Source organism: Lutra lutra, chromosome 4, assembly GCF_902655055.1.
Source record: "Lutra lutra chromosome 4, mLutLut1.2, whole genome shotgun sequence".
Lineage (NCBI taxonomy): Eukaryota > Metazoa > Chordata > Mammalia > Carnivora > Mustelidae > Lutra > Lutra lutra.
The window spans coordinates 13,649,769-13,720,960 of NC_062281.1; the positions used below are offsets into that span (position 1 = coordinate 13,649,769).

The following is a 71,192-nucleotide window of genomic DNA, read 5'->3' on the forward strand; positions in this document are numbered from 1 at the left end:
CTCTCAAAAGCCCCGGCAGGAGGTATGTTTCCCATATACCCCTGGCTACCCCTTTCTTCTCTTTCTCCCCCATCAATTGGGAAAGTCAGGCTCAGAGTGGCAGAGTCATGTGGCCCAGGTCACAGAGCCAGCTGGCAGCATAGCCAGATCAGAACTCAGGTCTGGGAGACTTCAGAAGCGAGGTGCCTTCAGCTCTGACATTAGTCCCCAGACCTACTTGTTCTTTCCTGTCACTTGTGGAACTTTGAAAAGAAAACAGGCTTCTAGGCCCCACTTTCTGGACACTTTGGTTTTGTAGCTCTCAGGTGGATTTTGGGAATCATTATTTTATAAAAAAGATCCTTCGGGCAATTTTGAGAGTTAGTGGGGGTTTTTATTTATTTATTTTTATTTATTTATTTTTTTGAACTTTAATTTTTTTATTTTTTTTCAGCATAACAGTATTCATTATTTTTGCACCACACCCAGTGCTCCTTGCAATCCGTGCCCTCTACAATACCCACCACCTGGTGCCTAGTGGGGGTTTTTAAAACACCTGGGTTCTTCCGGGGAACTCTGAGGAGCTTAGCACCGAGATTATTCTGTGAGTCAGTCTGGGGAACACCTGCTCTTTTTGTGTACCCGTCTTTTCCTTTTAGGGATTGCCGTTCCTCCTGCTGGATGGGGCTGTCAGTCAAAGCTCTACCACAGGAAGGGGGCTGGGAGCCAAGGGATCCACCAGCGTCAGAGTGGGCATGTAATCCCAGGAGAGTAATCAGAATCCTTTCTGAAGGTGCAGGCAGCCATCTTTGCCCGGATGGGATAGGGAGCTCCTGACGGAGATGAAGGTGTGGAAAGAATCTTTAAGCTACCGTTAAAGCCCCTAGATCCAGTCACTCCTGGGCTTTTTTCAGTTGCATAAGCTAATGTGTACTTTTTTGTCTTCGCTTTGTTTTTGTTTTTTGCTTTTTTTTTTTTTTTTCATTTGCCAATTTAAGCTGAGTTTCTGCTGCTGGTAATATAGAGACCCTGACCCAAAGACTCAGAGAAGCTGTCCTTGAGTCTCCTGCCCTCCACAACGAATGAGGTCGACATCAGCGGGGGGATCGATTTCATATGAGCTGAGCACAAAGCAAAGGACTGAACAGAGTGAGATTGACGGCCCCAGGAAGTAGACACTTAGAATGTATGGCAAATGCATGCATTCATTCATTCGTGTGTTAAAACACTCACTCATTCACTCAACGCAATTTTATATATTAGACATGTGCCTACCCTGTGGGTACAGTGATGAGGGAGAACATCCGAGACCTTATTCTCCAGGATTTCAGAGTCTAGCAAGAGAGAAACAGAGTGCAACAGGTGATTTCTAACGCAAGTGAACATGGCCTGTGAGAGAGTGAGAGCAGAGCACCCTGGAAGCCTGGAGGAGGAGACCTGGGCTGGCCTTTGCCGTCACTGCTTGGAGGAATCGCTGTCTGCAGGAGTGGCCCTGTCTGGAATGCACCACCCTCCACAACCCGTCACCTTAGCTCACTCACATTCCACACTAGGCTGAAGGCCTTTGGAACTCCAGGAGATTGGTAGCGGGCAGATAAAGAGGGAAGCTGCCCTTTAAGTGGCTATGCCTGGCTTCATCCCCCTTTCCTCCTGTATCTTCCATTCTCCCCTTTTCGGCTCTGCCCCATCAGCATACAAATGAATTATCTCTTCTGTCTTCAGCAAGATAAAGTCAAAAGCCACTCCAACCCAGCAAACCAAATAAAAATTCTGTCTTTACTGGATGTATCCATCTTTCTTTATCCTCACAGCTACACATTTGAAAAGGTTAGTGAGAAATGTTTCCATGTTGCTTTAAAATGGCTCTTTGCAGGCACCTGGGTGGCTCAGTTGGTTTAGCATCTGCCTTCAGCTCAGGTCTTGATCTCAGGGTCCTGAGATGGAGCTCCCTGCTCAATAGGGAGTCTGCTTTTCCCTCTGCGCCTCCCCCCTGCTAGTGCTCTCCTGCTTACTCTCTCTCTCAAATAAATAAAATCTTAAAAAAAAAAAAATGACTCTTCGTTTGGCCATTCATGAAGGAATCGTCTGGTCCCTGTTTGATGCCAGGCATTTACATAGGTGCTGGGTGAGGATTTGTTGGTGAACAGGATCCATGTGGTTCCGTCTCTCAAAGCAGGACAAGTGACGTCTGTAAAGTGTGGAAAGTGTTTGGACACGTAATCCAAATCCTCTAAGGAACCCTGTCTCCGTGGTCAGTGAATACTAGAAGGTGAGCAATGAAACATGAGTGAGAACATGCCAGGCCTATAGGCTCAGTATTGGTGGATTGGGTGGGTGGTGGGTCACCAGAGGGGGCAAAGTGTCTGAAAAATCTCACAGGGCATAGGGAAACCGGAGTGACGGCAAGACCTGTGAGGGAGCAGAAGGCAGTGTGTGGAGGACCTTGTAGGTGTAGAACAACTGTGGACTTCAGCTGACTGTCACAGGAACCCTCCGAGGGGCTTTCAAGCATGGCAGGAGCCTATCCATATTTGTGATTTCAAAAAATCACTAGGATGGCAATGATGGGGAAGGCAGTGGTTCTCCAACATTCTCAAGCCCCAGAGGGCTTGGTAGAAGACACTTTCCTGGGGCCTACACCTGGATTAATTCAGGGGACTATGTGTTTCCATTTGCAACAAATTCACAGGTGATGCGGATGCCAATGGTTTAGGCATCACGCTTTGGGAACTCCTGGAGAAGGTATTGCAGGAGGGCAGGATGTGGGGGAAAGGAGCAGCAGTTTGAAGTGATGGATTGAATGAAGGGCGTGAAGAAGAGGGGGAGGATCCTGGGGAGGAGGCATGGCTAAGAAGATGCATCTGTGTTGGGAAGTCTAATGGACCATTCTCTGTGCGCTGATGCCCTTTCTGATTTTGTAGAAGACCTTCCTCCTGGCTTCACTGACACCATTTTTTTCCTACCTTCCTTCCATCCCTCTGATGATTCTTCGCTTTGTTCCTCTTCCAGCTTTCCTTGAGCTCCAGCCTTGATTCCATTTTCCCTCCAGGGGGAAGGGGTGGGGTTTTCAGCAGAGAGCTTCAACTCCAACCTGCTCTAAAAGTGTTTGTAAAATCTCTTAGTCTGATTATCAGTTTTCTTTGTTCTCTACTAGTGGGTAGGTGACTCAGGGCTGGGACCTTATCTATGCGTCTCTGCCCACCTGCAGCACAGTGTTGTGGGCACACAGTAGGTGCTTAATTAATATTATGAACAAATGAATAATTCCTGCTGTCACCATTTTGCCAGTTCTGTGAATGAAGTCAACTTAATCTCTCAAAATTTCCATCTCTTGATGTATAAAATGGGGATTAGAAATAGAATTCATCTAGTTCACGAGGATGAAATAAGATGTGTGTGAAGTGTTCGGCGTGCAGTAAACATTAACCACCACTGTTGTTGGATTTATTGTTGGTACTTGTGTGCCTTCGGGAGAGCTTTGGAACTTGTCTAAATTTCAGTATTGTCACATTCAACAATCACTCTCCAGCTGGGCTGTTGTGAGGATCTGTGAGATGGAGGGTTTAGCAGACAGTAGGTGTGTAAGAAAGGTTAATTCTCTTTCCCCAACTCCCTTTCTCCACCCCCAGAGACCCCTGACTGGCTTGTTTTATCTCTCGATCAGCTGATGGGGTGACAGTGGGAAGAAAGTTTGGGGGTTTGTGGCTGAGCTCCCAGGCATTGTTTAAAAACAAAGAACATTCCTTTTAACCTCTGCATCCCAGTAACACTGGCTCCCCTCAACTGTGACTTCTTAGCATAGACTAATATTGAAAGAAATAAAATTAAAAACAAAATGCGAAATCAACTCAAGAGTCATTTAGAGTCACCTCCAACCAATTAGAGAAAGCAAATATTCTTGGGGGATTCTTCTAAATTTGGAATTAGTCTAAACTCTCTCCTGAAGGATCTAGACTAAAGAAAGTTTATTGCTCCAGTCTTAGCGGTGGGTATAGTCTTTTTCCTTTTTTTTTTTTTTTTAATGTGTCTCTGTTCTCATCCTATTAGCTTGTTTTTACCCTCCTTCTCCTTTGAAATAGGTCTGTAATGGTCTATAACCTTAAAAGAGGAGCCTTCTGCGAAGCTACCAGTGCATTTATAGATCGTGTTGTGGGATACCCTTCAACGTTTTCTAGCCTAAGGATTATTTATTGTTGGGAAGAAATGCAGCAGGGGCCCCTAGCGTGTATGCTAAAAAAATTATTACTGACTGAGCCAATCATAAACGATTACAAACAAACCACAGAAAACCCCCTAACACTTGTTGTCCTCTTTCCCAAGCTTTGTGCCAGAATTTGTCTTAAACACCAGCAGAGAACTCTAGTTAGCTGCGATTTGGAAAATTTTGTTCATTTAAAAAGTTGATTGTTTTTATATTGTGGATCTCCTTTGTTGCTTCCAAATGGCGGCATTGAAAGAACACTTCCTTCCTCTTTATACATTCCATCCCTAAACAAAATCATCCCCAGAGTTCCCTAGTAGCTATTAATTCTTGGACATCATCCTGGGTAAGAGGCACAGTCAGTAGTAGCTAATTCCTTCCTGTATATTCTTGACCAAATTGCAAGCTCCTCTCCATCTCCGATTCTTGATTATGGTTATCTACAAAATAGATCGAACAATGGCACAGACCGTGGGGAATCCCCGGGCTGGCTCTGAGAGCCCATTTGTGTTGGGGTCAAAATCAGCCTGATTTTCTGGAAAGAAGTTGGCATCTGCTCTGTTTTCTGAACTTACTCTTGCTTCACAAACCTGAGAGGGGCAACTAATAGTTGGAATGGCTCCCTTCCATCCCCACAGCCAAGCTCTGCATCCCTAAGTTGTTTCCTGATTATTTGGAACAGGGACTTGTTTTCCCAGTGAGGAACACTCTCCTTTTCTGGTGGCTTGCCTGGACTTAGTGATCAAATTAACACCTTCCTTGTTCTCAAGTGAGTCACTCCAGAGCGGCACTCCAGCCACAAAGGGGCAAAGAGGGAATCTTTTAAGATCGCCCCCGCTTTTTAACACTTTGAACTGTTCAACTTCTGTAGATTGTATCTCCCTTTGAATTTAGGGTATAGGGTGTGACTACATGAAACTATTAGGGTGGGACTTGGGATCCAAAATAAAGAATCCAGAAACAGACATTAAGGGCTTAAGTAAATTGTTCTAGAGTTCAGAACCAAAGACAGTAATTATTTATTGATGTATGAGGTGGTGGTTGGTGCTGGTGGTGGTGGGTTTAAAGTTCTGAGAAGAGTACAGGATTGAGGATCAGTACTCTGAGGCTGGAACAATGAGATAATTAGAACAGCAATAGTAACCTCCATTTGCCTATGTAATAATGTTCTTGTTTCCGGTTCAGACCCTGGGTTTGCGAAGGCTTATAGTTAATAATGCCTACATTCAAAAATGCCTTTTCATGTTCTAATGATGACCATGTGTCATGAGTGTCCATGTGTCAAAGAAGCTGGAAGGAAGGGGAGTTTGTAGTTTCCAAAATAATGACTCATGTGACAAAGAGTAAGTATGTTTTATTTTATGATCGAGCAGTAGCATTCCAAACTGGCTGCTTCCCAGGAGAAAGGGGTGAATTGCATTTAACAAATGGCTAAGGTAGGAGTGAATGACTTGCGGGTTTCCCAGAGAAAGAAAAACATGAAACAATGAACAACAAAATAACAAAATGAAACAAACAAAAGGGGAACTGATGCCCCACAGGGCCCAAATGTTGAGATTTATGGCACGTGACCCACTAGATTGGTCTAACTCCTGTTCTTATGAGTGGCCCGTTTATTCCCACTGGCTTGTTGGCAGGGTGTTCAAACACGGGCTATGAGTCGACTGCCTGGGTTTGAATCCTGGCTCTACTGTTCATTATCAGTGGGCTTTGGGAACCTAGCGGAGTCATCTGTGCCTCAGTTTCCTCTTCTATTATAGGGAAATCAACATTGGGCTGATTTCCTTCATAGGTTTGTAGTGAAATTATTGCAAAGAAAATGCTTCTAAGAATGCCCGGTACAGGAGTAGGTTAGTACGGCTATTACTCGAGTTGGTCCATCAACCCCAAAGCAAAAGCATTCCTGGCCTTAGCACTTTAGACCCAGGATGAACTAAGGCATAATAGTGAAGTGGTAAGTATTTTTCAATGGAACAGGGACTTTGGAGGCAGCCTCTGACTGAGTGGCCCCAGAGAAGTTGCAAAAGCCCTCTGAGTCTCTCTAGTTCATTGTTTGTAAAACAAGGTTACTAACTTGCCTCCAGGAGCACTTTGGAGATAACCTGAGGAAAGGGCCTAGCACCTGGTAATAGTAGTTAGGCAGCAGTGGGGTGGCATGGGTTAACCCAGCTGGAGTTTCTTCATCTTCCTCCCACCCCCCTCGCGCTTACCCATTTGTATACTTAACTTCTCTTTAGCCACTGGCATGCCTTTGCCTTCTCACCAGTGTACCGCCTGTTCATTCTTTCATGTAGCATGGCCCTATCACAAGTCTCCAGGAAGCCTCTTATAACCCTGAGAAAATAAAGACCTTAAAGCCCCAGACCCATTTTAACAAAGAAAAGCCCTCGTCCTTTCTTAAATAACTTCTTTTCCCATCTTTGTAAATTCATTCCCTTGAGGGCGAAATGGTGGGACTCGGAATTGATGAATGGAAAGAATGGAAAGAAATGGAAAGAAAAAAAAAAGGCAAGAAAAGAAACAAAACACTCACAACTTCTAAGATTTGGCTCAATTATATATTTGCCAGGTATTTTATTTTTTCTAAAAACAATAGAAAAAATCAACTTTAAAAAGGATGATGTACTTAAATAAAAAAAATTATGGTTTATAATACATGGTTTGAATTCTTGTATAACTGCTATAAACGTTTTATTAAAGTTATTTACATTTAATGGCCATATTTACATGGGGAAATGGGGTAAACTTTACGATTTTTTAAAAACAATTCTTAAATACAAATCTGTTAAAGGAAAAAAAAAAAGATGGCAAGCATAAAAAAAGTTCTTTTATGTCCAAAGTTCCATTTGAGGCAGTTTACATTATGGCTAAACCTTTCAATCCTAAGACTTAGCCAAGGTTGTGAGGTTGCACTTGAACATGCATTTGAAAAAAGTTCAGATAGGAGAGGTTGCTACAGTTCTGTCAGAAGGAACCTTTTTCCTTACTTTCTCTTAGTAACAAATGAGAATTCATGAGCAATTCCAGTTCCTCCCTCCAATAGGTGAACTTAGGCACCAGAGTTCCTTAGCTGTTCAAGTTTGTGTTTTAACTGTTCTCGCCGCTTCCGCAACAAGTCCTTTTCTGAAATGAGCTTCTGCTCTTCTGTCTGGACAGACAGGATATATGCGGTGGCTTTTTTAAGGATGACTACCTTGGGGGCCTTTTCATTGTTTTCCAACTCTGGGATCTGGTCACGCAGGGCAAAGAAGCTCCGTTTCAGCTCGTTTCTCCTCTGGCGTTCTAAGACGTTGTGTGTCCGCCTCTTGTCATTCTCCTCTGTGTCTGAAGACCTGGGGCTGGCACATTTGCGGTTGTTGCTGATCTGTTTCAGGACTCTGCCACTGTCCAACTTAGCCCTCTTGGCAGCTGGATAGTCCTTCCTGGTGGAGGGGGGCGCTGCGTAATTGTGCTGATGGGTGGACACATGGCATCTCTTAAGAACCAGCGGGCTGTGAGGGGGTTTGCTGTGGCTTCCTGTGGAGGGTGACCCCGATTCTGACCTTTTGGCAGGGGGCTGCCTTTTTTCCACAGAAACGACATCAATTTCTTCTTCATCCTCTTGTTCTTCCTCTTTAAGAAAGGAAATAGAAACCACCCGGTTAGCCACTGTTTCCTTAAAGCTATCAATGACTAGATTAAATGAATGCTGTGTAAATAGAAGGCATTATTATGTGAGAAAGAGCCCTGGCACCAAGTCATCCCCAGAGAACCAACTAGCCTATCAATCCTGCTCTTGCCATGAAGGCCCAAGTCAGAATGGGAGAATGACAGCTAGGTTTATGGCACAGACAAGAAAATTACAATTTACCAGGATAAAACGTTGATGCCAATTCTTACCTAAGACTTAATGAGGCTTTGGACACACCCAAAGAAAAGCACATTTCCCAAGCACCTCCTATTTTTAAGTGATTTTACTAAGAACTCTTCAGGTGTTGCAAATAATAGCTCCAAATCTCTTGGTAGGACTTCAGCAACTCCCTATTTTACTGGAAGTGCAAAAAGAAAAAAAAAAAAATTCTTGCGCCTTTGCCAAAAAGTTCTAGTAGTGGAGGAAGGAAAAAAGTCCAATTTTGGCAAGGATTTGCTTTTAAGTGTTCCAAACAGGCTAAACAGATCCCAACTCCTCAGCCCATCAGTCTTTAAGGCACCTTCACTGGTTCACAGCACCCCGTGGAGAGGCTACTCTGCCTCTGTCCACTGCCCTGGTTTATTTTTTGGTGGATCTGTAGTCCTCGAAATCCCAACAGTTTCTTAGAACATAAGAGGGAGGCAATACATTCATTCTCAGGGATCAATCCTCACTTATCCCCCTTCACACACACCCTCACACCTCCCTACCCCAGGGCAATTAAAATGCTTAAGAAAAGTAAGAGGGAGTGGATTGAGTTGCAAGATAAGCTAGAAGATTTAAAAACCCAAATGAAATTCCTAAGGGGAGGGAGGGAGAGGAAGGGGCTGGTCAAGGGGGCAGTCTTAGAAGGGATGGGAGGGAACCCTAAAGCCCAGTGTTCCAGGATGATGAGCTCCCAGATCCTTCCAGATCTAACATTTCCCTTCCCAAATCTGAGTAAAGAAAAAAGGCTGGGTCAGCTAAAGTGGTCAGCTGAATGAGCCGCTGGAGAAAAATCTTTAATAAGAGACCCAGTCGCCCCCTTTGACAGGCCAGGAGGGGTTCAGCTTACCGGAGTCGCTGCTTGTGGTGGGTGGTGTTTCCTCATGGAGCGCCAGGGGCTCGGGACTGGCCCGCGGGGACGACTCGGCCGAGGAGAGCAGAGAGTCCGAGGACGGAGAGAAGGCGGCGGAGTCCGGGGAGGCGCAGGGCTTGGGCGAGCTGCTGTCGTTGAGCGGGTAGGGGAAGACCACGGAGGGGTCGATGCACTCGGAGGCGGCGGCGCTCAGGTCCTGCAGGTACAGGCTGGAGGTGGAGCAGCCTCCGGGCCCGCGGGCGGGGCTCGGGCTGCTGCTGTCCTTGCGCGCAGCCTGGTAGGAGGCTAGCTTCTCAGAGACCAGCTTGGCGGCGGCCGAGAAGCCGCTCCACATGCAGTCCTGGATGATGATGTTTTTGATGAAGGTCTCGTCGTCCGGGTCGCAGATGAAGCTCTGGTTCACCATGTCCCCTCCCAGCAGCTCGGTCACCATCTCCAACTGGTCAGCGGTGGAAAAGCTGCCGCCGCCGCCGTCGTCGTCCCCCCTGGGGGAGAAGGACGCGACTGCAACGTAGGAGGGCGAGCAGAGCCCCGAGCGGCGGCTCGGGGACAGCGGCGGGGTGGGCAGCAGCTCGAATTTCTTCCAGATATCCTCGCTGGGGGCCGGCGGCTGCAGCTCGCTCTGCTGCTGCTGCTGGTAGAAGTTCTCCTCTTCGTCGCAGTAGAAATAAGGCTGTACCGAATCGTAGTCGAGGTCATAGTTCCTGTTGGCGAAGCTGACGTTGAGGGGCATCGCGGCAGCCTGCTGAGGGGGGCACACAAAGGGGGGGGTCGGTCTTGAGTTAAGAGGGTCTGGGTGGGTGCAGCCCGGCGCAGCGCGCTCCCCGATGCCGAACCCCTCGCTCCCCTTGGAGCGCTAGTCAGAGGAGGCTGGTGGCGGGAAGAAGGGCACCCTTTTACCCCCCTCCCCCAGGTGGCCCCCTGCTATCTGGGACACACACTTGGCGAACCAGCTGCGGAGCGCCCGAGGAGATGGCGTCTCCCCTTGGAGCCGGGAGCGCGAAGGCCGGGAGTCCACCCCGCCGCCGCCGAGCAATCGAAATCGGCTTTAGCTTCCTTAAGCGGCCCAGGGAGGCGGCAGCGGGGAACACAATCCGCCAAACCCGAAGGCGCAAAGTTTGCGCCACCTGAAGGAGAAGGCGAGAGGCGCCGCGGCGGGAGCGGCAGCGCGCGGCCCCCTCCCTCGCCGGGCCCCTCAGCGCCGCGCCCGTTCCCACTCGCGCCCTCGCCGCGCTCCTTCCCCCGCGGGCGCCGCCGCCCTTCCCAGCCACCCCCCGAGCCGCCCCTCCATCCCCACCCCCAGTGCGCCCCCCTTCCTTCTCCGTGGCTCTCGCCGGCTGGTGGGGCGAGCCTATACGCCGGCCGTAACACCCCCCCCCGATAAATAAAAGGGGGTGTTAGATAATAACAAGGGCACCTCCCTTCAACACCCAATACGGCGACGCAACTGCGCCAGAGCCCCTGCTGCGATTCCGCGCCCGGAGCCGGGCGTCTTCCCCTCACCCGCAGAGGGTAGCAGCTGTTCTGGAAAAGCCCCGAGTCCCGCTCCTAGTCGTCCCTCCGCATCTCAGGGGCACGGGGGACACCAAGGGCGGCGGCGGGGGAGCCAAGGATGAGCGCGGAGATTTGCCCTCGCTTCCCCCAAGTCCTTGATTCCAGGAGAATCGGGACACAGCCCTGCCCAGCCTCCCTATCCCTGGTCCTCGCGGATTCCAGTACCTCGGAAGCCCAAGATTCCTATTTTTATTATTCGTTTAAGAGGCCAAATGCCAACTTCTTAAAAGGAGCAGGGGGTGAATGGGAAACGTCGCGGGGATCGGCGGGCGGGACGCGCCGCAGTGTCTGTCTCCGGCTGTCAGAAATGCGGTAAGACAAAATTTAAATGCCCTTTCCGTGACGCGGAAAAGTCAGCGGCTGCGGAGCTCTCTGGCTCCCACACGCAATTTGTAATTCTTAATCCCAGGAGCTCAGGATGCACAGGGCTCTGTCCACCGCTAAGTACAGCAGCCCTCCCCCCCCCCCCTCCCCCGCCAAGCAAAAGCAATTAGTGCAATAAAGCAGGAATGTCCAGCTGGTCGGGGGCAGCGTCCATACACATAAGCAAAATAAGCAAAAATCTCTAAAGACGAGTTTTAGGAACGCACCCGTTGTCCCTCTGCCTTCTCCCCTCCCATCTTGACAAGCCACTCTCCCCCATCCAGCTCTGGTTCGTCCTCACCCCACCCCGAGCTACCACAACTACTCTGAAAAAAAGTGTCAATAGCGCACGAATGGCTGAGACGACACCCCAATTCGGGCATTCGACTTCGACTCGTCGCGGCATTGCATTAAGGCGGTAGGGAAAATAATTGAAAAGACAAATAGATCCAGGTTCTTACCGGGTTTTCCACTATACGAAGGAAATCCAGCGTCCAAAAAGCAGCGAGGAGCGCCTTTCAGAGGAGCCGGTCGCGGGCAGCGGCGGGAGAAGTGTCTTCCCAAATAGGCAGAATAGCCCCTCCGCGTCCGGAGAGTCGCGCTCTCGCTCGGGTCTTGTAAGTTCCAGGGGAAGTGTCCGCCCGCAGCAATGGGCAAAGTTTCGTGGGTACGGCAGGGGGCTGTGCCCGGCCGGCACGGGTCGGCGGGCCGGGTGGGATGGGGGCGGCTGGGCCGGAGGCGAAGCCCCTTTTCGCTCCGGATCTCTCTTCCCCGGGCGCCCGAAGCGCCACTCGGCTCGCTCGGCTCGCTCTGCACTTCCACCCTAGCGGGCGCGCCCGCTCACTCCCTCTGTCTCTCGCTGGGATTACTACAGCGAGTCGGATAAAGCCTGAAAACCGGGTTTTATACTGCAACCAAGATCCCGCCCCCCCTCTGTTCTCTTTTTCCCGCCAAGCTCTGAATAGCCCTGCCCTTCCCAAGGCCGGCTGGAAGCCAGGCGGCGGCCAGGGCGCAGAGACGGCGGCGGCAGCTGAGGCAGCGGGGAGAAGCGCAGCTCGGGGGTCCTCGGCCGCCCAGACCCTCGCATATAAAGGGCGGGTGGGCGGGGATTCGCTAGAGAGGATCTTTTTTCTCTCTCCCCCGCCCTCCTCTTTGGGAACAGAGGAGGGCCGATTCTGCGGAGGGAGGGCCGGGGGTGGGGGAGCGGGGAGGAGACTCAGCCCTTTCGGCCTGGCACTCTAGGGCGCGGAGCTATCGGATGTAAACAGTCAGAGTGCAGCTTGAATTAACTGCGCCCCTACCATTTTCTTTCGCTCCCGCTCAAACCCTCTCCCTTTCTGCGCCGCTCCTCTGGAGCAGCGCTCGGTTTGACAAACCGCACACTTGTTCTGCGTGCTTAAATCATCGCAGGCGGAACATCTGAGCCTTCAACACAGCACACGCCATGTACCCGCCGCCCCGCCACGCACGTCCCGGGCGGACGGGCGCCTCCCGAAGGCTGGGGACAGAGCAGCGTTTGGAAAATCAGTCTTTTGAAGACGGGAAGGAAGCAGGGGTATTTATGGGCGCGCGCTCTGAGTGCGTAGGGTGTTAGTGTCGATGGGGATAAATGATAAGAGATATAAGGAGGAAAATGATGCCTGGAATATTAAAATAACTCAGCAACCCACTGCCACGTATACCTGGAGAGCGCATTATGAATAAACACCCACTGCATTTGCCTGCGGTGTTATGCCTTATATTACCGCTGCGATCTATCGCGATTGGGTACCTTCCACCGCGAATGAATCCCTCAATTTGCTGCCTAAGGAGCAGACGCCCTCGGCCCCGCCCCTCCCACGGAGACCTACAGTGGGGTCGGCGGGTGCAGGCTGTTCCCCGAGGACGCGCTAATCCCTGAGACCTTTCCTACGTACTCCCCAACTGGAGTTGAGGAGGAGCGCGATTGCGGGTGCGCGCGGCGGAGGACCCTCCCCCACTCGCTTTCTGCCGGTCTGCACCGGTGTCCCACCCCCACGCCTCTCACTCGGGAGTTCCCAATTCCGCTACCAGGTTTCAGAAAAAAGACAAATCCTCTTTGCGCCCCGTGGCGCCAGTTTGCACCAGTCTGGGGTTCCCAGGTTTGGGGGAAATCAAAGGCGCTAGACGCGAGAATTTTTTTTTAGGGGGGGACTCCCCCCGCAAACCTCGGGACTGGAGTTCCCAGAAGGCGAGGGAGGAGACGAGCTGGAGGACCCGGCCTTGGGAGTTTGCAGAGACCCTGGTGAAGACCGTTAACTCTTTCCTCCTCGGACATACCGGGCATTTACTTCCTTTCTGTGTCTTCTTTCCACTTTATTATTGGAATCGAGATCATGCAAAATAAAATAAAATAAAAACAAAAAATGCATCGATTCTTATCAAAGTAAGAGGAGGCAAATATTACTTCCATGTCTTTTTGATGGGTCTTGGGTCAATTAAACATTGGCCAAATTTCAAGCATCAATTTCCTAGTTCACTGACTCTAAATTTTTTTCTGAACACCACAGTGTTCAATCTATATACATTTCAACCCAGAATATTACCCAACACGGGACATGATTTATTCGCTCCCTAAGTGAATCTGCATTTAATATATAATCATATTCCCTCGGGATTTGCTATTTTGCATTACACTGGGACATTAAAAACAAAGGGAATCTTCCCACCGTGGTCCCACACCCAAAAGCATTTTCAGTAAACTTTTCCTTCCCCCCACCCCCATTCCAAACAGAAGAAAATTCGGGGAGGGGGGAGGAGAAGATCTTGCAGAGCGTGTTTGAGATAAATTATTACCCGTTGAGTTTGCAGCTCAGCGTTCAATTGTTGAGTAGCAACTTCCTCCAAATCAAGCGCACAGCGCAATTTGACTTTAAGGATTGCAAATTATTCCGGCCTCTGGGCCTTTGCCGCAAACGCCTGGGAAGGGACCAACCAATCCCTAGTCAAGGTTTTGCTGCAAAGCGCCTTTCCCGGTCCGTCCCCTCCCGGGGCTGCACCCGCGCAGGGGTTTGCGAAAGTAAAGTAAGTGTGCCCTCTACTGGCAGCCGAGATCACCGCGTCCGGATGCCAACTGAGGGAGGAAGGTTGGTGGGGGCAGGGGCATCTGGAGCCCAGGGTTACTTGTGGGGCGAAGGATGGGGCGGCTCCTTAAAAAGAGTTTCCAGCTCCCTCCCTACCGACTCCTTCAGGCCCGCTGCAAAGGAGAGGAAGGAAGAGGAATTACTGGAAGGAAAAAGGGCTCAGAGGCAGCTGTTCGACAGCAAAAGCAGTGGTGAAAATAAATCCATCACTAGTTATCGACAATGAATATCACCCCACGGAGAACTGATGCTATTTATGGAAAACACGTAATAATTAACAAGTACAGACACGAAAAAAAAATGTCCAATGAAACTCTAAAGCAGCAAAACAAGATTTAGCCCCTACGTCTTAGAAACCCATCGTGTCCTAACCATCGAGTTTTAAAGAAAGATCTTGGATTCTTTGGGGAAGGCGAGACACAGTGGAAGGGGATGACTATTTGTGTCTTGTTACTAAAAAAAACCAACCAACCAAACAAACAAACAAAAAAAACCTTACCCCCCCAAAAAACAGGTCTAGTGAACAACAGCCAGACATTTTGATACTGATGGGGGAGGGGCATTTGAGAGTCCCCTGGAAAAAAGAGTGTAACGGAATATTTTGTTAAAAAAGTTTCCCTACGGAAACAACTGGGCAGTAAAGGTTGCAGCAAATGTGAAGGGAATTGACATTGTATGTTTCGTGGGTGTGAGTATCTCAAGTCCTCTCTTTATGATAGGCAGGGTGCTTGACAGTGTCTGATCACCTAGGTATATCCTCAGGAAATTTGGCAACAAGAGATCCTTCCTGCAAGAGGCCTCTTGAGGCGGTTTCCCAGGAATCTGGCACTTTGGTCTTTGCTCTGCTGGAGGTTAACTGGCTACAATCCAAGGACACACAAAAACAAAAACAACGAAACCCCAAACCATCCAACCTAATCAAACAACAACAGCAAAAGTAGGTTTAGCTTGACCTCAGAGGGTAGTTTTTGAAAGCTGTTGAAGATGGCCTATATGTCCTATCTTAATGTCTGACTATTGAATTATACAGCCTGGTGTGGGACGGGTTGAAGATGTGTGAACCCCAGGCAGATATCCTGCTTGTGGCTTCAGGACTCAACCTCACTCTCCCCCAATTTGGTGACGTCACCTGGGGTGTTACTTTCAAGTAACAGCCTGGCGTGGTTTCGTTCCTCCAAAGGAAGTAGGGGCTATCCCATTTTATAGTCAAGGAAACAGAAAATCAGATCTCCACCAGGATCAGGGGCTCCATTGTCTTTTAGAAATTTTTAAGAATCACTTGATCTAGTATTGTGGAGGGCACGGATTGCGTGGAGCACTGGGTGTGGTGCAAAAATAATGAATACTGTTATGCTGAAAAAAAAAAATCACTTGATCTAGAGTAGACATTCGCTGGGTTGAACACGGCTGGGGAGATTAAAAGGAATATCTTTGCAGATGACCAAAGTGGTGCATGCTCATTGTGAAAGGAAAAATGTAAAATAGAAAAATAAAGGAATCAGAGAATGGAAAGAGTTTGTAATCCTAATCACCCAGAGATGCTGTGGGGGTTTATCTTTTAAGGATACCATTTAAGGGACAATTTGGTCTTTTTACCTCCTTTTGGAAGTCAGTAGTAAGTGTCTGTTGACCAAACATTCCTGGTTTGCTGGTCTAGGGACACTCTAAGGCTGTGTCTTTCCTTTTTTAGGGTGTTGTTGGGGTTCTAAGAGGAGGCAGGTCTCCAGAAGGATAGCTCTGTGATCACCCACAGGGTTGGGACTCCAAGTAAATAGTCCAGTGAGATTGTCCTGGAAGAGAACACTATGTCACCGCAGGGAACATTCTTCCCTCCAGGACGGTACAAATTAAGAATCAATTATTCTCACAAACGCATATTCTCACAATGACTTTGTGGATGCCACTTTTAGGCTGAGAAAAAAAAGAAGGGTGTGCAGAAAGAATGAGCAATTTGATCCAACGTTCTCTACTCTTTCCAGAGACGCAAAAGGTGAGATTCAGAATGTGTGACTTACATGATATAACACCAGTTCCTATCTCCCCTCTTCTTTGAATATCTCTTCCCCTGCCCCCCAAAAAGTTTCCTACGAGTAAGTTGATCTTTGACAGATAAGAGCAGTGACTAATATAGACAGAAACTGGACCCCAGCGATCCAACCAGTTTCAACATGGTGGTGAGAAAGAAAACCCTCAACCCCCTGCCAGGGAAGGCTGGCTGATAATTTCAAAACCCTCTGAAGTCATGTGGGGCCTGACAAGAGGGGAGGAGAGGGGGGAAAATGATAAATCTGTATCTCCAGAAGAAAAATCATTTTGAAAGAAGGGCCATGAGATCCAAACCCAAGCCGGCTAGGGAATGTTAAAGACAAGGAAGGTCTCACCAGCATTTTCACACCAGTATCCCAGTGAGAGGAACACTGGAAAGCTCTTCAGCAGAGGAACAGATGAAATCTGGCCAATCGTTCATTTGTAGGAATGATAACAAAAAAGGCAACGAAGAAAATCTTGGTGCATTTTAAAAAATGCATGTTTTTAAAATGTTGTCTCCCTCTTCCCACCCCTACTCTGCATCACTCAAAGCGAACACGAAGGAAAAAAAAAAATAGATGTTTTTAACTGAAAAACCTAGACTCTACATTCTTTGTGTCACATTGAGTATATTTGGTTTCTCTCTTACCCACTGACTTCAGGTCCTGGCGGAGGGTCTGGGCTCGACCCACTAAACGTTAGTCTCCTCTCCAGCTTGGCATTCTTTTATTCCTCAGTCCTCCAGAACCTACGTCCCTTTGTAGCCGCTGGAGTAGACAAATGGTTCCTTTGTTTAGCCTCTTCAAAGGCTCGGTTTATTGTTCCGTAAGTGCCAACCCTAAGCCAATCTCCGAAGTCTCCACACTTTGTCGCTCACTTGGCCCATCTTTGCTATGGTCCTTTTGGGCGACATCTGTCCCTAGGATGGACCCTAGGGAGGTCAGGAATTAGTCACCAAACATCAGGTAATCTCTTTGTGGGGGTGATAGTAAAGGACACTGGGTGGGGGGCAGATTTTAGCTTCTAAATCTCTGACCTTCCTTTGGAAGCCCATGGGGATAGGAGCCTGTTCTTACAGGGACTTGTAGAAGTCCCAAACCAAGGCTTCTGACTTTCTGCTGGTAGCTCACCCTTAGTCGTTCTCCTTTTCAGACTGTTCCTCTATAAGTCCATTTGAAAGGAGCTTTCTAGCAGGTACCTGTGAACTCCCATCACCAAAGCCAATGAACTCTTTCCCATTTTCCCTCTGGACTTTGCTGCTCTAAAGGGAAACGGATGGCTTTCAGAAATGATTGTCCTTTAGATTCTCATAAAATGATGGCTCTTCACTGGAGGAGATTCTGCCTCCCAGGGAATATTTGGCAAGGTCCGGAGATGTTTTGAGTTGTCATAGAAGGGTGGGGCTTACTTCTGAATGTCCTCACATGCCCAGCACGGCCAGACCGCAGAAAGGTGTCGGCTGGTGTGTCCGTTTCAGAGTCCCTGGCGTAACTCCACATTGTGCTGAGGTCATTCCCACCTCCCCAGCTTGTCCTTCCTTTCCCTGCATGTAGCTACACGTAGCTGCTGGAACCATCTTGCGCCAGACTCCTAATAGTACAAACTAGAAAGCTTAACACTTCATTTATCCATGTGCGTGGACTCATTCTCTTCCTCACTTGAAAGTCTCCAGGGGCTTCCAGTGGCCAGGAAAGGGTTCGAGGCTCTGCCTCCTGGGCCCTCCTGCGTCTGCTCTCTGCCTTCTCTTTCCCACCTGCCCTGCACTTCAGAGAAACAGGTGATTTAGAGTCACTCCGACCGACACGCAAGTCCCCACCTCAGAACTTTTGTTCAGGCCCTCCGTCATATCTCACTGCTTCTTCTTGATTTATCCAAGAACGGCCCTTCCTCCAGGGCCCAGAGTAAGCCCCATTTTCTCTGTGGCATCTCCGCTTACCACCCTCGCTGGTGACCACCAGACAGAATCATGAAAGTCTGGAGCTGGAAGCAGTTTTGGAGAACTTCTAGTTAAGTTGTTTGGAAACACAAACTTTGTTCTCAGAGTGTGATCAAGGGGACGCCTGGAGAAAATGGGCTCTATGTGGCCTTTTCAATATGTCAGATAAGGGCCCTCTTTTTTTTCTTCTCCAGGAAAGTACAAATGTCACATGTCGGAGGCATCAAATCTGGCTCCAAAGGGAGGCATCAGTTAATCCTTTTAGAGAGAAAGGATGAGCGCTCATGTACTGCTGGGTAATAAATCTAATGGGTAGACTTTTTCAATTACTCTTTGGCTCTACAAGAATCTGGAATATGGGGGCGCCTAGGTGGGTCAGTGGGTTAAGCCTCTGCCTTTGGCTCAGGTCATGATCTCAGGGTCCTGGGATTGAGCCCCACATCAGGCTCTCTGCTCGGCAGGGAGCCTGCTTCCCCCCTCTTTGCCTGCCTCTCTGCCTACTTGTGATCTCTCTCTCTCTCTCTGTCAAATAAATAAAATCTTAAAACAAACAAACTATTAAAAAAGAAGAATCTAGAATATGAGCAGAGGCTGGGGAATTGGCTTGTTAAGTCTGGCAAGTCCCATGACCTCTCTGAAGCTCACTTTTCTCATCTGTAAAATGGGACTACCATAACTGTAGCGCCCATCTTATTGAAGATGCTGTAAGAACTGAATGAGCTGATGCATTTCCTACAGAGCCTTGTGCCTCATGAATGTTAACAGTTGTTAGTGTGGATCCTGGATTTAGCAGAAAATTATTTATTGAGCTATTTTAAGTTTAATGCATCACCATTTCACGGTCCCCCATAGACAATTGCATAACATCTAGAGCCTATATCTCTTCACCAAGCATGAAAAATTGTGAACTGAGACAAGCTTGTCATGGGACAGAGGAGAAAGTGAGGTCTGGCATCACAAAGAGATTACCTGGTATTTGGTGACTAATTCCTGACCCACCCCTCTCCCGTCACCAACTGCTACAGGACTTACTATTCTGAGCGTGTGCCCTTTTATGGACCTGTTCATCCAGAAAGAGCAAAATTTTGAAAGCTCTGGAAGGCAGAATTATGCATTGTTCCTATTTAATACAAACCAAGGATTGTGTGAGACTTTCCCTCCTTTAACTGAATTCCTCTGCTGTCCAGGTGCTGACCACCAGGCAGTGGTCCTGGAAGATGCACAGAACAAGGGAGTAGTTTGGTCCCCAGTTCACTAAGGCCTGTGCTGAGATCTGCATCTGCTTTCATGCCCTGGTGAGTTGGCCTAAACGCTGGAAAAACTTTTCCTTCGAAGCATCGACCAACATCCAGATTTAGAAACTCTTGACTTCTAGCCCACATTTCTTCCTATCAAATTTTAGTTTAAGGGTTGCTAACTCAGATGCTTACGGGGCCTGGCAGGGAATGTAAATTAGGAAAGCAATAGGGAGCCGTGGGGACTGTACCAAGCTGGAGACCGTTTGCCTGTGGGAGGCTGACAGCTGCTTTGCAACCCCTTCAATAGGGGTCTTCCAGTTCCTCAGGGAAGGTGGGAGTTCAGGTTTTAAAATGTTGGCAAATAATTTTAAAACTTATGTGTAGACACAAAACATATCTGTGGGATAGATTCAGCCCTCTGGCTGCCGGTCTGGAATCTCTGCTTTTAGCTTTTAGGAATCTAGCTGATAATCCAGCTGATGTTTGCTTTTCTAGGTGCTTTTCCTGATGGTTTCCCCTTTTCCTGATGGTTTCCCTCTTCCTTTGAGGGCTTTAACTATCCTCTCATTCTTTCATGATAAGGAATCTAACAGTTTACTACTTAGGTGGGTTTTCATGTCCACCTTCTTGACTAGAAGGTTCTAGGGTCAAGGAAGATTGTGGTTTATTCACATTTGCATTGGCCAAGAAAGCCAACATGTTGCACTGCTGCCTGGCCTGCCATTTACAGACCACGTGGTCTACTGGGTCTAGCCAACCTGGTGCCTGGTACATGATGGGCCCTTGGCAAATAGAGGGAACTTCCAAGAGGAGGCATACCCAACGCAGCCCAGTTTTATTCAAAAGAGAGAGAAAAGCTTTGATAATTCCTCCTTGCTTCAGTTCCATGGACAGACAAGCTTTGTGTGCACATGTCCTGGATGACAGGTGAGACCCGAGATGGTTGGAGGCAGGGGGATGAAGACAGGAGCCAGCCCAGAGAAGTCGATTAGACTCGCTGATCAAAGAACAAAAGCAATAAAATCAAAACCAAACCAAAGTTCAGCACAGCTTTAAACACCACCCCCGTAGCTCTCTTTCCTCCCACTTTTATAAGCCCACCCGGAGGAAAATCCACCAAAATTGAAGAGAGGAGGGAGGTGTGGGAATATGGCGATAAGTACCAGTCTGGGAGAAGCTCACAGTGTCAGACTTTTCCCATGGAAAGTGAGGACCCTTTACAGGGTCATACAATCAATGGAATTAGCCGCGATCAACATTTTTCACAGAAATGGACTAGCTCAGAAAATAATAAAGCCCTTGAAGAATATTACTAAGTATGGCTTCATGAATCCTCTCTCTCTTTCTGTTACTCTGTGTATGAACTTGGTCATGAAGCGAACTGCATCATCTCTGTGAATGCACAATGTTAGCCACGGAAAGCTCTCCCTAAATCTGTACAGTAACACGACGAGGTGTGGATTGGTATTCCGTTTTATAGATGGGCAAAGGGAGGTGTTACAAAGACTTGCTCAGATTCACACAGAGAGTACAGGAGATGGGATGCCTCGCTAAGTCCTTCTGATCCTACAGCTCGCCTGGATCTGCTCTACTCTCAAGTTTGGAGACACTGGGACCAGGCACTTGTTATTTCTCTGCTGCTGATGCTCACACGGGGGGAGAGTTTCCCAAGGGAAATGCTGGAGGAATCAAATAGAGCACTTCACCTCTCACCGCTACTCCTTTCCGTGGTGCATAATGGCAAAGGCATTGGGGGGTGGGGGCAAAGAGAACGTGAGTGTCAAGACGAATTCATATATGAATTCATATAAATGGACGGGTCCTTGCCCTCCAAAGGGCTTGGTAAAGCACACATTCTCTCTCTCTCTCTCTCTGCCTGGGAAGTTCTATAAGGCAGGTTAGCAACATATTTGCTTTGTGCAGTAGACTTTGTGTTGGTGAGGGGACGAGGGCAGAGGAAGGGCAGCGATGGTGCACAGGGGAGAGGACACAGCCCCCCATTCCTATAAGCCCTGGCAGTGCTATGCATCCCTATGAGATTAGGGTCAAATGTTGGCACTGACTTCGGGTGTGGAGCCTTGGGAAAATTACTTCACTGAAACGAGCCTCAGTTTCTCCAGTTTCTGTAATGGTGATAACGCCTCTTAGAATCATCCTGAAGGTTACTTGGGAATGCGTGTCCTCAGAAGTGACAGCTGCTTTGTTGTTAAAATGAGCGATAGTCTTTGCTTCTGAGCTTCTGATTTCTTTATTTTCTCAGATGGGAACGCTATTGACTACCTCAGGGACTTCTTCAAGGGGCCTGTGAGGGAATGCAGGGTCAGTGCCAAGCTGTGTGCTCTAGCTGGCGTCTTGGTGGGTGTCCATGTGGGGTAGGTCTTATGACTTGGGGGTGAAGAACAGGCTGATGACTCTGCTCATCACTTTCTGCTTGCATCCAGCCTCTAGTTTATGAGGTAGAGTGGACTCCTTTCTGTGCCCTTCAGTCCAAACGGACTGGGAATATCCGTGCCTTTGGAAACCCTTGCCTGCTGTCTGTGGGCCATCTTGAAATTATCACCCTCACTCTGTCTCTGCAGGCAAGGAGAGGGGGAGGGAAGTAGAGGTTGGACATTGGCCAGGGAACTTCACAGGCCCAACAAAGAATTTCTTAAAAGGGTTGATTTGGTAATAGGCAGAGGGGAATTCCATGGATAAATAATAATTTATGCAAGGAATGCCATCTGCTTCCCTGTTGAAGCGTTAGTGCATAATTGTAGGTTCATTTCCCTTCCCATTCCATGCCCTTTACCTTTCAACCCCTTAAATAATTATATTGACACCTCCCCAGCTGACTGGGTGGGAGGAGAGGCATGGGGTGCCCAGCCTGGAGGCTGGCTGTAGACAGTTTGCCATAAAACTGAAATAATTAATTTTAATGCATTAGAGGATTAAACACTAAATAAGAACATATTGAAGTTCTGGCCAGTATATCTGAATGTTGTGCTGGAAATTAATAAAAACTGGCTTCACTGGAGACATTCAATTGCAAATTAAATTTGGTCTTTGAATAAAGACTCTGTTATAGGGTTCTCTAATTAGATTAGGAATCAAAACTGGGGCACCCCACGCTCTCTCCATGACACCCTAACCTTACCTTGGCATCTATGAGAATGTTTTGGGACTCTGCATTTATATGAATTCTTCTGTCTCTTTTTCCAGCTTGGGTGAATTCTGGTGGAGGCGGTGAGGGGGTCAACCTGGCTTTAGGGCTGGGGAGGTAAGGTGGAGGCTCGGTGATCATTTTGGGAATCAGGCTAAAGTGCTTGGAGCAGAGAGAGCAAGCCGGCTTGAGGACCGACACGTGCCTGCTGATACGTTGGCTCAGATGCAGATTTTGACCTTCTCAGCGTTTGTGACATTTAAAAATAGGTGCCCACACGTAAAAGTCAATAGATTTCACATAAGAGTCTGAGTTTCTGCTTCTCTTGAGAACCCAGCTTTGCTAATCCTGGGCTTGCCTTCCCACGTGGCTGGAGGCTGAGAGGCAGCCACTGCTTTCTTTAGAAGAGCCTTGAGCTTCACAGTTTCAGTCTCTCCCACTCCTTACGCTGAGCCCAGTCAGCTCACTCACGGCCCCTTCCTGGCTTCTGCCTGGTCCTCGCAGGCCTTTGAGTTTGACACCTATGATTTAGAAAATTTCCTGGTCTATCTACAGCTCTGATTACGAGGAAAGATTTCACTCTTAGGAAGGAGGTACGTAAGAGTTATTTATTGAATAACAATGATACTAGCTAATATGAAGTACATACTATGTTCCCAGGTGCTTGTCCCTAATTTCTTTTCTTAAGTTTTCTTTTTTTTTTTTGTTTATTTGAGAGTGAGCGGGCAAGCGAGCAAGCGAGAGAGAGAGAGAGAGAGAGCATGAGAGAGAGGCGTGAGCAGGGAGAGGGTCAGAGGGAGAAGCAGACTCCCTGTTGAGCAGGGAGCCTGACTCGGGGCTCGATCCCAGGATCCTGGGATCATGACCTGAGCTGAAGGCAGACACCTAACCAACTGAGCCACCCAGGTGCCCCACTATTTCTTATAACAGCTTTATTGAAATGAAATTCAAATACCATACTGTTTATTTATTTATTGAGTGTGTGTGCGTGTGAAAGTGTGGGTGGGTGGGGAGGCACAGAGGGAGAGAGAGAATCTTTTTTTCTTTTTTAAAAATTTTATTTATTTATTTGACAGACAAAGATCAAAGTAGGCAGAGAGTCAGGCGAGGCAGGGGTTGGGGGGAAGCAGGTTCACTGCTAAGCAGAGAACCTGATGCGGGACTCCATCTTAGGACCCTGAGATCATGACCTGAGCCGAAGGCAGAGGCTTTAACCCACTGAACCACCCAGGGGCCCCGAGAGAGAGAATCTTAAGCAGGTTCCAGGGCCAGCACAGAGCCCCACGCAGGGCTGGATCTTAGGACCCTCAGATCCTCTCCTGAGCTGAAACCAAGAGTTGGATACTTACCTGACTGAGCCACCCAGGCGCCCCAACGTTTAGGATGTTTTCATTGCCTCAGAAGAAACCCTGTACCTCTTGGCAGTTACTCGTTATCTCCCCTCAACACCCAGCCCTAGGCAACCACTACTCTGCTTTCCGCCTCTATGGATTTGTTTATTTTGGCCGCCTCATATCTGTGGAATCACGCAATATCTGGCCCTATGTGACAGCCTCTTTCACTTAGCATATTGTGTTCAAGGTTCATTCATGCAGCATCTAGCTGTACCCTATTTTTTTTTTATTGCTGAGTAACATGGCAGTGTATGGCTATATCACATTTTATTCATCTCTATTTGTTGAGGGACATTTGGGTTGTTTCCACATTTTACTATTATAGCTAATGCTGTTATGAACATTCTTGTGCAAATTTTGTGTGGATGTAGGCTTTAATTTCTTTTGGGTATATGTATATGTATGCATACATCTATGCATCTGAGAATGTATACATGAGAATGGAAACGTTGGATCTGGGGTCACTGGAACTTCCCACACCATTTCCTAAAGCGGTGGTGCCATGTTACAACCCCACCAGCCGTGCATGAGGGTTCTAGTTTCTCCACAGTCTGGTCAACACTTGCTCTTATCTATATTTTTATTATAGCCCTGCTAGTGGTGTGAAGTAGTATCTCATTGTGGTTTTGATGTGCATTTCCCTGGTGGCTAGTAATATTGAGCCTCTTTTCATGGCACGTGGCCCTTTGCCAGCCCTGTTGTAAGCAGTTAAGTGCACTAACTCTTTGTGCCACAACAACCTTGACTGATAAATACCATTATTACCATGCTTCCCTAATACATGCCAAGCTCAGACTTTCGGTTGCAAGCTTTCTTTCAGAGGATGAAATTAATCCTTATTATACATAAGGGAATTTTAGTTCTTGGTTCTGGATAGGAGAGTAAATCTCAGAAGAAGATTGTCTGTGCCTCAGTAACTCCTGTTTAGCATGCGTTTCCTCTATCAGGACTTCGCATGTGCTGTTCCTCTGCCTTGAGCCATCTTTCCCTGGCTAACTTTTGGTCATCTTCTAGATTCTCTGAGAGGCTTCCCTGACCCCCTCCAGTCCAGTTCTGGGCATTCGTTTGCCCTTGCAGTACTCTGGACTGACCATAATCATATCCATTCATTCGTGTCTTTCTATTTTCTTGTCTTTCTTTTAAACAACAGATTTTTGTGTTTTATACACTTCTAATTATGCTGTTTGTGTTCATTTGTATTCCACTTAAGAAAATTTAACACTGTATTGCCAAAATCAATGGTGTCATTGAAATCATAATTTTAAGCTGCTATAAAAATATTCTCTGAAGTGATTATAAAATAGCTCATTTGACCATTTCCTTTAAAAATGTTTCAATTTTTATCATTGCTTTACTATGGTAAAGAACACTGACATGAACATCTTGGGGCATAACGCTTTTATCTGTAGGACTGTTTTCTTGGGGTAGAGTCTCAGTGGCAGAATTATTGAGGGAGAAGCATTTGTAAGGCCCTTGATGTACCATTGCTAAAGCCCTTGGAGAGAGATGTTACAGTGACTTAGACTGCCCCAAATACGTGTGACAGCGTTAGCGCTGGGTTTGTTATCTTTCTAAAAAAACAGCTTTGCTTTAATCTGCATTTCTTTGATTAACAGTGGGGACAAATCTAATAATTACATAAACAGAAAGCACAATTAAGAAGCACATCTTAATTGATAGGCCAATTAAAAAAAAATAGATACTCCATTATTGGTGTAGCTTCCCGAAGAAGACCCGAAAAAGACTGGACGAGAGCATTTGTTGGTGAGGATAAGAGAACCAAGTGGCCCGAACAGCCTCCATAAAACTGCTGATAATGGGATTTGCAGATAAGGCGGAAGGACATATGGCTGGACTATTACTCCATAGCTCATTTTTTATGCCTTATCAGTGTAGAAGCCTGCTCCCCTGCAAATGAGCTACACCTGGTGGTGCAATAAAGAGATTTGCTCGCTGCAGGTGGGCAATAAGAGCTGCTAGAGACAGCTCCCGGCGTGGGGGACAGACCTAAAGATGCAGAAGGTTGGGATTGGAGGAGGCTTAGCCAACGCCGGGAGGCGAAGTGTTCTCAAGTGTTTTATTTTAGTTTAATTACCGGTGGAATAGTTCATTTCTGTGTGAAATCCCAACATGGAAGCCGGGTCAGGAAGAGTGGAAGGTAGAAGGAGGAGGGCTATTTGCTTCCCTCTTGTCATTCACAAATGGCCTTGAGATGTTGGCCCTTGTCTCCAGATGCAGTGCAAATACGATCCCAGGGCCACTCGACAGGACGGAGAGATTTCTGCCCTTGGACTTTCCTCTGAGCACTTAACATGTCCTCATCAGAGTCGTTGCCGCAAACCAATCAAACTGATACCATTCTTATATATGTCCTACAGAGGAGGTAACCACAGCACAAGGCAGTTAAATAATCTGTGTACAGCCAAACAGTGAGTAAACGGTAGAGCAGAGATTCAAATGCAAGCAGTCTGAAGAGGGCAGGAGAGAGACTCTGAATGTCACTGGGGAAATATGGTCTATTGAGGGAGATATCCTGACTTTTTAAAACTATTTATTTGTTTATTTGAGAGAGAGAGAGCCCTCACATGAGTGGGAGGGGCAGAGGGAGAGAATCTCAAGCAGACTCCCAGCTGAGTGCAGAGGCTGACGTGGGGCTTGATTCCAGGACCCTGAGATCATGATTTGAGCCAAAGATAGATGCTTAATTGACTGAACCTACCCAGGCACCCCAAGGGGTAATTATCCTGACTTTTTAAAAAAAAACCTGAATTTTCATTGAAAAGGGATCAGCCAATCTTAGCTTCCTGAAAGATGTTGATGAAATTGAGCAATTGAAGTAAGCAGAAGACACGGATCAGGGTGGGTCAGTAGAGCCCCACGTGGCCATTTGAGAGTCAGAACCTGAAGAAACAAATGGAACATTCCTAAGAACAGTCCGTCCACTTGTTTGTTCCCACACTCATAACTCATGAAGCAGGAAGTGGGTGGAGAACAGAGGTCCTTAGGTTCAAATCCTTTGGTCCGTGCTCTATAAATCCAGATGACTCTGTGAGCCCCAGTTCTCCCATTTCTGACATGGGGTTCATAAAGGTACCAGCCTCACTGGGTTCTTGGGGGGAATAAATGAGACCATGCACACAACCTGCTTCTTTTGTACAATGCACCACAAATGCTCAGTCAACGCTCACTGTTCACGTGCAGTGATTCTCTCTTTTAATTGTTTGCTTAGCCTCACCTGTTCTCCATTGGGTTAGTGGCAATGTCTTGGGTGATACAGGAAGGGGATAAAACAAAGTCCTGAGGCCCAAGTTTCCAGCTACGAATGTGTTGATGGGTAAGAATGTTTGAGCAAGAGGACTTCATAACTGATTCAAGCATAGAGACAGATCAGGACAAAGGGAATGGATGCATGGTTCTCCTAGAACACAGACTCAGAAGCACCTGGAGGTGAGGACTCCCTCCCCGCCCTTTTTTAAAAGATTTTATTTATTTACTTAAGAGAGAGAGTACAAGCAGGGGAGGAGCAGAGGGCAAGGGAGAAGCAGACTCCCCGCTTAGCAGGGAACCCAGTGTGGGGTTTGATCGCTGCCTAACAGACTGAGCCGCCCAGGTGCCCAGAATTGAGGCCTTTTTGACATGGGTGGGCTGTGCTCCTTTTAGCTTCCTATGATGAGCAAGAGAAAACAAAAGGGAAAAATTAGAGCCTCCCCATTACTTAGGGTCAAAATAGGGAAGTCTGGGGGACATGGTAGAGTGTGTGACTCTTGATCTCAGGGTTGTAAGTTCAAACCCCATGTTGGGGGTAGAGATTACTTAAAAAAAATATTAAAAAAAAATTATTTTTTTTATTTGACAGACAGAGATCACAAGTAGGCAGAGAGGCAGGCAGAGAGAGAGAGAGAGGGAAGCAGTCTCCCTGCTGAGCAGAGAGCTCAATGCAGGGCTTGATCCCAGGACCCTGAGATCATGACCCAAGCTGAACACAGAGGCCCAAACCACTGAGCAACCCAGGTGCCCATGCCCCACCCCCACAAAAAAATCTTAAAAAAAAAAAAAAACCCAAAATCGCAATCTCTGTCATAGAATGCAATGTTTAGACCTTCTCTCTACAAAATCAGCTAAAGCCGAGCTGAGTGAATTGGAAAGAGTTCAGGCCGTAAAACAAGGTGTCTGAATTTGTAGATCACCTGCTGTGAATAAATCATCTAAAAATTACATCAGAGCTCAAACAAAAGTTCTCTGTCTCTCAATCGACACCTTGAATCACTTTTTTCATTTAAAAAAAAAAGAAAAAAGAAAAAGAAAGGCAAAGAGTTGAATGGAGCCCAGGGAGGCAATCATAGTCCTTTGAAACTCCAAATAAAGCCCTGGATGAAGTAACATTTTTTAAAAACTGGGCTTTGGAACTGAAATCATCATATAAACAGCAATAATTCCTGCAGCACTGGCTGCATTCTAAATTCTACATCAGAAGCTTGATGCACCATGATTTCATTTTATTAACATTTTCTAATTAAAAAATATTTTTAAAGGCTTTTTTTTAGTTTATCCATTTTATGTTCACAGCATAATTGAGAGGATGGTATTTCACATATATTTCCCATCCCACACATGCACAGCTTCCCCCGTGATCTACAACACTTACCAGAATGGTCCGTTACCCACCAAGGGTGAACCCATATCAACACATCCTGATTCTCCAGAGTTCCCAGTTTACCTGAGAGCTCACTCTTGGCATTGTAGTTTCTAGAATTCGGACAAATATATAATGACATGTATCCATTATTATGGTATCATCCCGTTTTTCCAGAGCCCTAGAAATTCTGTATTATCTATTTATCCTTCCCTCACCCTCCAACCCCTATCTAGAAACACTGATAGTTTTACTGTCTTCCTGGTTTTGCTTTACCCAGAAAGTCATGTAGCTGGACTCATAAAGTGTGTAGCTTTTTCCGAGTGGGGTCCTTCACTCAGTGACATGCATGTAAGCTTCCTCCATGTCTTTTCATGGCTTGCTAGCCCATTTCTTTTTAGCCCTGAGTGATATTCCATTGTTTGGATGGACTGCGGTCTGTCTATCTATTTATCTACAGGACATTTTTGTCATTTCCCAGTTTTGGCAATTACGAAGAGAAACTACTAAAAACAATCTGTGTGTAGGTTTTTGTGTGGACATAAGCTTTCTGTTGTTTTGGATAAATATCAAGGAGCATGATTCCTGTGATTTCATTTTAAGTTTTTCAGCAGCTCTCTGGTATGGTCATCCCTATGCACATTTCACAGACGAGAAGGCTGAGGTTCAGAACGTCATGATTTACTTAAAGACACAAAGTTAGGAGTCAAAGCTGGACTAGACAAGACTGGGTCTTGGTCGCACTAGAAGTCAGAAGGCAGCCCCAGCCCTGGTTTTGTCCAGATGCTCTGGATGGCCTTGATCTGCTGCCTTAGCCGCTCTTCTGTAAAACAGTCATATGTCCTCCTGGTTCACAAAATCCTTGTCAAATGCAATCTTGGGCAGAACACAACTGTGGATTTTTCATGTTTCCAGCTAGCACTGTGGACAAGTCACTGTGTCTCTGGGCTTCACATGTCACATGTGTGCAGTTAAAAGCTTTGGACAACGTTCCAGTTCTGGAAGAGTAGGATTTTGTATCTTCACATCTCTCTGGGTTCCTCAGTGGTGACCTGGAGACACTGACTGTCAGGGGGAAGGATGGGAAGCTGTGAATGCTTCTATTGGAGCTTTGGGGTTGAATAATGTTGGCAATTTTGAAGTCTCATTATCTTACTCCCTAATGCTTTGCTTCTAAATAGCTGTAGTTCTTGGGGGAAGGGGGTTGGAATAACAGTGTTGGAAATAGTTCCACAGGGGAGGAGAAGGTTAGTCGGAGTTTTTAATTTAGAATCTTGGTGACCAAAGGCTGCTCAGAGTTTGTCCCTGGGGCACCTCAGTCTCAAGCAAGGACTATACAGTGTTTGGAATTGCGCCTGTTATTAAGTGGGGGCTGGATTGTGGAGGATAACACAGCTAGGGGCGGGGAAAATACACTGCAGCAGCCAGCATGGGCTTGGTCCTAATCTCTGTTCTCTCACGCCATGGCTATGTGACCCCAAGCTCTCCATGCCTGGCTCTCCATAAAGCAAGAATGGTAACACCCTCCAGACTGGGTGTTTTAAGAAAGAAAGAGGGACGCCTGGGTGGTACAGTCAGTTAAGCGTCCGACTCGATTTCGGCTCAGGTCATGATCTCAGGGTCATGAGATGGAGCCCCATGTGGGGGTCTGTGCTCAGCACCAGTCTGCTTATTCCTTTCCCTTCCCCCTGTTCCTCTCCTCACTGTCTCTCTCTCTCAAATCTTTAGGAAAAAAAAATGAGAAGAGAGGTGCAGCTTGATGTCTGGTGGTTAGTTAGCTATTGTCCAATTCTGACTCTACAGAGGATGGTCTTGTCCTTCAAGGGACTGGAAGCTGCTTGGTTTGCCCCTTCTAACAGAGCTGTGACATCTCCCTGATGTCACACCATAGTGTTTTTGTTCTCCTCCAGTGAGGTGTAGGCTGGGAAGTGGAAAGAAAGGAGAGCCTAGGCACTGTCTTGCTTACATCCTGTCCTTATAACAATGCTCTAACATTATTACTCTTCTCCCCATTTATAAAGGAAGACTTTGAGGTGCAGGGAGGTAAAATTGTGCAAAGACGACTGAGGTAATAAGTGGAAGAGCTGGGATTCAGACACAGAACTGTCTGTGACCTTCTTCAGATCGGGGGGGGGGTCCTAATGAGAATTACTGGGGCTTGACCTCCCCACCCCAAGCTCTCCCTGCCAGTGGCTGCCAATGGATGGCAAGAATCTGCTTCACTGAACTTCTCTGGGCCGTGCACAACTGTTGGGAGGTTCGCGAAGAATAGGATTAAGGACACTACATGAAGGACTGCAGAAATGACAGGAATTCATACAAGATGCCTGTGAATTGCTTCCATAGGCAATGATACCTGTTCTTCTCCCCTGGATCTGGGCTGGTCTGGTGACCTGCTTTGGCCATTAAAATGAGGTGGAGTTGATGGTGTCCTAGTTCCAAGTCTAGGTCTCAAGAAGCTTTGTGTGCTTTCTTAGAAACCCACCCAGCTGCCATGTAGACAAACAGGCTAGAATCCTGGAGGATGAGATATGAAGTGGAGTAGAGTCACGGTGCGCCAGCCCAAAGCTAAGCCATGTCCTAGAGACAGAACTACCTTATTGACCTACAGCAGACTGTGGCTTCATGAGTGAGCTCAGCTCAGACTAGATCCACCGAGCAGAATCCAGCCCAAACCTTTTGCCCCTAACGGTTGTGAGCTAAATGTATGGCATTCCGTATTTTGGGAATAAAGTTTGTGAAAGAGTTGGAAAGATAATATCTCTACCACAGTTTCAATTTCCTTCAACATTATCATCTTAGACTATTATGGTGTAAGTTTTCTTTGTCAAAACTAATAAACCAATATTGGCATATTACTCTGAACTAAACTGCTGGTAGTATTTGGACTAATGCCCTTTTCTATTCCAGAGTCCAATCCAAGATGCTGCAATGCATTTAGCTCTTGTCTTTTCCTTCATCTCCTTGGATCTGTGAGAGTTTCTCAGTCTTCCTTGTTTCCATAACTTTGACAGCTTTAGGATCACTGGCTAGGTATTTTGTAGCATGTCCTTCAACTTGGATTTGCCTGATATTTTTTGATGATTAGACTGGAGAGTTCACATTTGGGAAAGGAATACCACAGATGTGAAGTGAAATGTCCTTCTTATCACGTCATATTAGGGGGTATGTCAGACCCTCTTGACATTATTTGGTGATATTAACTTCCACACTTGGTTAGCCAGTGTTTTGGGGGCACCTGGGTGGTTCAGTTGTTAAGTGTCTGCCTTTGGCTCAGGTCATGATCCTGGGGTCCTTGGATTGAGCCCAGCATCAGGCTCCCTGCTGGGCGGGAGTCCTGCTTCTCCCTCTCCCATTCCCCCTGCTTTTGTTCCCTTTCTCGCTTTCTCGCTGTGTCCCTCTCTGTCAAATAACAAATAAAATCTTAAAAAAAAAAAAAAAAGAACAGAGTTTTCCAGGTTTCTTCATTGTAAAGTTACTCTTTTTTTATAAGACACTGCATTTTGGAGTGGTTTGCCCAGTAGATAGCTGTTACATACTACTTCCTCATTGCATTCACGCCTCTCTGGATTTGGCTTTTCCAAGTTATTTCCTGGACTGTTTTCCAACTTTAGTCGTTTGGTCAACAATCCATTGTAATATTGTGCTGGATATTGATCTGCCCAAGCAAAGTTCTAATTTCACTTTTGAAATTCTAAGAATTTGTCTAGGTTCTGGTCAAATGCTGTTGTCTTTGAAAACCTTCCTGGCTCACTCTGTAAACCCTTATAGTGTTAATTCACTCATTCATTCATTTTATGGAGCACCATCTGAGTGCCAGAGTTTCTTTCAGGCCCTGGGCCACAGCCACAAACCAAACACCTCTCCGGAAACGTGCCAGGAGGGAGATACACAATTAACCCATCAGTTAAATCATTTTTTAAAAAAGATTTTATTTATTTATTTGACAGACAGAGATCACAAGTAGGCAGAGAGGCAGGCAGAGAGAGAGAGGAAGGGAAGCAGGCTCCCTGCGGAGCAGAGAGCCCGATGCGGGGCTCGATCCCCGGACCCTGGGATCATGACCTGAGCCGAAGGCAGAGGCTTTAATCCACTGAGCCACCCAGACGCCCCAATTTTTATTTTATTTTATTAAAAATTTTTTTTTAAATTTTAAGCAAATTCTATACCACACATGGGGCTCAACCTCATGATACCAAGATCAAGAGCGGTATGCTCTACTCACTAAACTGGCCTAGCACTCCCAATTCATTCTATTCTTAAATTGTGAGATGAGGACAGTAGAGGGATGGCTTCCTGGGGCAGAGCTGGGGCTCCAATCCAGCCAGGCCCATGAGGATCTGGCATGGGGTTCTTCCCATTGTGTCCCACTGCTCTGTTGGCTAATGAAGAGGAATGGCTGGCATGTCTCAAAAATGAGAGCAAATTCACCATCTCAGAGCTGGGGATGGGAGATTGGAATGTCATTTACCCAGAAACCGATCTTCCTCCAGGGTCAGGATAAGAGACCAATTCATCTCCCCAGAATCGAGACTACCCTGGAATTCAAGCACTACTCATCAGACTTTGCCCTTTGACTGAAGATCAGTCATCTTATCCAGGTGTTTGTTATCTGTTTCCCTATTAGAATATAAACTTCGCAATTGCAGAGACTTGTCTTTTTTACTTCTATATTAAACACATAAATCAGAGCCTAGTATTTAGTAAGACATTCAGCAAATACCTATGAAACACCTGAGTGAATACTGATTCATGAACGATCATGAGATCAAGGTCAGTGATTTGTTTTATAGCAAAACCTGACTGTGTTCTTGTCTTGTCCAAAATCCTATCCTTCTATGGCTCCCCATGGTCTGTAAAATAAGCCCAACACTTCAACACTTATTGGCTGGAGCTCTTTCACTTGTAAACAATAGAAACTAATATTGGAGGAGCCTAATCAAACAGAACAATACACAACACATTTTAAAAGGCAACAACTTTTATGGCTTACCCAACTACATTTTTTTTTTTAAAGGTACAATTGGATCAAGGAGTTTGTGACATCTCTTATTATTATTTAAATGATTTATTCATTTATTGATTTGAGAGAGAGAGAGGGCATGAATGTGAGCAGGAGAAGGGCAGAGGGACAAGGAGAGAGAATCTCAAGCAGTCTCCCTGCTGAGTGCAGAGCCTGGTGTGGGGTTCCTCTCACAACCTCAAGATCACGACTTGAGCTGAAATCAGGAGAAGGACACTTAACCGACTGAGCCACCTAGGTACCCCAACATCTCCTTCTCTTAGATCAGCTTTCTTCCCTGTTGGCTTCCTTCTGAGGCAGACTCTCCCTGTATGGCAGTTTTGGGTTACATGAGCCAAAACATCCCCTCCTTTTCTTTAAGTCAGTTTGAGTTGGGTTTCTGTCACTTTCAAAAAAGAACAGGTGCTGACTACTCTTCTTCCACCTCTTTGGACATGGCAGGGTGTAGATATGGAGGATGAATAAAGAAATGAAGCCTGAAGATGAAGAATCAGAGTCTCCTAGTACCCCGGATCCCTCTTGCTGATTGCTTCCCAGGAAGATTGAGTGCAGTGATTTTTTAATTTTTTTTTTTTTGGACATACCGAGATCACAAGTAGGCGGAGAGGGAGGCAGAGAGAGGTGGGGGGAAAAGAGGCTCCCCACTGAGCAGAAAGTCTGACATGGGGCTCGATATCCCAGGACCCTGAGATCATGACCTGAGCCGAAGGCAGAGGCTTTAACCCACTGAGCCACCCAGGCACCCCGATTGTAGTGATTTTTGACAAGATCTCGCCTTCCCTAGGCAAATCTTGCCGAACAGTTTAAGCTCACTCGAGGGTTCTTCCTGTGGGAATCAAGATCCTATGGGAACCAAATGTCTCTTATGTTAAGTCAGTGAGATTTCAGAGTTTATTTATTACTGCATGTTATTTATTACTTACATGTTAAACATTCAGTTTGTTTTAAAGCTGCTAACTCTAGGCCATCTCTTTGGTCTCACAAGTTATAATGGGTTTGAAAAGGTAAGCGGTGTTAGCTCTTCTCAAAAGTAGGGGTGGCAGGGCCCTCTGCATTTTCTTGACTATATGCAGTGAGGGCTGTGATGTGATCTCCAAATTTCTCAGGATATCCAGAAATTCTAGAGATCACCATCATCACTCAGCTTATAGAAGCTGCTACTTTGTTGTGCAAAGCATTTTGCTATTCGGTTTTCAATAGACCTGTCAGGGAATTCAGTTGTGTTCATTTTTTTTTACAAAGATGCTCGACATTCCTGTATGACCCAAAGGAAAGGGGAGACATGTTGTAGAGATGTCTGGAGGCTTTCATTGTGTCCCAGCCTCCCTTCTTCCCTTGGAAGATTGGGGCCAGTGACTGATTCTGACCACTGGACTGTGAAAGGCAGTGATTTGTGTGACTCCCAAGCCCAGGCAATTAAGAGCATCGTGTGCCCTCCTTTTTCTCTCTTTCTTGTGTGGGTGATCGTGGAGTCTTTATCAAGATAGTGAAATCACAGGATGGAAGAAGCTTGGATGCTGGAGTCACCAAAGGGAGCTGTGAAAATTTGTTTGACATGCAGTGGTTGCTGAGTAAGAATCAAACGTTTCTTATGTTAAGCCACTGAGATGTCAGGGTTTGTCTATTACTGCAGCATAGTTGAGCCTATCCTGACTAATAAAAGCATGCATTTCTCCTCCAGTTGACTTGTAGGATGGTTGCTGCCTGATATGTATTTAAACAAGATCGATCTTGTCATATATATTGATCTACTTTCCAATTCCTGGTGTTTAGGCTTTGCCTTGAAATTACTTTGAAGCAGCAGACTTGGCTCAAATCCCAGCTCTGTTACCGATTTTCTGGTAACCCTAGACAAGTTGCTTTGCCTCTCTGAACCTCAGCTACTTCAGTGATAAGTTGAAAATGATTGGGCTTTTGGGAGACCCATCACTTACTTCCTGTATAACTTTCAGCCAGTGACTCCTCTTTCCCAGTTTCAATGCCCTTTCTGTAGGAAAGAGATAATTGTGTTCCATGTCAGCTAAATTTGCCCTAAGGAGGACAGAGGACAATATAAGAGCCCAGCAAAGGCACTTAGTGTATTTTAATCTCTCTCTGACTTTCTTATCCACTGAGATCCCTTAGTTTTTCCTTTCACTCTGCTTTATTCATTTATTTCTTTTTTCCTGCTTTCTCAATCCTTACTCAGATCAGAATATCACTTCTTTTTGAAGAGAACTTGGACCCTTTTGTGGTCACTCCAGTGTCGTTGAGAAGGAATCAACTTTCTAAAATAACGCAGAGCAGGATTGTGTCTGTGTATGTGTGTGTTCACACTATTTACACCCTAGTACGGAAAGGAAATGGTGCTGGAAGCCAAGGGCAAAGTTGAGTCCACACCTGAAGAACATACTTAAATACACTGATAAAGCCTTGAGGACCTATTCATTTGTCTTGAAGAAAACTGAAACAGTCACACTGATAAACAGACCAAATGAGAACAATTAACGTCTCAGTCACTTATGAGAAGCCAAACAAGGACAACTTCAGTGGGTTTGAAGGTGAGAAGTCACTCAAACAGAAACTCAGACCGCAGGATTCCTTGAGAACAGGACATTTATAACAAGGTCTTACCCCATGCTCCTCTAAAGCAGGAGTGGGGTATGTGCAGAACAGAGTTTTGGGTGGGGTCCCCCATGGGCAGGGTTGGTGGTGGGGGGGACGAGAATGACACAAATGACCCCATATGGCGATAAATTGAGTTTATGTTCAGATTCTTTCTTTTCTTTCCTTTTCATTACTTCTGCTTGAACTTTGTGGTTTTCCTCGGAGAGATTGGCGCCCAGAACGAAGGGTAGAAAGAACCAATTGACTGTTCTCAAAACAAAACAAAACTCAACAAAGCCTCTTTCTTCCTCAAGGACTATTCCCATGGAAAGTAAAAAGTTAGTCCACTTGGAATTACCTGACTGCAGAAACAATGCCACTTTTATTAAAGGGAGTTCGTTTTTTTTATTCACCCAATTTAAATATGGCTCCATAGAACTGCCCAAATCTTCAGAAGGGATATGGTCCTCAGACTAGAGACCACAGCTGAGAAATTTAAGGCTGAAAGAAATATTTTTTTTGAGGGAACCAAAAATAGTGGTTTAGAATGGAGCCACTCTTCTCAAATTATGTTCATAGGAAGATATGTCGTTCAGATACCACTGGTGAGAAATGAGACCTTGTCCATCAGCATTTTCTGTAGTGTCCTGGAATGGGGCAATTACTTTGGTTCTCAGAGTATTTTAAACCAGCCCAGCAAATTTTTAAAAGCACATTTGGGTTTGTTTTGGGGTTCTATGTAGTGTTTAATAGAACACATTTGTGGGGCGCCTGGATGACTCAGTTGTTGTGTTTGCCTTTGGCTCAGGTCATGATCCCAGGGTCTGGGAATGGAGCCCCACATTGGGCTCTCTATTCTGCAGGCAGGCTGTTCTCTCTCTCCCACTCTCTCTGCTTGTGTTTCCTCTCTTGCTGTGTCTCTCTCCATCAAAATAAATAAATAAATAAACAAACAAATAAATAAAATCTTAAAAAATACCCCACACATTTGTGTTGAAATGGGCATGTTTGCCAGCTTTCCCTGTTAAAAATGTGCATATCATCTTTGGACTCATGATGAGTAAGGAAATCACATTGTGGCACCATGGAAAAGAATTCTGTCCTGGGTAAGGAGAGCAAGGGATTTGTTTTTTTTTTTTTTTTCCTCTAATTCAAGGCAAGTATGAGGAACCTGTTATCACTTGTTCCTAGTTCCATATCATTCCATATCTCAGGAGTTCCCAGAACATGATCACTCAGGAGGAGCACTCTGGACTTACCCCACAGAGCTTCTGGAAAATACAAGGTTTGTATTTGCAGGGAACCTTGAAGTTAGGGTTAACAAAGCCTCAGGTGGGCTTGTCCCCTCCTTGAGAATTTACACCATCTCTGTTTTTTTACTCAGGTCTCTTTGGTGAGAAAGTAATGTGATAAGTCTTGGTGTGGATCTTGACTACAGTGTGTAGTAAATAGTATTCTTCTTTTTCTTTTTTTAAACGAAAGAAATAACTAGGATTTGAAGAAACCCAGATCATTGCTAAAAAGATTCAAATAGACAATATGTTCTTTGGGGACAAAAACTCTGTCTTGTTCACCATTTCATCTTCTGTACCAAGCACAATGGTGTTCAGTTAATGACCACTGAAGAAAGGGAGTTCGGATACCATCTATCCTACACGCCGTGTTAGACAGCTCCACTCAGTGTAAAGAGGAATGCCGACTGCGGGGTCGTTTTTCCTTCTCTGTTGCCTCAAGAGGAACACAAAAAGATATTTTTATGTTGAAAGAATTTTATCCATCATCCCCATGGGGACATGGGCAGGAGAACTAACCAGCACGGGTGTTGACACACTTTTGAGGTATTTTGCAGCCATGATCTCTGTACTATGTGTTCGGATTCCTTTACGCAGAGAATCGGTCCCACCTGGCTCCTTGCACCTCAGAGACCAGACGACCTGGTTGCTGCATGATCTGTGTTTCTCAAGAGCTCTGGGCTGACACCTGTTTGTTTGTCTCCTGCCCTGTACATTGCCTCCCATAGTGCAAGAGCCTTCATCTGGAAGGCTCCCATGGATGCAGAAACTGTCTGCTCCCAGGAGATACACTGAGGAAAATGTGTAGCTGTGTGAGACACACTATTTAGCCCTTGAGACACTTAGAAACAAAAAGGGAAAAAGACACATGTAGAAACTGTTCTAACACAAAATGCTAAGTGAGAGGAAGGGGGCCGAGAACCAGTGTGCAGGCGGCCAGAGGCCGATGGCGACCCGTCAGGACCCTGGCAATTCTTCCCTGGTTTTGGTGCTGTTGTCACAGGTGGAGGAACATCACAAAAATGCGAATCTTGCCCAGTGTGTGGACCCTGTGTGTCCTCTTGGGAATGCCCTCGGAACAAATGTTCATCTGGCTTCAGGACCAGGAATAAGTCTGCTTTTTCCTGAGAAGTGGCTCGTTTTCGCCTTGATTGGGATGGGATCCGCATCATTGGCTGCTGAATCTGGGACCAAAGCTGGGGCTCACCACAGCGCCCATCAGTAGCTTAACGTATGCAGAGCATGACAGCCAGATTCCAGAGTCTGTTGTAATTTCCTAGCCCTTGTAAAATTTTCATCTTTCCTCCTTAACACCCTTTATGTCATGTTTGCACTAATTTTTAAATTTCCATGGACACTTTTGGTATAAGGCTGTAAGGAAAAATGACATGATGATAATAATCAACTGACTCTGATCTGAGGAGGGGTCCCCTGAGCTGGCACATGACAGAGTGGGGTGAGTCTGATGGAGGAGGAGGGGGTTTCAGGGAAGATGAATTGCGCACGAGAAAGCAGAAAGCTGTAAAACAGCCGTGGGTTCCGGCTCCATTGCAATGGTATGAAGGGAATTCATATAACAACACATTGCTTCCCCCTTCACATGATCTTGTTCTCCCTGAGTGCAGTCTGGATATTTCTAATGCAGTCTGTTACGGTGGCCAAGCAAGACTCATGGGAGGTGACCATACAGGAGCTGAATTTGGCCCACCGTTCCTTCCCGTTAAGTCTGCTCCAGGGGCCTATTAATTCTCCTGGGGCTGGAAGAAAATGTAGGGGCCCCAGGATTGTTCTGGACCTTTTTCATTTTATCAGCAAATAGTGTCTAAATGGAGGAATTAAAATGTCTTATCCAATACTACTCTAACTTGATTAAGGTAGAGGCTTTTGTCTTTCTCTGGCTCAGGAGGGGAGTCTGCAGGTGGGGAAGGGGTAAGGTTGGCTCTTTCTGTCCTTTGCTGGTTCTCCCTGTCCCACCTTGCCCCACATCTCTGGGCTTCTGAGCCTCCAGTGTGGAGTTCAGGGAAGGGGGTGGAGTGGGAACACTGGCCTGGACACGGCACAGACGTGTGGGCCCAACTTCTCACTCCACCTCTTGCTTCAGCAATCAGTGCAAGCAGAAGCAACCTCGTAGTCTTTGCTTCCTGCTGCAGGGTTGCCTTGCTGTCACCCTGCTGGATGCCAGAGAACGTCCTGGTCTTTCTGATGTATGCCCAGGGGAAGATAACCCCACTGGACAGCAGTTGACTCTTGAGGGTGGCGGGTGGAAATCTAATGCTCCTTTTCCCCATGTCTCAGAAGATTAATACTAAGGAGGATACTACAAACTCCTAGAGGGTCCCCCGTGGAGAAAAACCAGCTCAGTAATGCAACAGGGGACAGCTTCCTCCCCATGCCCCCAGAATCCCCCTCCCGTGCCTAGTGGCCATGTCCCATAAGGGACTACCTTCACGGAAGCCCTTGTCTTAGCTATGCTTTTTGGAGGAACACAGGCTAAAACAGAAATCTAGCACTTAGATACCTTTTTCGGGTTTCTCAGAAGTTTCAAGCTGACCCTTTTGTAGGTGCTTCCCTGGGATTTTTAGGGAACGCTGTCACTGGGAATGTGTCATTTACACTTCCTGGATGGGACAATTGCATCTTTCTTCCCACGGATGGCTATCTTCTTCCTTTGCCCCGAGCCAGGACTAGCTACCTAACTCACGGGACCCAGTGCAAAATAAAAACGTCGGGCTCCTTGTGCAAAAATTAGTAAGAATTTCAAGATGACTGTAGCAGAGCATTAAACCCAAGTGTAGTGGGGAGCAAGGCCCTGCATGATTGCGTGAAGCTGACCCTGCCTCTGGCCTGTTACATTCACCGTGCTTCTAATCTGAGATGACTCCACAGCAGGCCTTTTTCACTGAGACGCTACGTCTGGTCCATGGGAAGCCCACATCCTTTGTCCTGCATTTGCTGATTCAGCTGCTTCAGTGAGCCTTTTCCCCCTTAGACTTAGCATAAGTCACGTGCAGTGTGCTGAACACTTACATTACTGGCCTTCAGGATGGTTCCTGATGATCCTAGCCTCTTGATTTTGACGCTCTCCCATACAGAAGGAGGGCTGAACTGTGTGACCCGTAGAATATAGCAGTTGGTGACTTCTGATGCTAGGTCATAAGGGACACGAGAGCTTTGGCTTTGGTCCCTTGATTTTCTCTCTCTGGTACTCAAGAAGCCCTTTGGAGATGATATCATAGAAAAGAATTGTCCAGAAACCAGCACCAACTTGCCGGCCATGTGAGGGAGCCACCTTGCAGGGGACCCTCCAGCCGCAGGCCAAAGCTTGGATGATGTGGCCCTGGATGACCTTTGACCACAGGATCTGAGATCCCAAGCCAGAGCTGGCTGGCTAGGCTGCTCCTGAGTTTCTCAAGAACAGAACCATGAGAAGTCACCAATCGTTATTGTTGTTTTGAGCTGCTAAACTTTGGGGTGACAGGACGTGCAGCAAAGGATAACTCTTTGTCACCTCTGGGAGAGAGATGGTGGGATATTTTAGGTCTGAATAAGTAGGATGACCCAGAAGAGAAAAGCTCTAGTTTCTGGTGGCACTGATCTCTTTTATATGCTCATTTAAAAAAAAAAAAGATTTTATTTACTTATTTGGGAGAGAGAGTGAGCGAGAGAGAGAGAGAGAGAGCGCGAGCGAGCGAGCATGGGTGGGGGGAGGGGCAGAGGGAGAGGAAAAAGCAGATTCCTAACTGAGTAGGGACCCTAATAGCAGGGCTTGATCCCAGGACTCGGGGATGATGACCTGAGCCGAAGGCAGGCTTACCTGACTGAGCCACCCAGGCGCTCCTCTATGCTCAATTTTGTATGAGGGATTTAAACAATTTATATGCAAGTCTTTGCCACTTATTCTGATTTTCTTTTGCATCTTGTTCAAATACCTTATTCTAGAATATGCCTCAATTTCTTTCTTTACTTCTTCTTCTTCTTTTTTTTAACCTCCAGTTATATTTTCTGTATCTGACTTGGAAATCAATGGGACCCATGTCTTGATTAGGACATTTTCCTCCTTCCTGTCCTCAAGGATACCATCTCTGTGAATTGGTTTTGGGAAAAGTTCTTCATTACAGAACTTAATTGATTTAGTGTAACGATATCCCTACCACAATCAGATTGGGTAGCCGTGGCCTTGGAAAACCGAGGAGTCCAAAACAGTAGGAATATTCATTGTACAACAGAAGTCTGGAAACCCGCCCACATTCTGGGAAAAAATCTCTTAGCCAAAGAACTGAAACTTCTGTTCAGATTTGCATGAGTAAAATTCCAAAAAAAGTCTCTTCTCAGAGAGAAAGAGAGTAAGAGCGAGAGTCACTTCTGCAATTCTGACCTAATTCTGCTAATAAGGAATTTATTACTAAGGACCAGATAATTTATTTAGCATCTAATCACAGATGTATTTCCCCACAATGAGGACCTAGATGGGGCGTTGGGGAACTGAAGTGCCAGTTATCATACTTCCTCTAATGATCTGTGTGACCCAGTGTAACACGCATGACCTCTCCGTAGTGCAGACTCTGTCTCTGCGTGAGTCTGAGAATATCTGTTGACCAGAGATAAACTATCACAGGGCTTTGAAGTGCTGTAAATGCTTCACCTCTTTGAGGTTTCATTATTATTTTGTCTCTCATATTTAGAACCGTTTTCTGGAAGAGGGGAGAAAAATGGCTTATATGACATTATAAAAACATTAAAAGTCAAATAAAAAACAAGTCAGGGCATAATGACTGTTAAGCCAGTTTCTGTTAATTGAATCATATTTCCCCATCGATTTGCATAAAGAATGATGATTGGTTTCCATGGGGGCAGGGGGCTTGCAGCAAAGCAGAATCACACTGAGAAGTGTCGAAAATCTCTAAGCAGTTATTTTAAGACACCAAATAGAGACCAGGAGTATGGATGTCTCATGACAGTAAACATACTGGGTTCTTTGCAGAAAGGTCCACCCGTGGGGAGATATACATTTAGGCTGGGGGCCTTTTGATCATCAGAAGATCCTCCCAACTCCGAAGGAAGCGAAATCCTGCTAGTTAGCACAAGAATACATTCCCCCCCCCCCAGGGAAGGGAGGTAAATAGATGTGTATAAGTGGAGGTCTGGTTGGTAGGACACAAATTCAGTAGTTTCCAGAGACAGCGTTTCCCTGAAAGAAATGAGGAGCATATAGGGTTGTTGGAATAGCTGGGTTGGGGAGGACATCAGGGGACTCCAGCACGGCCAGTCTCATCCCGGAGCACCCAAACAGGTTCTCATGAACTCCGCGGGGCAAGAATGTCTGGGAAGCTCCCCCACAAGTCCTCCGATCATGGCAGGAAAGCAGTGGTTCTCAGGAACCCTCTGGGAGGCTGCTGTGAATCTCTCAGGCCTGGCTGCTACCGCCTCCAAAGCAAAGGGCCTCTCCTCTCCTAGGCCCTTCAGACCTGTCGGCCCTCTCATTGGCCAGCTCTCTCTGGGAACCACTGGGGGAGGGGTATCCTGGGAGAGGAGCCCTGCTTCTTTTGTGCAAAGTGGACAGAACTTAGAAGGAAGGGAAATGATGTGGTTTCCACAAGAGACCGTCTGGTGCAGGGAGAAGCCAACTAACTGTAGGATACTCCCCAGTGTGCACTGTTCCCAGTGCCGGCCCTACCCACACGGTCTCTGTTAACCCAGCAGCCACTTCAGGAGCGAGCTAGCACTCATCCTTTACCCTTCTTCCCAACCCCCACCCCCACTTTATTATTCTTATTTTTTAAATAAGGGCTAAAACTTTGGGTTTAGAGGCCTAGGAACAACTGGGATGTAGCCATCAGTCTATATAAGGGAAAATCTCACGTTCTTTTGGCATCTGATACATCTAAACTAGTGGTTCAGACTTTGTTGTATCAGAAACACCTAGAGGCATCACTCCACCCCCAGAGTTTCTGAGTCAGCAGTTCTGGGGTGGGACCTGAGATTTACATTTCTCCCGAGTTCCCAGGTGATGCTGATGCTGCTGAATTAGGGACTCTACTTCGGGAACTCTAGAGCAGGCAGACAACACAGAGCAGACAACTCTGTGTCTTATCTCAGTTTGCTGGTGCTCGGAGTCAGGCAGATCCTGTAAAATACTAACTTTGCTTTAATTATTCTTACTGAGCTTGCGTATGGTCCCTATCAAGTAGCACAGATACCCACGCTTGGCTATGTGTGTGTGAGTTTGTGTGCTGTGTGTATTTTAGCCCCATAGCCTTAGCAGATCATCACACAGCTGAATGAAAATGGACGGGCTCGTATTTCCGAGTGCTGCCTTATTTGGAAACCAAGAAGGGTACCTGGTACTGTGTGTATTTTCCTGATTGAGCCAGAATACCAAATTAAACCTTCGAGTTGATGATTTATTTATTATTTCATTGTGAATTTTCAAAAATCAGCATTTGATAAGTAAATGGCCCAAATCGTACTTCAGCATTCATGGAAGTAACATCAGTCTTGATGAATTATTTGCTTATTCAGTGAATATGTAATTTAATTCTATAGAAATTGCATGGCAATTTAGCGTGCATTAATGAGTGGATACTGTCTCATAGCTTAATGAACCTGTCATCCTTTTAAAGTAGGGGAAACATTTAAGGAATTAACAATCAACTGAGAAGAAGTCCGTTCGGAAATTTAATGGGCTCACCCAAACTTTTAGGAAGGCTTTCAGGCAAGGATTGACAAGATTTCAAATACCCAGGTCAATCCCTGAGGGTAGCCGCTATCTTTCTTTGAAAAGAGTTAGAAGGACCCAAGTGAGCACCCAAGCAATGTCTCCCACTGGGTAGAGGGCCAGCTGTCACTCAACTTCTGGTGGTCTGCGTCTGTCAAATGGGATGTTTGAATTCTTATCTTACGGGATCATGGTAAAAATGAAATGAGATCATGAATGGATGTAAAAGTTTTGAAAGGTAACTATTTCACAATAGATTATTATGATTTTATATACATTCGAATGCTACTATTTATCTTAGCAACAATTTCCCCTCTTTTTCCTCCCTCTCTTTCTGTGATCTGTCCTCCCCACCCTCCCCCCTTTCCTTCCTTCCTTCTTTCTTCTATTCCTTTATTAAATGAACATTTTTTTTCTTTTTCCTCCTCTTCCTTCTTCTTGCACTGACTGATTTATTTTAAAGGGTACACCTTGGGAATAGCCAGATGGAAGAGAGGCATAGGGTGAAGTATGGGCTAGTGGCGTGGAGCTTCCTGTTCCCTCCAGGCATGCCATTTTCTGAGCAACCATGCATTCATCAACTTGGAAGCTCCTCAATGAATATTTCTTTCAGGAATCTGAGATGACCCATTTTCTGTGGCAGAAAATTCAGCCATTCTGAATCACTCTGCCCTCCCCATCCACGTTGCCCTTCTCTCATCTCTGTGCACATCGTTGTCCTGTGTCAAATTTCTCCTTGACCTTCGAGATGTAACTTGAGCATCACCTCCTCTGTGAAGCCCACCATGATCACTTCGAACTATGGCAGAGTTCAGGGCTATTGCCTGCATCCCCTTCCATCTTGGTGCCTACTCCCTTGTATTGAAATTGTCTGTATTCATATCTGTATTCTCCAAATGCAGAAGCTTCTTGAGAAAATGACTTTCTTGAGAAAGGTGACTTTGGCGCCTGATCCAGGGATAAGAAGTTGGTGAACAAGTGTTTTTTTAATGCTGCCCCTGGTGCTCACACCAGCTTATGATTTGGGGAGTTAAAGCTGGGACTAGGGTGTGGTGAGCAATGTGCATAGTGCACAAAATCTACCATGGCCAGTCTCAGCCTGAAGCAGGTGCTTACTCCCTGGGCACTCCTATTGGACACTTGGCGTTATTGAAAGCATCCATCTACATTTATTGCACAAGATAGATGTACTGGCTTCTTTTAGACTTTTGAACTTCAATTTTAATTCTTTCATTCACATATTTCCAAGGCTCGCGTTGGCATTATTACCATCCCAACCTGTCTGAGCTAACGCTCCAGGATGCTGAGTGCCTGCTATGTGCTAGCTCCCAGGGATACAGCAGTGGGTGCCGTGAACCCCCTTCATCTTCAGCCCCATTTTAACTCTCATTTTAACTCTGGTAGGGATGAAGATGGGGTGGGGGGGTATGTGTAAAGTACTGAACTTAAATGGCTGTAACGGGAGGCTACAGGGTGTTCAGTTTTATAAGACTGGGGAAGACAAGGTATAGGGGATTAGGAAATGAATGACAGACCTCGGGAGGACAGAGTACTGGGAGGACGGACAGACCTGGGGAAGGAAAGGACTGTGGATTACTCACATTAAAGCTGCAGATCTTTTTGGTGCCTCACTCCAATCCTCAGTTGCTGGGGTGGCTGGCTACTAAAACTGAGAGTTGTACCTTTTCTGGAACATTGCCTTCTGCCAATAAGCCCCTCACCCTGAGATGCCTGGGAGGTTGTTACCTCCTTGCAGGTGGCTACCCCCTTCCCTATGTGTCTCTCATGGCCAGCGACAGATCTGTGCCTTGTTTCGAGGTGAGGCAGGTCTGTGGTGCCATTCACTGTCCTGGGCTCCCCGTGGGATTGGGCTGAGACTGGATTTCAGTTGACGTCACCATTTTGTCCTTCCCTTGCCTCCTCTTCCTCTTCCTTCTCCCCGAAGTTCTGTCCCAAGAGCATTTCCCCAGGAAACCACTGACGCAAAGAGCTCCCATCTTAGACTCTGCTTCCAGGGATTCAGGCTTAAGACAAAAGAACAACAGCAACAATGACAGTACTGCTACGAATAACTTGACCTCCATGGTGTTGCATGGGATCACTTAGTGAATTCTGACAAAACCCTGTGGGTTGTCATCCCCATTTTGCAGACTAGGATGCTGAGGATCAGAGATGCTCAAGGTGTTTGCCTCCATTCACACAATTGCTAAACTGGGAGGAAGACCTGGCAAGTCTGTCTTTGGTTTCATCACGGAAGGCACGCCTTGGCTACTGTACCTGCACACCTCCAGCTCCAAGAGCTGTGTGCGGCAAGGAAAGTTCTGCAGGACTCTGGGGGCATTCCTGAGTTGTAAGTCCGTGACCTTGGTGGGAACAGTTGGGCTGGGAGTTAGGAAGCCTGATTTTAGGTCTGCTTCTATGCCTAGTGGCTGTGTGATGGCTTCTCCTTGGGTCTCAGATCTTTTACCTGCAAAATGTGACCAACGGCGGCTTTGTGGTGTTATCATGTGCATTTTATGAGAATGTGCATTCCTTACCCCTATGCCTGGAGTTCAGCAGGTGGTGAATTTATGTGGCCCCCGCCATGCACGAGGCCATCTGACAGCAGGTGCAGAGGCTGGTCCTAAGGGTCGGTGTGGCAGGAGCACTGTTGAGCAGAGACATGAGCTCTGGTCTTACGGCAGACACCACTTTGTGATCAAGCTTCTTTTGCTCTTTGGTTTAGTTTTTTCTCCTCAAAATGTAGCTGCCCAGGCTGGTTTGGGGGCTCTAGCATGATGCTCTGCAATCTTCAACATGTGATTTCTCCTGCAAGGTCCAAGAGACCTGCCTGGGAGCCAAGAGAAGGGAAAGAGAGATGGATCTCCCCTCTCCATAGGGACAGTTCCTGGAAAACATCCAATTTTTACTTCTATTCCTTTGAGAAAAACTTAGTTTAGGTATAGCTATACCTTTTTGCTGAGAGGCTGGAAACTGGGATTTTATATTGGGAGAAGAAGGGCAAGTAGCAGTTCCCAGCTCTGTGGAGAATCTGGGGTTTCAATGGGGGTCCCAGCTAGGCAGTCTTCATGTACCCTCACTATGCGTTGGCCACAGGTATTAATTATCTTTGTTTATTTTCACAGTCATGATAGGGACATGCCCATTGAACAGAGGAGTCGGTTCAAGGGCGGAACTCGGATGTGATCGCAGCCAGGGAAGCCCTTGGGAGCACACACAGACTGCTATGCTGTATTGCAGCATCCAGAGTGGAGAAACATGGTTTGAACTCATGGATTTGCTGTGGACTAACACATGGCCTTGGTCAAGCTATTTTGTTTTGAGAGGTTTCAATGTTCCCATCTGTAAAATGGAGCTGACATGCATACTTAGCTGAGTGGTTTTATGATCAAATGAAATAAATGACAACCCGGGAGAGCTCTTTATCAACAGGAAAGTGCTCAGAGTAAGACCAACTGATTTCTTCCTTCCTTCCTTCCTTCCTTTCTTTCTTTCTTTCTTTCTTTCTTCCATTTTTAAAGAATGATTTATTTATTTGAGAGAGAGAGAGAGCAGGGGGAGGGGCAGAGGAAGAGGGAGAGGGAGACTCCCAAGCACACTCCATGCTGAGCACGGAGCCTGATGTGGGGCTCTATCTCACGACCATGAACTCATGACCTGAGTCAAAACCCACAGTGGGATGTCAACTGACTGTACCACACAGGCGTCTCAAGACCAACGGATGGCTTTTAGTGACCATGGGACTCTGAGTTCCAATGGGAGTGGAGACAGAGGAGCTGGTATCACCTGACTGTCACCTTCCAAAAGATGGGGATGTCTGCATGAAATGTTATTTTTGGGATGATCCTTAAGCAGCAGGTCACATTCCCCAGTATTTCTGTCCCCTCCCCCTGTGGGGGAGAACCACGCCTGGCAGAAATGCTTTGCCATTCTGTCCTAGGCAGCAGGAAGAGCAGGGCAGACAGGGGCACCAGGCAGAAGAGGGGACAGATGCAGGCTGCAGAGGGAACATCTGCCGTGTCACTGGGAAGCCCCGCCTCCAGGAGCGGGCTCAGGAGGGTTTGCTCACTGAGTCTCGTCACATTACTGCGGGCCACTTCTAGGAACATCAGCAAAGGCTTTGTCATTCTTTGCTCTTTGCTTGTCATAGATGCAGGACAAGAGAGGACATCGGCACAGCTTCCAAGGGGTTTGGAGTCCAGGGCTCCGAGGTAGTAGAGGCTCAAGGACTAATTGCAGTGAGTCCGTGAGAGGCTTTTGGCTTGTGCGGCGAAAGGTTTCTCAGCAGCTGCTGCTAAAGTGGTTCTGCGTGGTGCCGTCTCTGTAAACTGGGCTAATGGGTCAGTCGGGCTTTAATATGCCAGCCAGGCTCCCCATATTTACGTGTAGGGCCAGATCTGGGGCAGGAAAAGATTTGGACAAAAAAACCTATTTAGACCTTTCTGTGCTGATGCTGAGGGCACGGACAGCTGTTCATTATTTATGGATCCCACAATTGTTTTTTGTGCAGTAACCTTATTTGGGCATACAGATAAGCGAAGGATAAGAGAGGAAAACAAAAATGCATTGACTTTTTTTTTTTTTCTTCTCCTCCGAATGAAAGGCAGGTGAAGCAGTTTTATATTTGCTGAGTCCTAGCTGGCATATTACCCAGACAGCAGGAATTAGAATAGATTTAATCCTCTAATCCATACTAATGGAGACATTAAAATGCTGTTTATTAAATTATCTTTTTGATGTTTTAAATATATCCTACTGCAGCCTTGCAGGGGAAGCGTTGAATAGCAGTAATATTTAGCATTTCATCCATGTTTCCTGTAATTGGGCCAGGCCCTGGGCTGAGTGACACACATGATCTCATTCGGTCCTCCCTGTGAGAGCATGAAAAAGCATCGATGTCAACTCCCATTTCATAGATGAGAAGCTGGAGGTAGGGGGAGGGTAAAAAATACTTTGCCAAAGCTCCTCCTGCTGAGAGGTAGGAAAGCTCAGTTGTTCTCCATGAGTTCATGCCCTTGGCCACCGCACTATATTGAATGGGGAAGAGGGGGAGGTCCCTGCAGCTGGGTGGTGGGAAGTCCCTGTTTCCGCTGCGACAGGAGCTAATCTTGGCTGGGTGCCCGCTGTGTGCTGAGCACAGAGCAAGGCCCTTTGCTTACATGACCTCATTTTGCATCCCGAAAAAATGCTCATGGGTGGATCCACTTCTGAGCGTCTCTAGAACCTTCCTTAGCAAAGAGAATCTTGAATTTTTAGAATTTACGATTTGAAATAACAGAACAACTTTCCTGACATCTGGACCAAGGAATGCCAGTAAATGAGTTGGCTCATTCATTTGTTTACGTCAACGTTTATTTTTTGAGTGCTGACTGTGCCCTAGGCATTAATACTTTATAAGAGAACAAGACAGGCAGACTTCTCCCCTCAGGAAGCTCATGGGAACTATTTGCCAGCATTGGGGAATATCAGAATTACAGAGACAATCCCATATTAAGTCCTAATTTTAAGGGGAGAGATATAGAAGGCAAGAACGTCACTACAGCATGGGAAGTGCCCTGACAGAGGCTGGAGGCCAACAGAAACTCCATGGTAGCTAGTCTCTATGATGGCCCCCAGTGGTCCTCACACCCTTGTGTTTCATGCCCGATGTAATCAGTTCTCTCTCCCACCAGTAGGGCTGACCTGTGTTTATTGCTGTTTTAAGACATTTGTTATGCAGCGGTACACAACTGAAACATTCAGGAACACAGTCTGGGAAGGGAGGGGGTAGTAATCATGAAAGGCTTCCTGGAAGAAGTGGTAATTGAGCTGAAGAACGTCTCGAAGGCATTTTCTTGAAGAATGAGGAGTCCACGTGGCAGAGAAAGGGTGCTGGGTGGTAAAAGCTTTCTAGGAAAAAGGAACAATAGGTTTTAGTTTCTGGTTTCAGCTCAGTTAGGGATGATAGGAATGCCTACCAGGCCTAGGCAGGGAATGCAAGTGAATGAAGCAGACCCTTTCTGTTGTGGGATACTGTGCATGGCGGGTGCAGGGGGATGGGCAGCAGACAGCCTACGCCTCTCAGCTTTAGCTCATTGCCGCCATACCAGAATACAGGCCCAAATTTGCTGAATCTTCCACTGTGTCAGGATAAGTCCGAAATTGTACTTTAGTATAAAATCTAATTTTCAAAAGCAGCCAACCCCGATCTATCAGTGGCCCAGTGTCCCCCATCTGCAGCCTCTTATTCCAGAACTCCTTACGAGTCTACGGGAAACTTAGCTTCTCTCTTCTCTCTCTTTTTAAAGACTTTATTTATTTATTTATTGACAGAGAGAGACCGCGAGAGAGGGAACACAAGCAGGGGAAGTGGGAGAAGGAGAAGCAGACTTCCCGCCGAGCAGGGAGCCCGATGCGGGGCTTGAAACCAGGACCCTGGGATCATGACCTGAGCCGAAGGCAGATGCCTAACAACTGAGCCACCCAAGGGTCCTGAAACTTCAGTTCTCTTGAGGGCTGATCATAAACCTTTGTCTTTTGCCTCCTGCTTAGCCTGAGTCCAAGGTGACTGGTGCAATGATGACCCGCGTGGATGGTTTTCTAACTGGTATAGAGCAGCACCTTAGCCGCACTGAGCTCCGGTGGGAAGAAAGGAAGCCAGTATTAATCCACATGCAGACTTCCAGAGCACCTCAGCAAAGCTGTCTCAGTGTAATATTCTTATGGCAAAAGTGTGGAAGCAAAATCACAGAACACAAGGTAGCTAAGTACTGTGAGCCCTGTGTGCGTTTCTGAAGCACAAAACCTAGAGGTACACTCCACGGCTGGCTTTTTAGTATGCCTTTTTGAGATGCTGGTGGGTAGCCTGGAAGGGTCTACACCCTAGAAAGAGGAGCCCTTGAGTTTATCCAGCCCTCACTGTGTCAGGCCTCGGGCTGTATAAGTGGGAGCTCACTTCATACTCACAGCAGCCCAAGCAGATTGGTGCCACCACTGTGCCCATTTTACAGATGAGTAAACTGAGTTCCAAGGAGTTTTTCTGGTTTGCCCAAGGTCTTACAGGCAATAAGTTGCAGGGCAGTAACCTCTTCTGGGTCTGTTCAAAGCCCACTTTACTATCTACTATCTACTTTACTATCTACTATGAATTTTCCTCGCTGGCATCAAAAAAGAGAGGTCTGTGAAGTTTTTATTTGAGGGGACGTTGGTAGTGACAATGCGACTGGAAGGGCTGGGCTGGCGGGGAGAGTATAGGTTTTTCTTTCTTAGAATGGAGTGCTTTCCCTTCCTCTTGCTGCAAGTCACCTACTTGGTGACACCATGGACAGAGACTTAGTGAGGAACGGAATTTCATGGACAATCCATATATGTGAGATTGAGTCACCTGGTATACTGAGCTTGTGAATGATACTTGGTGAGTCGGAACTCTTTCCCTGTCGGACCAGGTACCTTGGTTTGCTGTGGGAGGTGGGGCCAAGGAGAGGAAATGTTGGGGGTTCTGGAGCCTGGGAAATGTGGGTTTCCATACTGATTCTGTCCTGATTCAGCTGCTAACTTGCTATGTGACTTTGGGCGAGTTGTATGACCTATCTGAACCTTAGTCTCTTCTTCTGTTCCATAGGGACAAGGATATTCAACTCAGTGTCCTGGTGCTTGGCACAGAGCCTGGGATAGCTGCACTCCACAAAGCCTTGCTGAATGAATGAATGAATGAATGAATGAATAAACGACTAGGGAAGACTACAGATCAGGTGGGATCTGGAGAGCTTCTGGAGGATTTCAGTATGTAGACAAGAGGAGCAGGGGTGTTGCAGACCGGCCAGTGAACGAGGAGCAGTGTGGTACAAGAAGGTTGTATGTAGGGGACAAGGAAAGGTGATGTGGCTTCTGTGGAGGAAAGGGAGGCCCAAGAGAGGCAGGTCCTGGGTACAGACACAAATAGAACCTCTTCGGGTCCTTGCATCTTAAAATACTTTGCAAATGTTGATTCAATCTCCAAACCCCTCACGATGATAAGTATTATTCATCTGCTTTCTGTAGGTGAGGAGATTCAGGGAGGAGAGGCGACTTCCCCGGGGCAGTGCTCACCAGGTGCCCCCTCCCCAACTCCAGATTGCCCACGCTTCCTAGCCAGAACGCAGTTCTAGGAGGAAAGTGGGGAAACAAAATTAGGTTTCTCTGCATTCCCTCCTCCTACACCCTCATGTACACAGACACAAAACTAGGACAAAAAAAAAGTGAAAGTCGTCATAAATTATATTTCTTAGAATTTCATTAAGGCCCTCCAATACATTCTCAGATATACACCTCTCTTCATAGATTTCTGGGACTTGTGGGTGATGTGGTTGGTAAAACTGTCTAGTTAAGTGTTTCCCTGGTATAATTCAGATGTCAAAGCTGGGTTTCATATTTCTCATCTGTAAAATCGGAATCTTTCCTTGGCATATGTGGGAGGATTAAATGAGTAAATATACGTAAAGATATGTATATTTTATACATATATATATAATTATATATACATATACATATGTATATATGTACATATACATATATATATAAAAATAAATTTTATTTATTTTATTTATTTATTATATATATATAAAATTTATTTATTTATTAAAAATTTTGTGTATTTGTCAGAAAGAGAGAGAGTACATGACCAGGGAGTGGAGGGGCAGAGGGAGAGGGAGAAATGGGCTTCCCACTGAGTGGGGGGCCCAAGGTGGGCCTCAATCCTGGGACCCTGGGAACATGACCCGAGCCGAAGGCAGACGCTTAACCGACTGAGCCACCCAGGCTTCCCTTTACATATATATACATATATATATGTGTGTATGTGCACTAGCCTCAGGGCCAGACCCACTGGAGGTACTTGGTAAGATGTGGTCACGATCCTGATTTTAGTGGAGCCCGCAGAACTCCCACCCTGATCTTCCAAGTAGCTCTCAGACATTGCCACTTTCATGTCCTCCTGCTAGTTGAATGCATTTGTTTGGCCACTATTTACTGTCCCTTAGGCAGTCTCTGGGAATAGAGCAGTGCCCAAGGCACGCAACTGCTCTGGTTCTACTCTGGCTCACAGCCCAGTTTAGGAGCTGGACGTTTAGAAAAAAGAACCCCATGCTGCAACCTTCCTAAGAACAGGGGATCCGTGATGCTCTGAGAGGGCTTAAGAGAAGGGATCCTCCAAGCCAGAGTGGCAGAGAGTGCTCCTGGAGGGAGTGATGCTCTCACTGGGATCTAAAGGGTGATAGATCAGTGGATGAAGGAGAGAGGTGAGAGCATGCCCCGAGAGGGAACAGATGTGCAGAAACACACCCAACTGAAGAGATGAAAAGCCTTCATCCAAAAACCACTCCCAAGTTCCTTGTTTGGAGTATCAGGCACGTGGATGGGAGAGGCACAGGTGAGAATCCAGCCTTAGAGGAATGGGTTTCAGGAATGTTCAACGGTAGTACCCACCCTGGAGTCCAGCTTGACAAGGGACAGAGAGAAGGGGCTAGAATGGCTCGGAGGCAGGCTCCCAGAGGCGGCTTGGGAGCTGGGATTTCTGTTATTTATTTGTCAGCAGAAATCGGAGCATCTCTAATGTGTGAGGCAGTAGGCTTTGCCTGTGGTACAGGAAGGAGCAGGAACAGCTCCTTGTCCTGAAGGAGGTCACTGTGGGACTGGGCACAGGAAGGTTCAGATGTAGGCCGTGGAACGAGAAAGAATGTGACCGAGTTTCGTGTCTGCCATTGGAGCACATTGGCGGGGGGCATGTCAGCAGGGGTGAGTTGTGTTCCCCAAGGCTGCCACGATGGGAAGGTTAAGGGTCTATAACGACATCAAACTAACTAATACTAATCAATAGCGCCTTGCTTTGGCTCAGCACATCACACCTTGGAAAGCCTCTGCATGAGTTTGTTGGTAAGTTCCAGCAGTTCTTTAGGAAGTCAAACAGGTATCGTCACCCACATTTAAAAGACAATGACTTTGAAGCTCAAGAAAGGTGAGTCCTTTGATTTTTGCGGGATGGAGTGTCCATTGTTGATAACACATACTTGGAGGACTTGGGTTTTCTATCCATTCACTTTGAACACGCTTTTGCGCGTGTCTTGCCTGAATCTCCCCAGGATATCTGAAAGTTCACGGCTAAAGATCAGATTTTGGTGCTCACGTGAGACCCTCAACGTGAGATGCCGTGGGCAGACGTCTCTCTCCAGGTCACCTGTAGCAGACAGTGTTTGCCGGTATCCACGGTCACTAGATGAACAGCCGGGCGGCATTTCTGTAGCACATGAGTGGCCAGATACTAGAACATGTAACTGGAAATTTTTGAGAGTGAAAGGGGCTGTGATTCATAATTACCCAGGGCAGCAGGCATGCTCTGGGACTGTCCCCAGCAAACTGGACCACAGGGTCCCCCTACCGATGAGTCATCCTTTTCCCTAATTGGATTCAGATTCTTGCTTGTGTCTTCACTCTTTTCTGAATCACTTACTTATTCATTTATAGAACAGTCACCAGACTCCTGCTCCTCAAGCAGGGCTGCCAGGGATGAAGTATCCTGGCTTCTTCTCAGTAGAAGCCCTCGGTGAACATTGACTCACTCCCTTGGATAAGTGGATGCAGAGTAACCCGTCGCTTTCATTGGCCACCTTGACCCGTTTAATGAGTAATCAGAGGCAATGCTCCTGGAGGGCAGAGGCCATGTCTCCTGTGCCTTCCACAGCATGAGGGTCACGAGGAGTGGGGTTCAGGAAACTGCGTCCACAGATACCACCAGACAGGGCCTTTCAAAGTGGGAGGAAGCTAGACCCCTCCTGAATAGAGCCATGCTTAGCTGATGGTTCCCTGGGGGCCCTCCCACTGACCAGTGACTTTTCCCCTTTTCTCTTGCTTTGTTTCTTGTGTTGTGAAACATTCATCATGTGGTAATTAATTGCGGACATTGGTTTAATGCTTGTCACACCACAATGTAGGGCCTCGTTCCCACTGCCCGGCAGAGGTGGTGGCTCATGGAAGTGTCTACTGCGTATTTGCTTGCGGATTAATTGACTTGAGGTGTGAGGCACAGACTGCCTCTGATGAGAACCCTGGGGAACCGAACTTGTTGGGAGAAGAATGGAGTGAAGGTAGGCCTGGGGAGGGGCTCACAGATCTGGGGTGAGGGACAGAAGGTCCTTCCTTGAGTGGGATATCCACAGAGATGGTCTAGCTAAGGAGAAGGAATGAGATGTCATTTCCAGAAGTCTTCCTTCGTGCCTCGGGTAGGGTGGGGACTCTATGGTAGTCTGCCCCATCTGCCATCTGCCCTATCCAGAGGTAGGTTTGGCCTGTTACACAGCTGAGTGAGAGAAGGAGTAAGGAGTAGGATTTCCTGTCTGGACTGAATGGAGGCCCCGTTTCTAGGATCCCAGATGTCCCACTGGAAAATGCTAGGGACTGTTGGCAGGTGTTTAGAATTTGACCAAGCTAGCAGGAGAACCTCAAAGCTCGGAGACATCATCATCCCACCCTCTACAGATGAAATTGAAGCTTCCAACAGATACCTGGGTCAGGCGAGATTTCACAGCTAGTAAGTGAGGATGTGATCGTCACCTGTCTGGATCTAGAGTGTGTGCACCCCCGGACCCCACTGAGAAGACCCTGACCTCTTTATGCTGGGACTCGCCCTGCCAATGTCCTGGGATTCCTCATCCAGGGACAGCTGCCTTGCTGGCATACATCTGGCATGGTGCCTCGTGTGGACCATGTGTGCGTCAATCATCCTAACCGTAGCTGGTCCTCAATAAATATTTGTTAATTGAATAACAATGAGCAATGTTAATGGCATGCTCATCAGGTGTTTCTAAGAGCACCCCATGTGTGAGCCGTGTATCCCTCCCTACCACACCATGTCAGTACAGTGATCATCTCTATTCTGTTTTACAGATGAAGAAATCGAGGTGCAAGGAGGTTAACTACTTGCCAGAGATCATATGATGGGGAGCAGAGAAGTCCTTGATAGGAGGGACCCCGATTCTGTGATCTTACAGCTCTGCCTTCTAGGGTTTGATATCTTTATTTTGTCATGCCCCTTTCTGCAGAGGTGAGGGGAATTCAGACTGGGGTGGGGGGGGGTCTCAGCAGATGGCCATGGCAATCTCAAAACAGTGCCATGGTTATATCCCAGGGGTGGAGGTGGAGGCCTGGATGCCCTTTGCGGGAACTGAAATACACCGGGCTACCTGGTCCTTGAAAGGATTCAGAAAGTGTCAGCAGGTTGCTTGTTGCTGACTTAGGGAGTTAAGCGGGCAGACACTGGGGACTCCCAAAGCTTGCTTGTGTCTGCACGTCTCTATGGGAACAAGCCCAGGAAAATCTTCGAGAAGGACAAGCTTACTGTAAAACAGAAGACTCCAGGGTCATAGAAGACCCAAGTATGAAGATGTAGAGGACCCAAGACTCTCCCATGTCCCTTTCCTTTCCTTTCTGCGAGTGTCTGTCTGTCCCTCACCGCACCCCAGCCCGCCCAGAAGGCAGGACCCATTCCTTCATCTCAGCGTGCTTCTGCCACACCCCCCCAAGCGGTGGTGCTCGGCCCATAGAAGGTGTTGCCAACACATTAATCACATAAGAAATGCTGAACATAATGTGGCTCGTGTATACATTTCCTTGTGGTTTGTGGCCTGGATGTTCTGCTTCCTACTGGTGTGACCTTCACGATGTCTCCTGCCTCTCTGCGTCTGCATTTCCTGCTGTGGATTACATGAGATAATACAGAATTCAGAACACTGCTTCGCACAGGATGAGTATCCTTCCAGCATTAACTCTTCCCAATATCATGAACACACAGTGCATAACACCACCGTCTTCAAACCATTTCCTACATGTGATGGGAGTGCCGATGTGAGGAGACCTGAATTTGAATCCCTACTCCCCTGTGTCTTGGGTAAGAGATGACACTGCTGTGAGCCTTGATTTCTACATCTGTCAAGTGGGGACAAAGTCTCTTCCCTATGGGGTACTGGAGATTACAAGGGAATCCCCCCGTGCAGAGTGGACACGTTAGCAGGTGCCCCGGGGGCTTGCTGGGGCCTGGAAGTTGCCCACGTGGTGACAAGAAAGCTGTGAACACCTCTGGCACAGTCCCAACATCACATGGGAGAAACAGGCGACAAAGAGGCTTGTGGTTCATTTTAGGGCCACTGTGTTCCAGGAAAGCTCAACTTCCTTACCTAAAAAGAAATTATAGAAGAACCGCATTGGGCCGTCCACCTCACCCTCCCATCCTTTCCCACCAGAATCTTCTTGGCCCTTTGAAAAGGGGCTTCTCCTCCTCTTCCAGGCTTTTGTGCCCTCTGGACAATCTGATTCCCTAAGGGCAATTCTCTCTGAATTGTAGAGCATCACCTTCCTTCAGCCGCAGTGGAACTTCCAAGCTGCACCAGGCCACCATTGGTCAGTCTGCCATTTGAGGACAGGTCTCCATGGCCCTATGGGGGGGTCCTTGCAGACTTTCCCTGAGAGAAAGGGCAAAGCCTAGGGTGCTTCATTTTTATTATTTTTTTGGCTGCTATTTTTTTATTTTTAATTTTTAAAAAAAATTTTATTTTTTATTAACAGATAATGTATTATTAGCCCCAGGGGTACAGGCCTGTGATTCGCCAGGTTTACACACAACACTCATTTTTATTTTTGAGATGACAGTGCCTAATGCCATAAACCCCCAGTGAAGGGGAGAGAAAGCCTCTTTTCCCTTTTCCCCCCATGCCTCCCCCGAGCCCCAAACTGTAAAGCCCAGCCCTGCCGCATGGCTAAGCCTTGGTGCTTCAGGAGGGTGACAGCCCCGTGCAGTGAGCGGCCGGCCCTCCCTGGGCTTGAATAAAAAACCACAAGCCATAATACACATAAAATCCTAATGTGCCTTCAAAATTACCTCATCTTTTATTTAGAGGTTATTCTGCCCTTGTCCTCCTTTATCGCTCTTTATATGACTGAAGTGGGTGAGCGGCACCAAATGAGGCCATCCCGGCTGCCGAGCGCAGGGAGTGTTTACGGCCCGAGTTCGGGGAGGCAGCGAGGCCCCAGGAGCCCCCTCATTTCAGCCCCTCTCCCTTCCCCCACGCCAGCCTTTTCCACGGGGAGGCTGCCGCTGCTTCCCTACCAGGTCCGTCTTTGTGTCGTCCTTCCAAACGTGAATTTTATTGTATTTCCGAGTGACAGGGAGGCGCCTTTCCGAGAAGCCGTGATTTCTGAGTGGGTTGCAAATGCCACCCTGGCGAAGGCCGGGGCTCTGGTGCTCCCGGGGCCAAGGCTTCGGCTCAGCATTTTCAGCGGAGGTCCTTGTTCTCTGAGCTCAGGATCCTTGACATTTAAAGGCCAAGAAGAGCCATGATTTATTCTTAGGCCCAGTTTAGAGAAGGGGGTGGGGAGAATGGAGAGATGTCTTTTTGCAGGCTAACTTCGCAGCTCAGAGATTTTAGTGTCCGGAAAAATCACCCGTAGGGCTCCCTGACCCTCAGAGTCCTGGGCCCCACCCTCAGAGGTGCGGGTTCTCTGGGTCTGGGGGAGGGCTGGTTTTCTGCAGCTTGCAACAAATTCCTAGCCGGTGCTCAAACAGTGAGCCCACGGACCACACTTTGAGAATCACTTGTCTAGAAAAATGCATGAATTAAGGTGAGGGTGTGTGTGTGCGTGTGTGTGGGTGTGTGCATGTGTGTGCATATGTGTGTGTGTGTGTGAGAGAGAGAGACAGACAGACAGAGACAGTGAGGCAGACATAGCAGAAATACACACACACACACACACCTGTGTCCACACGCACATGCCGTGACTCTACTTTTGTTTTTTTGTTTTTTCTTTTTTTTTAACTTACTTTTGGAAGGAAATTTCCTACCAAGGGTGAAGATGGGCTTAAATTACAGCAAATTGGAGTCTAGATATTAAAACTGTGAGGACCTGGAACGTATGGTTCACGCAGCTCCGCAAGCCTCCCTCTGCAGCGATTTCAAAGGGTAGCTATTATCAGACTTTGGAAATGCCTTTAGCCTGGTCCTGCTGGGAGGCAAACCATGCCCTCTACATTTCCCAAGCATTTGAAATTAAAAATGTCTCAGAGGTGGGGCAGTTGGGTGGCTCAGTCATTAAGCGGCTGCCTTCGTCTCAGGTCGTGATCCCAGGGTCCTGGGATCGAGCTCCACCTCTAGGAAGCCTCCATCTCTCTCACCCACTCCCGCTGCTTCTGTTCCCTTTCTCGCTGTGTCTTTGTCAAATAAATAGATAAAACCTTAAAAAAAAAAATGTCTCTGAGGACATAACAGCCACCACTGTCCTTCAGTATGGCACAGCGCTTTCCCACACAGTCGGGGGTCAGACTGAGGGTGAGTTAAATTTTGTGATCTCGGGCAAGTCAGAAGACCTCTCTGAGCCTCAGTATCTTCAGCTGGGAAAAAGTTAGAATTTGAACCCACCTCTGAGGGTGTTGCAAGAATGATAAGTGAAGTAAGGCATGGGAAATCCTCCACCCAGACATGGTTGGTCTTAACACCGTGAGCACGGTCTCCTCTCTTGTAGTTCTCCCTTAGATGCACTGGGCAGCTATGAAATCTTTATGATGTGCTAAGCTTTCTTAGGCTCATTGTCTTGTGTAATCATCTAAATTTGTTGAAGTAGCTGTATCATACTATTTTACTGATGAAAAAACAGGTGTTTGGAAAAGGTTAAGCGATTCCCTGGAGTTCTTTAGAAGGGACAAAACTTCTAATGGATCTCCTAGCATGACTGGCTTCTCTACCCCCCACAGGCCAATTGGAGCTGGAAGTTTCTCCTGGCTCTGCTTTTGGGGAGCTGTGTGATATTAAGCAATGTGCTTACCCTTTCTGGCCTTCATTGTATTAGAAGTGAAAGGATTAGAATATTCATAATGAAGTCAGAAGGTCCACTAGCTAGGGGCCTAGCAAGCGTTCTGCAAGGATTTTTGTTGGACCTAATCTGGTTTCACTGATGTCATTTTAATTCAACGATTTAAACAATATCTTTTAAAAAAATATTTTATTTATTTATTTGTCAGAGAGAGAAAGTGCACAAGCAGGGGCAGTGGCAGGCAGAGGGAGAAGCAGGCTCCCTGCTGAGCAAGGAACCCAGTGTGGGACCTGATCCTAGGACCCTGGGATCATGGCCCAAGCTAAAGGCAGACGCTTAGCCAACTGAGTCATAATTTACAAAATATCTATTGAGCATCTACATGTGTCCAGAACCATTGTAATTAATGGAGATGGTAAGTGAATAAAATAGAGCAAAGTCACTTCCCTCCCTGAGTTTATGTCCTGCTTAAGGGGTGATATTGAAGGCAATGGCCCTAAACATATAAACACCAAACATATGAACTATAAACAAGTCGTCTAGGGAAAGGAAATAGCAGGAGCACAGGCCCTGAATTGAAAGCAAGCCTAGAATATTCCAGGATCAGCAAGGAAACTAACATGGCTTGCACTGCGAGAACAGGAAGGAGAATGGGGCCTCCTGGGTCATGGCACAGACCTTAGCCTTTACTCTCAGGTCAAAGCCATTTGTCTTGGCGTGAAGGTTCCCTAGATTCATCTCCAGAGACACGGATGTGAGTATTTCACATGGGAAGGGATCCCAGGAAACACCAGAAGAGGACGTGAGGCAGGAAAGAAAAAGATACCAGTGGAAGAGGAATTGTGGAGCTGGTTACCACTGGGAGCAACTAGAGCTCGGCCTGCTGCAGTTTCAGGCACTAGTGCAGAAGAGGCCTTCATGTTATCACAATCTTCCACCTCTGTAGCTATAGATGGTGGAGGGCTGTATCCAAGGGCTGTCACTATCTGGTACCTTCTGTAGGCCCAGCGCTCGGCTGTGTGAGTTTCCCAGCCAGAAAAAGGCTCTGAGGCAGGGAGCTGTAGGTAAATGGCCTTGGCTTGTCCAGGTGAATGCAGAAGGGACATGGCCAGGGCACCGATGTTCCATGACACTATTGAGGGGTTCTGAGCAAAGGAAGGATGTGATCTGAAATATCCAAATGTGTCACCCTGGGCTGGAGTGGGGGGTAGGTGTGGAATAGATTGGAGGCAAGAGGAGAAGCCAGAGGAACAGCTGGAAAATTAGTGCAATAAGTCACATATGATGACTCAGATTGGGCTGGTGGTAGTAGAGGTAGGACATTGGCTGACATTTTGAATGGACTCTGTACGCTCCTTTGAAACCCTCATAATGGGCATGACTGTGCCCATCATAGTGCTACATGGCTTCTTAATTTCTTTTCGTCTTCTTATGTGCTTGGAGTTGAATTCAGCACCTAAATATATTCAAACGGTATGCAAATTTAGCTCATTTGTGCATCGACTCCAGAAAAGTCTGTTAGTCTTCCTTTTTAGGAACAAACATCAAATACTTCTGACAGCAAGACTCAAATGACATGCTAAGATTGTAGAAGCTTAAGCATACAAAGAAAAGTCTTGAACCTAAAAACAGTCAATTTTTGGTTATTCAGGTAATGAGTTTAGGGATCTACTATAATTCAGTAGTTATTTGTAAGTGTGTTTGGCTTAAAGGACAGAATACCAAGCAGCAGGTATATAATAAATGATCATTGAACTGAATTGAATCTGCTTATAAAAAAAGCCATAGCATTTCAATCTTTATCAGTGGGAAAGTTACCAGGGGTGCCTGTTGTTGGTTGCCAATGAATACCTTGCTTTATCCTGTTCTGAGGTAGCTAATGTCTATTTTGTGCCTACTGCATGCCAGGAACTTTACAAGCAACATTTAAATTAGTTACTATAGTTACTAGCCTCCAAGATGGCCCCAGTGATCCCACTTCCTGGTATCCACACCCTTGGTCCATGTGGCAGAGTGATAGCTTGTCACTTCTGAGATGAAAAGATACTGCAGCTAGTTTGGGGGTAATTTGTTACACAGCAGAAATAACTAATACAATTCTTACAGTTCTTTGGGGACAGGCATTGTGTTCTCCCTTTTATAGATAAAGGACCCAAACCTCCCAGAGTTAAGTCTAGTGGGAACATGTAACATATTACTTACACTAGCACACTTTGACCATGAAGGGGGTGCTCTGATTACTTACACTGGGACAACAGGTGTAAATTGGGACAATCCCTGGAAAAGCATGAGGAATGGTCACGTTAATGTAAAGGAGTCTCTCGACACCAAGTATCAGAGCCAGAACTGGCCCGAGATGGGCATGTGTCCAAAAATTGCACCTTCCACTACCCTAAGCTTCCTCTCTGGCTGTTTCTTAAGTACCTACTCAGGAGTCATAGCACACACAGTATAACTATAATTTGATTTAAAAAATCCCAAGTGGGGGAGCACCTGGGGGTGTCGGTTGGGCATCTGACTCTTGATTTCAGCTCAGGTCATAATTTCAGGGTCATGAGATCAAGCCCCCACTGAGCTCTGAGCTGGGCATGAAACTTACTTAAGATGCTTTCTCTCCCTGCTTCCCTCCCCAGAAGCTCTGACTGTGTGTATGTGCTTTCTCTCTCTCTCTCTAAAAAAAAAAAAAAGTCCTACATAGGTACAGAAAAAGTCAGGAAGCAAACAAGGCTCAATGCTCTATTATTTTCTTTTGTGTCATTGCATGTATTACTTTTATAATTATAAAGCAATGCATTTTTCTTTTTTAAAACAAAAACCTTTGCAAAATACTGGGTGAAGGGCTCTGACCAAAGCTTGAGATGAGCCAAGAGTATGCAGACATCACACGTAGGCAGTCTGCCAGTAGAATTTGCCAAGGGTGAGCCCCAAAGTGATGGGCAAGCATCCTTGTAAAACACTCACGTTTTCTTTTCTGGTCAGGTCTGTGGTGGCAAAGAGAAGCTGAAGGCAGAGAAGTTTCCTGGAGAATCTCAGATGGTCAGCTCCAAACTGGAAACTTCTGCTACTTGAGCCCACAACACACACAGTTATGGAGGGTTTGGGGAACATTTGGCCTGCTTTTATCTCTGTCTCTGTTTCCTCCTTCCTCCTTCCTTCCCTCTCCTCCTTTCTGCTCTTCTTGTCATCTGTTCTTCTTTCTTCCCCCATCTGTCTTTTTCCTCTTTTCCTTTGTCTTCATTCATTAAACAAATATTCACTGGGAGTCTACCATGTACCAGGAAACAAGCTAGATGCTAAGGATATCATTCCTTCCTTCATTAGGAAAAAACTGAGTCCCTACTATGTATGTGCCAGGCACTGTTCAAGGCACTGAGTCTACAGTAATGGACAAAAAGGCAAACACTGTTGTCCTCTTGAAACTTATACTACATCGGGAAGAAGTGGGCAATAAACAACAAAGGTAAATAAAGCACATGGTACGTTACGTGGTGATAGCCTATGAAGAAAAATAAGGTAGAGAATGGGGTTAGGGAATGCCAGTGAGTGCATAGCGTGGGCTTTGTTTTTTTTTTTTTTAATTTTTTAATTTTTTGTTTCTTTTCAGTGTAACAGAATTCATTGTTTATGCACCACACCCAGTGCTCCATACAATAGGTGCCCTCCATAATACCTACCACCTGGTTCCCCCAACCTCCCACCCCCCGCCCCTTCAAAACCCTCAGATTGTTTTTCAGAGTCCATAGTCTCTCATGGTTCACCTTCCCTTCCAATTTCCCTCAACTCCCTTCTCCTCTCCATCTCCCCATGACCTCCGTGTTATTTGTTATTCTCCACAAATAAGTGAAACCATATGATAATTGACTCTCTCTGCTTGACTTATTTCACTTGGCATAATCTCTTCCAGTCCCGTCCATGTTGCTACAAAAGTTGGGTATTCATCCTTTCTGATGGAGGCATAATGCTCCATAGCGTATATGGACCACATCTTCCTTATCCATCCGTCCGTTGAAGGGCATCTTGGTTCTTTCCACAGTTTGGCGACTGTGGCCATTGCTGCTATAAACATTGGGGTACAGATGGCTCTTCTTTTCACTACATCTGTATCTTTGGGGTAAATACCCGGTAGTGCAATGGCAGGGTCATAGGGAAGCTCTTTTTTTAATTTCTTGAGGAATCTCCACACTGTTCTCCAAAGTGGCTGCACCAACTTGCATTCCCACCAACAGTGGAAGAGGGTTCCCCTTTCTCCACACCCTCTCCAACACATGTTGTTTCCTGTCTTGCTAATTTTGGCCATTCTAACTGGTGTAAGGTGGTATCTCAATGTGGTTTTAATTTGAATCTCCCTCATGGCTAGTGATGATGAACATTTTTTCATGTGTCTGATTGGGCTTTGGTTTTAAGTGCGCTGGTCAGGGAAGGTCTCCCTGGAGTAGTGGCAACATTTGAACAAAAAGCTAATGAGATGAGGGGGTAGTCATGAAAATTGTGGAGGGAGGAGAATGTTGAAGGAAGCAGGCACAGCAAGAGCAAAGGCCCTGTGGTGGGAATGTGCCTAATAAATTTAAATAATCACAAGGAGGATGATGTAGCTGGAGAAGAGCCAGTGAAGGGGACAAGTAATAGGAGCAGAGAGCTAATGGGTGGGCAGGGGGCTGTGCAGGTTTCATAGGACCTCACAGACCAACCTAAGGACTTTGCTGTTGACGCTGAGTGATGTGGGAGCTATCAAAAGCTTTTGAGCAAGGGAGTGGCATGATTTGATTTGTAGTTTACCAACTTTTCTCTGGCTATTGTGAGCCATAGTGAATAAGGCTTCAGCCTTCAAGGAGCTCCTGGTTTAGTGAGGGAGAAAGCCCTGCAAAGTCATGAAAGTGAAGTCAATGCTTTGGGCCTCTTGCGGACGGAAGGCACAAAGGAGAGCCTTTGTTCCTGGATTGGAGCAATCTCAGAAAATGTGCTGAGAAATACCTTGTAGAGGTGGTGACTTCTGGGCTGAGGCTTGAAAGATGAATGAACCATAACCAGCAGGGGACAGAGGAAAGGGTGGTCCAGGAAGAGGGATTGGAGTAAGCAAAGGTATGGAGGCTGGACAGAGCACGACACACACAGGAACCACACACAATCTTTAGTAGGACTGGAACCATGGGTATGGAGTACTGAATGACAAGAGTCAGGAGTGGAGAGCAAGTCAGGCGCCACATCCAGAAAGTCTTGTAAGCTGCAGAAAGCCCCAGAAAGGGACCAAAGGCAGCCCTTGAGGGAGGTCGAGCAGAGGAGCACCGTGACCAGATTGCTGCCACGGCTGCGGTGTAGACACTGCTTAATTTGTAGAGACCTTGCCTTTCCAGTTGCTCCATATTCCGCCAGCACACGGTTTGAGGAGTGTGATCTAGGGGAAGTATGATAGGATCTTGGTTGCACTCCACCCTCCCGAGCAGCCACTTAGCAATAGAGGACACACGAATGGACCTCTTGGCAGGCAGCCGGCAGTGGGCGGACTCCGCCAGCCCAGCTCTTGTGCCAGAAACTCCGCGGTCATGTCCTCGCACCCAGGACTGGGACAGAAAGGGAAGGTGATCTCTTCCTTCTCACTTGATCCCTCAACGTCTGCCCCTGAGGGTCGGACATTGGGGCTTCCAGAGCATCTGATGAGAGATTCTTGCTCTATGTGTGGCCTGGGACGAGGCCCTGGCAGCTCAGGTGCGGGCAACAGGCAGTAGCAAATGAGGGAGAGTATCTAAGCACGAGGAGTGCTGTGACACTGGCCATGGGGGAGGGGAGGGGATGCCAGAGCCAGAGGAGGATGCTGTTTCAGCAGAAGGCAGGGAAGCTTGCAGAGACCTGAACAAGGGGAAAAGCAGGGCGTGAAGGCATTGAAGGAAAGGCGCGTGGGCAGAGGGGATGGCGGGGCAAAGGCAGCGAGGTGGGTGTATGCTTGCTGGGTGTCAGAAGCAGGTCAGGTTGGCAGGAGATGCGGGACGTGGGGGGAAGGTGAGGGCAGGTATCTGCATTACCTGGGGCCCTGTGGGCCATGGGAGGGACTGGGGATATGAATGTAGGTGTGGAGGATTTTTGAACTGGGAACAATGTGACAGGCTTTATGCTGTAGCATTGATCCTGTTGGCCTCCGTTTGCATGGGGAATAGTGCAGGGAGCAAACCCGGAAGTGGGGAGAACTGGAGGGGGTTGCTGGGGGGCCTTGATGCCTGCAGGAGGGGTGAGAGTGTCACAGGTTATGTTGGAGCTCTATTTTGAAGGCAATACAAATGGCTCTGAGGTGGTGCTGTGTCAGCTCACTGATATTGATGGTGCTCACACCCTGATGACACAGAAGAGACAGTGAGATTCCTGCTCCCAAGTCCCCAAGTCCCCAAGGAGGTTAGAGTCTAATGGCAAGAGACACCCAGCCAAACAGACCAAGATGCGATGAGAACCCAGAGGGCCTATCACCAGAAGAGGCCAGGACTGACCTCACAGAGCAAATTGCGTTTGAGCAGGAGTTTGTTCCATAGGCAGGAAGTGGGGAAGGAAGTGTGTGCCTGGCAGAGGGAATAGCTTGTGCAAAGCCACAGAGGCTGGTTTCATTTCTTCTTCCTCTCTGGGGAATCTAAGATTGGATCTGACTGATGATTTTGCCAGTGTCTGGCTCCAGAAATACTGGTATTTGGTGGATAAACAACACCATGGTATACTTGGGAAACTCCAAATTGGCTCATAATCTGGAGCCTAAGATGCCATGAGTGTGTGGCATGGTGTCCCAAACTCTATTTCAAACTGAAGGGATTGTGAGGTTGTGTTGGTACAATTATCTGCACAAGATTATGTATGGCAGAGGGTCACTGTTCCCCACTTGCTCCTAGGCACTGCCTTTGAGGCTGGAGGCAAGTCTGGGGAGTTGGAGGGCAGGCGGGGCTGTGTTTGTCTTGCTAATGAGTTCCAACTAGGCCAACAAGGGGCTCTTGAAGGGATTCCTGAAGGTGAGTGAAAGGTTCCCATGGACCTTCTAGAGAGTTCACTCCGGAGCCTTGAGGAGGATGGAGTGAAGAGGATGGAAGACAGTAGTTGAAGAAAAGAGTGACTGTCCCTAATATCCACTACAACCTTCCCTTTGTAGAACCTTCTTTGGGTCACACTGCCGATTCTTGTCTCTACTGGCTCATCCTCGGCTTTTTGTGGAGGAGGCCCTAGAATATACAGGAAAACTCAGACAAGGGAGAACAGAGGAAGGATGGGAAGCAGGTCGCAGAACCTGCAGCGGCTTCCCAGCAAGCACCCATTCAAGTTGGCTCTTTTGGCAGCAGGCATAGGAATTGGCCCTGGGCAAGTTCCCCAGGTAAAAGGTGCAATCTGGGCGTGGGCCGGTTTCCTTGTGAAAGCTGGTGCTTTCGCCCCAGGCTCACCCTGGTTGCTGCTGAGTGATCTGCAGGCTGTAATCTGCCCGTCAAGGCACTCTGGAAACGGAGTGTGAAGGTGCCAGGTAAACAGCCCGTCTGCACACTGCGAGTGTGCAGCCAGAGCTGGGCTGACGTCTGTTTTGGGGAAGCCTCCCTTCCCGCTGGCCTTTGGGCTGGGCCTCCACCTCGCCGCTCTGTCTTGCTCTCCTAGGCTGCCCTGTCCTTCCCTGGGAACCAGGTCAGGGGCCCTGCTGGCAGGTGTCATGGGGCATGAATCAGGTCCCTGCAGGAGGAGGCGGGAGATTTGGGCTGAGGCCAATGAGGAGGGTTAATTGGATGATTTATCTGGTCAATAGCCAAGATATTACACTCCCTGGAGCGAATGAGGAACCTGCGTGTGTGATGGGTCCTCTCTTTGTGGGAGAAATTTAGGTAACTGGTAACCACTTTTTTGGTCAAGAACAACTTGGTTGATTTCTCCACAGCTTTGGTGGAGAATTGGGTTTCTTACATCTGGGTGACTTCCAAGTGGTAGAAGCTGGCTGTCATTTGACTGGTGGCTCACTAAGGCAATCTATCTCTTTAGCTGGCCTTTGATTTTCAGGGTGGATAGACATTCCAAGGCAAATTTATTTATGCTGAAGCCCAAGGTAAGCCTTCAAATGGTTCATACTGAGACTTGACAACCAGTGAATTGACTTTCTCTTCTCGACTCCTGTCAGTTTGACTCAACAGAGCATGACTAGGCCTTGTCACTATGCGCTGTTGGACAAATCTAGCTATTTGGAAAAGGTGGATACTCAGTCCTGCCCTTGAGAGGTTAGCTCACGGTCCAATGCTGGACTCACACACACACACACATATATGCTCCTAATGGTGTAGCATGAGGTGTGGAAAGCAAAGGGTGAAGAGAAGTTTATCCTGTTAGATAAAGGAGGAAATCAAGGAAAGCTTCCCAGAGAAAGTGAAATCTTAGATGAGTCTATAAGGATAAGTAGAAGTGAAGATTCTCCAACTGTGGTCTATTTGGTGATCTCGGGGTTGGCTTCTTGTCATACCGGTTTTGAGAAGAAATGAGTAATTCACTTGTAACATTAATAACAGGAAGAAATCATTTACTAGTACTGTGAGTGGATTTATCCCAGACTTTTCAGTAATTTCCCCTCCTATACCTCTGTTGCTGGGGCACACAATCTTTGCTCTTTGTAAAGTGGGCCACAGTATAAAAAATTCAGAAGTCCCTTTATGAATAAATCTCTAAGTGAGTGAGTTGGAAGAGTATGTTGGTCGTGGCGTTAGGATATTGAGGTATGAGCTATTCTTCTGACTTTTCTCTTTTAAAATATTACGATTCTTCTAAGGAAAGGGCAGTTTCTTACTCATCTCTCTATCTTCCAAAGCCAATCCAGTGCCTGTTGCCTTATAAATGGGGAAATATTTGTGGTGTCCTTGTGATTTTCTCCCCAGATAGACTCCTGAGCTCACAGTCCCATGTTTTGTATGTAGGCTTTTAGACATGATCTTCTCTGGCTCATTTCTTCTTGCCTATTGCAATAATTTAAAGATCAGAATTTTCATAGTCCTTCCAGACCAACCTTTCTTATTATTTGGTTAAGTCCCTTGGAAGAGCTCTCTAATTTGCTTCATTTTCCTTGTTTTTCACTGACATCATCCAGGGTTGTTCATGAGGGAAAGCCTGCAGGGGCCCTGGGACCAGAAGAACTCTAGGAAATGCCTGGGTAAACCAGTGCTCTTCTGAGACCCTCAGACTCAGCAGAAAGCCCCCAGTTAAGAAAGAAAAAAAAAAATTAGACCCATATCAGTCTCCATCAAATCCCTCACATACTCTAGGAATGGGCCATGATTCTCCCCTTTTCTACATCTCTGCAAGTTGAGCTTTTCAGAGGGCAGAACTCTCTAGAAGGGAGTCAGGCAAGGAAGAGAGGTCTGAAGCTTGCTGTTGATGGCATCTTTATGAGTAAATCTCTGCGGGGCATGGTGCCATTGAGAAGGAAGATGGGAAAGCAGAGGGCAGATGGGCCGCTAGAGTTCTGTGTACCCTGTGGTATCTACAAGACAGCGTTGACATGCCGGGCTCTGTGCTAGGCACTGGGACTTCATCAGTGAAAGGTGACCCCAGCCTCCAGAGTCTCACCACTAGTGCAGGAGAGAGATGTCACTACACAAGTCCAGCAGATGGCAAGCATTAGGAGGGAAGCCAACAGGTGTAAGCCACAGAGTCCTGAAAATTTCAAGTTGAGTCTGGAAGGATGCAGGGGAGTTGCTCAGAGTGAGCCATCAAAGGGAGGTTGGGAAGTCAGGGGATGCTCCAGGCAAAGTAATTGAAAGCCAAGGGGCTAGGAGAGATGATGAAGACACGCATCAGTCTCGGTGAAGAGGAGAACAACAAGGAGCAACATATCAGCAGGGGAAGGAAGATTGTTCAAGACCAAACTTGAGAGTAAGGTGTGTGTTTGAGGGCCCCCACTTTACCTACAGAGACAGTATTCTCTACTGTGACCTTTTGAGGAGGGCAAAAAAAGGGCAACCTTTTGGGGCAGCCATTTTCACTATTGAGAACCTCTGGCCATTACTGAGTTCTGAATATTAACAATTGGTGCTGTTTCTAAGGCATTCAACAAATATCGGAGTACTTTCTCACATATTCATCTTGGGAAGTCTGGGAGGACAAGAGGCAAGAGGTCATGGGGTAACCACTCACTAGCTAGGTGGAAAGCCACTTAACCTTGCTGAGCCTTAGTCTTTTTAAAAAAAAATTTATTATTATTATTATTATTTTATAAACATATAAAGTATTTTTAGCCCCAGGGGTACAGGTCTGTGAATTGCCAGGTTTACACACTTCACAGCACTCACCACAGCACACACCCTCTCAAATGTCCATAACCCCACGACCCTCTCCTGACCCTCCTCCCCACAGCAACCCTCAGTTTGTTCTGCAAGATTAAGAGTCTCTTATGGTTTGTCTCCCTCCCCATCCCATCTTGTTTCTTTTTTTCTTCTTGTTTCATTCTTTTCCTACCCCCAACCCCCCCACGTTGCATCTCCACTTCCTCATATCAGGGAGATCATACGATAGTTGTCTTTCTCCAATTGACTTATTTCGCTAAGCATAATACCCTCTAGTTCCATCTACCTCATTGCAAATGGCAAGTTTTCATTTCTTTTGATGGCTGCATAGTATTCCATTGTATAAGTGTGTGTGTGTGTGTGTGTGTGTGTGTGTGTGTGTATCACATCTTCTTTATCCATTCATCTGTTGATGGACATCTAGGTTCTTTCCATAGTTTGGCTATTGTGGACATTGCTGCTATAAACATTAGGGTGCACGTGCCCCTACGGATCACTACGTTTGTATCTTTAGGGTACCCAGTAGTGCAATTGCTGGGTCATAGGGTAGCTCTATTTTCAACTTTTTGAGGAACCTCTATACTGTTTTCCAGAGCGAGCCTTAGTCTTTTGAGCTATGAAATGGGGACACTGACCCCTACCTCATCTCATGGATGTGAGGTCTAGATAAAATAATTGTAGGGAAGTCCATAGTAGGCCTGATACCTACCACTATTCCCTTATTGGTCATTGTTATCCATCTGGGCTGAAGGATTCAGAACCACTTCCCCCCATTGTACTAGAAGGTCCACCCTTCCAAAGCTTTCTGGATGAGAATCAACTGGTGTTCCAATTTGAGTGTGTTGGGGTGTGGCGAACGAATCCTCGCTCCTGCTTGTCAGATAGGAGACACTGTCTTTAAGATGTGCCCAAAGCTGAAACTGGGAGGTAAGTGTCCCAGAACAGTGATACATGTTCCTGCAGGATTCTGAGTCCAAGTGTCTTGTATCAGCCCCTCTATATACCCTGATGACTCATGTTCACCAGCTTTAATTGGCCTTCCTAGCTGCTTTTGCATTTTATTTTATTTTTAAGGTTTTATTTGTTTGAGAGAGGCAAGCACAAGCAGGGGAGTTGCAGAGAGAGAGGGAGAAGCAAGCCCTGATGTGGGGCTTGATCCTGGGACCCTGGGATCATGACCTGAG

At 46.8% G+C, this 71,192-nt stretch overlaps 1 protein-coding gene and 1 pseudogene across 4 annotated transcripts; both read right to left on the bottom strand.

Annotated features, from left to right (window-relative positions):
* Window positions 1-6,719: 6,719 nt before the first annotated feature.
* Window positions 6,720-11,759, bottom strand: MYC (MYC proto-oncogene, bHLH transcription factor). Of its 4 annotated transcripts, none has more exons than XM_047727578.1 (3): window positions 11,307-11,759; window positions 8,905-9,670; window positions 6,720-7,792 (listed from the first exon to the last, which is right to left on the bottom strand). In XM_047727578.1, exons 2-3 carry the CDS (start codon window positions 9,659-9,661, stop codon window positions 7,230-7,232), a joined length of 1,320 nt encoding a protein of 439 aa, XP_047583534.1. In that variant the 5' UTR covers window positions 9,662-9,670; window positions 11,307-11,759; the 3' UTR covers window positions 6,720-7,229. The 4 variants fall into 4 exon arrangements, with proteins under 4 accessions (XP_047583534.1, XP_047583533.1, XP_047583536.1 ...); XM_047727577.1 differs by having other exon boundaries at window positions 8,905-9,673; window positions 11,307-11,757; XM_047727580.1 differs by lacking the exon at window positions 11,307-11,759 and adding an exon at window positions 9,870-10,179 and having other exon boundaries at window positions 8,905-9,673.
* Window positions 11,318-11,932, bottom strand: LOC125097230 (uncharacterized; annotated as a pseudogene).
* Between the last annotated feature and the right edge of the window lie 59,260 nt (window positions 11,933-71,192).

What these genes read in the sequence shown, in the direction of transcription:
- MYC (XM_047727578.1), bottom strand. Translation starts at nt 9,661, where the DNA reads ATGCCCCTCAACGTCAGCTTCGCCAACAGGAACTATGACCTCGACTAC. An exon ending in CACCACAAGCAGCGACTCCG is followed by an intron (nt 7,793 to 8,904) that starts GTAAGCTGAACC and finishes CCTTTCTTAAAG; the next exon opens with AGGAAGAACAAGAGGATGAA.